This window comes from Leptosomus discolor, chromosome 18 (genome assembly GCF_034619465.1).
Source record: "Leptosomus discolor isolate bLepDis1 chromosome 18, bLepDis1.hap2, whole genome shotgun sequence".
NCBI lineage: Eukaryota > Metazoa > Chordata > Aves > Leptosomiformes > Leptosomidae > Leptosomus > Leptosomus discolor.
Window position 1 is genome coordinate 11,696,217 of NC_141408.1, and position 69,083 is coordinate 11,765,299.

At 48.2% G+C, this 69,083-nt stretch overlaps 5 protein-coding genes and 1 pseudogene across 6 annotated transcripts in view; 4 read left to right on the plus strand and 2 right to left on the minus strand.

The window, feature by feature from the left end:
* Nucleotides 1-8,033, minus strand: part of NIPSNAP2 (nipsnap homolog 2) — a 19,569-nt gene extending 11,536 nt beyond the window's left edge. Inside the window, exons 1-3 of one of the 2 annotated variants that reach the window (XM_086475149.1) lie at nucleotides 7,590-8,033; nucleotides 6,169-6,306; nucleotides 5,475-5,517 (exon numbers count right to left, since the gene is read on the minus strand). In XM_086475149.1, the coding sequence (XP_086331275.1) occupies nucleotides 5,475-5,517; nucleotides 6,169-6,306; nucleotides 7,590-7,712 (304 nt within the window). In that variant the 5' untranslated portion in view covers nucleotides 7,713-8,033. Of the gene's footprint in view, nucleotides 1-3,244; nucleotides 3,331-5,474; nucleotides 5,518-6,168; nucleotides 6,307-7,589 lie in introns of those variants that run through there. The other variant, XM_086475150.1, reaches the window with a different exon arrangement.
* A 5,933-nt stretch (nucleotides 8,034-13,966) lies between these two features.
* On the plus strand, nucleotides 13,967-33,473 carry LOC104346623 (merlin). The gene is made up of 18 exons (XM_086475395.1): nucleotides 13,967-13,974; nucleotides 15,429-15,546; nucleotides 17,302-17,427; nucleotides 17,789-17,911; nucleotides 21,803-21,886; nucleotides 22,681-22,749; nucleotides 22,966-23,048; nucleotides 24,249-24,324; nucleotides 24,749-24,886; nucleotides 26,643-26,717; nucleotides 27,482-27,595; nucleotides 28,034-28,156; nucleotides 28,726-28,943; nucleotides 29,835-29,937; nucleotides 30,630-30,757; nucleotides 31,358-31,508; nucleotides 32,201-32,410; nucleotides 33,438-33,473. Exons 1-18 carry the CDS (start codon nucleotides 13,967-13,969, stop codon nucleotides 33,471-33,473), a joined length of 1,983 nt encoding a protein of 660 aa, XP_086331521.1.
* Nucleotides 33,474-45,781: 12,308 nt separating this feature from the next.
* Nucleotides 45,782-46,526, plus strand: LOC147414174 (C-C motif chemokine 3-like). Its single transcript, XM_086475324.1, has 3 exons — nucleotides 45,782-45,854; nucleotides 46,164-46,272; nucleotides 46,433-46,526. The coding sequence occupies exons 1-3, from the start codon at nucleotides 45,782-45,784 to the stop codon at nucleotides 46,524-46,526; spliced, it is 276 nt and encodes a 91-aa protein (XP_086331450.1).
* Nucleotides 46,527-51,653: 5,127 nt separating this feature from the next.
* LOC147414175 (fibrinogen-like protein 1-like protein pseudogene) lies at nucleotides 51,654-53,744 on the plus strand (annotated as a pseudogene).
* A 3,176-nt stretch (nucleotides 53,745-56,920) lies between these two features.
* LOC104344878 (fibrinogen-like protein 1-like protein) lies at nucleotides 56,921-59,688 on the minus strand. Its single transcript, XM_009949140.2, has 3 exons — nucleotides 59,646-59,688; nucleotides 58,602-58,721; nucleotides 56,921-57,555 (listed from the first exon to the last, which is right to left on the minus strand). The coding sequence occupies exons 1-3, from the start codon at nucleotides 59,650-59,652 to the stop codon at nucleotides 56,921-56,923; spliced, it is 762 nt and encodes a 253-aa protein (XP_009947442.2). The 5' UTR covers nucleotides 59,653-59,688.
* Nucleotides 59,689-64,447: 4,759 nt separating this feature from the next.
* LOC104344879 (fibrinogen-like protein 1-like protein) overlaps nucleotides 64,448-69,083 on the plus strand; it is a 5,739-nt gene continuing 1,103 nt past the window's right edge. Inside the window, exons 1-3 of the mRNA XM_009949141.1 lie at nucleotides 64,448-64,451; nucleotides 66,091-66,234; nucleotides 68,388-68,450. Of these exons, the coding sequence (XP_009947443.1) occupies nucleotides 64,448-64,451; nucleotides 66,091-66,234; nucleotides 68,388-68,450 (211 nt within the window). The remainder of the gene's footprint in view (nucleotides 64,452-66,090; nucleotides 66,235-68,387; nucleotides 68,451-69,083) is intronic.

Genomic DNA, 69,083 nt, shown 5'->3' on the forward strand with positions numbered 1-69,083 from the left:
TTACTGACTAGGAGATCCAGAAGATAGCTATCAGTCTTCAGCTATGAAGCTGTCTTCCAGATATCAAAAGTTTGTGACAATCATTCAAGGAAAAAAAAATAAATAGGGAAAGAAAATCCCAACTTCCTTTGGGAAAAATATCTTCATCAGCATGCCTGCCTGTACTACACAGAAGCAGTTCACACTAGCTGTGTTTTTCAACAACCAGTCCTCTAGTCCCAATGTCTGAAAATAACATAATGAACTGGTTCACCCTGTGGAAGCAGGATGGAGGAAAGGAAAAGTATTTCACAGCAGAGAAACAGCAACAGCCATAAGAACAACTGCAGCTGAGATGACCTCCAATGTTAAGAAGTAACTGGTAAATACCTTGGTGTATTTACTGAAAGTGGTGCCTTCCTGGGCCCTAGGCAAACGCAGGAACACGTCACCGTGCTGACAGCTAAGCAGCTGTTCCTGCATGCAGGCATTTGGAAGGGCATTCCACGATAAGGCTGCTGCTAGAACAGCGGGTACGCAGCTGCCTGCCGTGGCCACATCTCTGACCTCCGCTGGAGGAGGCAAGGCACAGGTGACTGCAGCTGTGCTGTCACATCTCCATCAGGTGCCACAGGAACACAAGCTGTCCCAGACGACAGGGGGTAAACCCTGCCTAATAAATCTGAGGTGTTTTAAGAAGCTCCCTTAAAGTAAGCACTAATGCTCACAGGACAGCAAATGGGGTTCCAGAAGTCAATCCCAGTCCTGCAGTGCTCATTTTTGGAACTCAGATCTGTAAACTATCGCCATTTCCCCCCGCCTTTAATAAATGGAGTTAGCAAACTAATATTTAGAACACTCTTCTATGAGGATTACTGTTTGCAGCAAACTTTGAAGGTGAAAGAGATAAATAATCACGTCGCTTTTTTTGTGAACCAGCTTTATCAGCAGCAAGAGTGAGCTGGGGTTATGGGGATAATACTGAAAAACAAATTCCTTTGCTATTAGGAGAGTCTCATGACTTAAATGTTAAACTGCATCTAAAACTGGAGGCATATTTAATTTTCAATACAATGAAATGAGTCATACTTTACATTTATATAAAATCTTTTACCCAGCGATTGTAAAGTTCCTCATGAACAATGACTAACAAATCATGACTGTCCATCTAAAAATACACTTTACTTATAACAAAGAATGGTTAACAGCTGAAGTTTATTAAAACAGATAAGTCAGTGCACTCAATCTGAGATGTTAGGGCCTTATTTTTAATCTATATCCTTAAAGAAGTCTGACACTACTGGTGGCATTCTAGACAGCCACGAACCAAGAAGCCCTGAACTGATTACAAGTTCACTTGTGTGGGCAGTATGTACCCATGATTAGCTCCAGAATAGAAGGGACAGGGATCAATTCCGGTCTTTGGACTGCCAGTTGTGAGCATCAACCACAGATTAGTTCAGAACTAATCCACCATCCAAAAGATCTACTTTTAACTAACTTCTTAACATGATGCCCCACAATACTGTAATACCTGTTCCAGGTAAAACAGATATCGGATCCAGATTGTTCCAAAACCCAAATACCACTAATGAAAATGTGAATATATACATAGAATGAGACACACTACATGGAATTAACATCATACCTCACAATTTTTTATTTTCTGGGAACAATACTTATTAAAGACAGCTTTCATGCAATCTTTCCAGGCACTGCTTGACTTTGCTCCCAAGTTCTTATCCTACAAATGCCCCCTATGGGCTCAGCTTTGTTGCTACAAAGATTGGGCTGTGAACACAAGAGGATATCACTGAATAGCTTGCTTAGATTAAAAACAAAGGTGAAAACACTTCTATCCCACTTAGCTTCTGCTTTAGCACAAAATATAAACTGGGTAGGAGATATCAGGTCAAATACTTAGATTTTGGAGAGACCCGTGTCTGCCTGGAAGAAAATCAGCTTGTCTGCAATTGACAGTTTTTGACCTGTGGTCTAAACAGATGTCAAAGTTTATTTGAAACTAAAACCCCTCCCAAATCATGCACATAAATCTCACAACATATCCTTTACACAACTCTCCCCACTCCTGTTTCAAAAAGCTGCTTGCAGTGATGCCTTTAGTCTTGCACAGGGGCTGCTGCAGATTCTGAGGCTTGAGACAGCAGCTTTCCCTGTTTCAAAGAAAGGGAGGAAAAACTGTGTGCAGACCCATCCCAGCTTGTCTCCAACACCCAGAGAGCCTGTGTGTCTGCTTCTTACATCCCAGACACATGTGTGCACATCTGTGTCCCGAGATCTGTCTATGTGTGTGTGCACCCCTGCCACCCAGGAGGTGTGTGCATGGGTCGGACCCTTCGCACATCAGACATATGGGGATGCAAATGTCTGCACCCCAAAACTTGGACGTGTCTGTGCGTGTGCCCTGATGCCTGGGGGCTGTATGCACGTTCACAGACATCCCAGCTCCTAAGAGAAGCATGAATACATGTGCCCTGACACCCTAGGGGTGCACCCACTCGCTGGGGGCCATGTGTAGCTGTGCATCGTGAAGGCAGGAAAATGCTGGTGTGTGCGGCCACGCACCCCAACACTGGGGAAAACATGGATGGTGGTCAGGGGTGCAACCTGGCACCGTGAGCGTGGAGTGGTTGTGCGTCCTGACACCAAGGGGTGCTGCTGGGTGTGCAGCCGTGCACCCCAGCACCGGCAGACATGAGCTGCAGGGTGGCCAAGCACCCTGTTGCCTGGTGGAGTCGGGATGCAGGGCAGCTGCACACCCCGATCCTGGAGGGGCCTTTGGGTGCAGAGCATCCCCACACCCCAACACCAGGAATACGTGGCTGTGCAGCCCCACACCCGGCGATACGTGGCCGTGGGGTGCCTGTGCACCCCGCAGCCCGGGGGACTGGCGGCAGGGGGTGGCGGGCCCCCCGTCCCCCACGGGTCAGCGGCGCGGCCACCATCCCCACCCAGGGGCGGGCTTGGGTGAGGGAGGGGAAGGGGCTGGCCTTGGGGCCCATGACCTTGAAGGACATCAGCGGGTCGCGCTCCCCGCCCCACGGGAGGGCAGCGGGCCCGGCCCGTCAGCTGCTCTGGCGAGCGGGGCGCCATTTCCAGGCGGGAAAGGGGAGGTATTGGGGGGTGGGGGGGTGGGGGGGTGTTGTCTACGCCGCGGGGTGAGGGAAGGCGCGGGCGGCGTCTGCTCCATCTCCAGCCTCCCTCGGCGGCCCTTTCCCGCCCGCCTCACCCCCTCAGGGCTCACCTGAGGGCCAGGCCGCCGCCGGGCGGGAGACGCGGCACGGCGCTGGCTCCCGCCAGGCTCCGCCGCAGCAGCACTCGCGCCGCCATCTTGCTCCGGCCGCCTCCCTCCTGGGCCGGGGGGGGGGGGGGGGGGGGGGGGGGGGCGCTGACCGCTGCAGCGCCGCCGGCGGACGCGAGGGGCGCACCGCCGGGGGGGGGGGGGGGGGGAAGCCGCAGATGCGCATGCGCGGGCTGCCCCAGCCCAGGGTCCCCTTCCCGCCTGGGGCTGGGCCTGGCCCTGGGTGAGGGTCCTGCTTGAGAAACACTAAGCGAGAACCCCGGCGGTTTTTTTGGATTATGGGCAAAAACTTGTTTCTTATTCCCCAAATAAAGTTTTCACCCAAAGCTGAGATGTTTTCTTCACCCTGCGCCAGGTGCAGGAGCACTTCACTTGGTTAACTGGTGGTGGGGGCTAGCATCGAACCCTCGAATCACTTTCAATTAAGAATAAACTTATAATTAGGCTAACGGTTAACAGGCAACTAGCCAATAACCACAGGCACAAGTTAATGAGCACACCTCGTCTTTCCACGCAGCACACACAACGTCCATACCGCTATGAACTATGCGGTTTCCATTTTATGATCTTTCTATCGGCCCTGTGAGAGGCAGGCAGAGGCTGGCACACACAGTGTGCTTTAATATCAGTAAAGGACAAGGTTTGTGGCGCCTCTTTACAAATCAGTTTACCCTACAATTGCCATCATTCTTTTAAAAACATGTTAACACTCCAGACTAGGTACATTTAATCCCATTTTGATCGGACAGCATACTGAGTTCTTGAGCAACCTTCCCAGAGCCGACCTGTAAACAAAAAAGCTGACAACCCTCTGTGATGAATCAATCTTAGAAAAAACCTGACAATTTCACAGCTACTCAAGAAAAATCACAGGAAAGATTTACTTCCCCAATTAGATGTAGATGCAACTCATTAACCAAACAGGAAACCTTTTCTGTTTCTTATCCACACTGTATGTCTCATTATTAGAACACCCCTATCCCAAGTTCTGAGGGTCAAGTTCCTCTACTGCCTGCGTGGACACAACATGAGCGTATTTCCTACAGCCCAGGACCATGTTCTAGCCTGGGTCTGATTTCTCTCAGTCTCTGCTTCAGATTAAGTTCCACATTTGATGCTCACTCGAGCAGGAGGCAGTGCCCAGGTTTCCTCCTACTTTGATGAGGGCTTTAATCAGCCAGCTACAGTTACCAAGTAATTTACATAAACCTGAACCACTTCAACAAACATGTCAACAAGAATAACCTACAGCCCTACGTCTAAGACACTTCCTCAAAGTCAGAGGCCATGTTCACATTGATTTACACAGAGACATTTGAATCAAGGCATCTTGACACCCCAGCTTCTTGATCCGAGGACTAGCATTCAAAGAGCAGCATTTTTTGGTTGGAAGCACTGAAGAAAAGGTAAGTTTCTCATTCTTCCTGGCCCAATTTGCTGAGTTCAATTGGATTTTGTTAGCAGTTTGCAGGCAGCTGCAACTCATTTTGTGCAGGTGAAGTTAAAGGGCCCATGATTTACACCACTGACGTGGAAGAGAACCCAACTGACACCTTACTAATGTAAGCTGGCTCAGTTTCTTAGAGTAAGGTATTTTGGGTCAGAGGAACTCTGTTCAGATACACCTCGTTTAGCTTCTGATCTTAAACAAAGACCAACAACATAGGTAGACACTTCAAAAAGGGTTTCTCATAGCTTTTGTATACCCCTCTCCCCCCCATACAGGGACATGGAATGTTGTCCCCACCAATGCTGGGGTTTGAGGCATTAGGTGTGAATGAGAAGCCAGCAACACAAGGCTGCTGTAACAGCTGCACACTGTTTGCTTTATGTCGTGGAAGACAGGACACCAGATCCCCAGAGCTGTAGCAGGATAAAGTGATCTTTAATCTTTAACTGCTATGGCTGCCTAGTTTCATATTAAAGTATGCAGCAAATCAGTACCTGTATCTCTCCCAAAATGTTGTTTTATTTAGCTTTTCTGATGAGACTAAATCTAAACCATCTTTACTTCTACTCTTTTGGCTTTGTATTCTTATCAGCTTCTATTTCCTGCTGGCAGTTCAAAAAGATCCATCCCTCCCAGAACCAAATACAACCTTTGGAGAGGTTAAAGGCAACCATGCTAAGCCACTCCAAGTTTTTACTCTCCCCTTACTGCCATTATAAAGGCAAGTGGCTGTGTTTTTGTTAGAGATTTTGGAAGTCAGAAGATACTGCAATGTGGTATGAGCAACTGTAAGAGCAAAAAAGGACACATGCAGGTAGCTGGTCTTAAAATTCTACGCTTCCTTTCAAACAGTTTAATGGCGTTATCTTTAGTAATCCTACAAACCACAAAAGACTGTCTGAAATACAGATCAAATAATATAATGACCCTCCCACCAACCTTAAACATTATACAGTTATATTCTTGTCCTTCTCAGCACACAAGGGTCATCCCAAGTGAGCAGCGGGCTTTTGAATCTGTCAAGGCTTGGGGCAAAACTACATGCAACAAAATGATGTGTTAATACTAAACTCACATTTTCTCTGTATTTTCATTTAAAGATTCGAGGTGCCTATCAAACTGTAACACCTGTTCTTATAAGCAGCTATATCTACCATTTATTTTGACTACAGATTTCACTGAGACATTTAACATACAACAGCAGGGCCCCAAACATCCCTGACAGAGACGAGCTGAAAAGCCCTCTGTGTAAATATTTTCCCCACTATTTGTCCGTTGAACAAACTTTAAGTTCCTGAAGTTTTTCACTTAGATAGGTAGTGTCTGCCTCCGTCAGACTTTCCGAATCTGACAGATTTTCCAGGAATCTGGTTCCTGCACAGCGCTTTCCTGTTATTGGATCTATGACATTTCCAACCTTGAAAACAATTTCAGCCAGTTCGTGTTTCACGTGTTTGGACCTTCGCTCAGGCAAAGCTTTCAGAAGAACAATGTCTCCAACAACACACTGCTGCAATGGATCGTGGGCAAAATAGGTTTTTCGTTTGTTAAAGAACTGTAGAAAGAAAAAAGGAAACCTTGGCATTAGATTTCAAAACTAAGCAATTGCATGTATATAGTTAATATAAAACAAACTAGATTTCACTAAGAAGTAAGTCTTATATATGTATTTACGGAGATTCAGTTTGGATCATGAAAGGAAACGCAACTATGCGCTCTGCTGTTTTTCTAAAGCAAGCACAGCATTACCCTTCCCTGGCAAGCCCTCTGGTCAGGATGCTGTTGCCAACCAAGCCTGTAGAAAAAGTGATGGGGAAGAAAAAGCCCAGTACAAAAAGCTGTTCATAGTGATACAGGTAAAAACAACAAGCTCCTCCCTTCACGTGGATTCCCTTTCCTACCATCACCACTTCCCACTGGCCTCTCTGCTCTCTAGCTCTGCCGTGGTGGCCCTTCCTCTCCTTAGGTGCTTCACATCAACACAGCTTCAGCAAGGCAGCTGCCTCAGCTCTTCCAAGCTAAGCGACTTTCCTGTGCAGCCCACACTGCAGGGACTGCTATTAAGTCTTACCCACCCCAACATGGCTAAAGTTCATCAGCCCCAAAATCAGTATATTGAAGTTTGTCATTTGAGAGTTTTCTTTCTCAATTTTCTCTCATCTAAAAATTCAGTATTTAATCTTATTGGAATGTCAGAATTCAGGATCTTTCTTTTAAGAAAGAAATTAACAGGTGGTTCTACTGGAAAAAGTACTGGATTGGGATCTGCACAACCAATTATCTAATCCTGACTCTGTCCTTAACCTTCTGGTCACCAAAGGCAAGTTATTCCACTTACATGTACCACAGTTACCCCATCTAAAACCAGAGAAAATACTAATTTTAACCTCCCTGTAAGAAGTGATAAATACAAGGCTCGTATAGCACATCACGGTACAGATTCAAATACTGAGTATGTTTACAGTTACGCATACAGAAAAAATTATGAGTGACTAATATAATATCAAGTTTCCAAAACAAAGCATGCTCCAAATCAATGAGAAATTAAATGTAAGCATGAAACAACAAAAACTTACCTTCTCAACAGAGAGCAAATGAAACACATGAGCAAAGCACTTCAAAGAAGCACATTTAGCAGGTAATTTGTAGGGAAGTGTTCTCACAACACACTGCCTTTTCAAGCTTTACAGTCAGCCCCACAGCCAAATCATGATGCAAGTTCCTTAAGGAGTTTGCATTGTAAAGAGCTATCAAAACTTCTGAGAGTTAAATCAATAAAACATTCCTCCACACTGTACAAAAATTACTATGCAAGACAAGTTGTTAACCAGCTTTTACCTTTAGTAAGTAAGGATCTAGCACAAGCCTTGTCACTCTCACTTTGGCAGTTTTCTGCATTTTGGTTCCTATTACTCTCCCTACTATCCATTTTGCATGGACAGCTCCACGTGGTACAGACATTGTTTAGGTATGGTCATCCAGTGCCTGGCAACAAGCAAGCAGACATGTTATTTTAATAAAAACAACATAACCAGTTTTGATCAATACCAAAATTATGATTTTCATTTCAGTCTAAGCTTAATTAGGTCATTTTATTGGAAAAAACAGGACAGATACAAGCAGTTCAAAACTCCACTGCACTACTTCAGCCTTGTTTTACAATATAAGAAGGGATACAAGCACATCCCCACGGCCAAGAAAAGTTACTTTAGGATGGCAGTAAAAATAGACATAAGTGTGAGGATGAAACCTTACCCCACAAAGTCCACAAAACTTCTTTGAATCATACCTCTTGTCACATTCACAATATAGCAGTATGCAGCTGTGGAAGTTCTTACAAATTTAACTCATACTGCAGCAGTGTTTTTGCTGGAGACCTGTTAATCAGGTCTGTATATGACCAGAGTTAACCCAAACAGGGAGCAGCCTGTAGCTTTAGTTCAGAAAGTCGATAGCTTCTGTGCATCTCATTATTAGCTGAGCTGATGAAACCTAAGAAAGGTAATAAGCTTCTCAAAGCATAAACAACACATCAAAGAGTTGTCTGACCTATAATAAGTATAATAACTTTTGAGTTAGTTCTTTCCTGTAAGTAATTATACTCCACTATCTTGTTTTGTTTCATTAGGGAGAGCTTTCTACACCTCTCTTGCAAGTCATGGGGAAAACAGACAGCTAAACACTTGAAAACTTGAACCAACATTACAACTGATGAAGACTAATGACCTGTTTCTTTCCCACCCAGCTACATAGTCTTAAGCACAACTGACACCCATTGAATTCTCCATCTGTCCATCTGTAAGATTAAATGACACTCGCTTTGATGCGGCAACACACCAAAGGAAAAGTTCAGGGATACAGACACACATCCATGGGATGAAGTGCTTCAACCAGCAATTGCTTTTACCACCTCAGCAGTGTGACCTACAGGGCTGGAGGTGGAAGCCCGTGTGAGAGGCCCCCCTGGAAAGCAGGACTAACCACCACCAGCCGCAGCCACCAGGCCGGGAAGAGGAATCAGACACCCGCGCTGGGGGCCTCACGCAGCGAAGAAGAGGATAAAAGAGGAATTTCAAACAGATCCGGAGCCTTCCGGCCCGCCCCCAGCTCTCAGCACCAGGCCCAGCCTCAGCAACCTCCCTACCCGCAGGGCTGGGGGGGGGAAAGGCCCTGTCCCGCCGGTGCCGGGCCCCAGCTCAACACCTCAGCCCCCTCCCCAGGGGCAGCCCCAGCCCGGGGAGCGCCCCGGTCCCCACCACGGCCGCCCCTCAGCCGCTCTCACCGCCCGCGCTCCCGCCGCCGCCGCGCCGCAGGGCCCTTAAAGAGACGCAGCCGGAAAGGGGCGGAGCCGAAGCCGGAAGCGCTGCGCGGCGGCGGGGCGGGGCCAGCGGCGGGGAAGGGCGGAGCCTCCCCGGGAGGATTTAAAGGCGCAGGCAGCCACCCCCGGCCCCTCTAGAAGCGGGTGAGGGATGATGGGGGGTATCTCTGCTGCCCCAGTGTGTAGTAACAGGCTAAATCCCATGGGAGTGAAGTTTTCTTCCTTTTCCTGGGCTGAGGTGGGCAAAGGTGCCCTGCCTGGGCCTGCAGCCGGGGGAGATTGGGGAGGGGGTGCTGGGTGTGGGCCTGCTTCCCATGGGGAGACCTGCCCCACCGCTGGTCCCTCTGGGCTCACTTAGCTAAATCCAGTCTGATTTGTGGTATAAATAACTGGTTTGGGTGTCATGTTCAGCAGCAGCGGGTTGTGCTGCGGGGCTGGATGCGATCCCTTGGTCGGGAGGTGCTGGGAGGAGGTGAGGAGGCAGAGGTGTGAGAGCCCAGGGGCCATTTGACTCTGAATTCCGGGGGATGGAGCATCAGTGCAGCCTCTTTTTGGGGTGGCACAGGGGTCTGTTTGCCCAAAAAAGTAATTCTGTGCTCTTCCACCTGCTGTTATGTAAATGAGCCAAATCTTGAAGTTTTTCCATGTAAATCTGGAATAATTGCAATGTGTATGAAGTGAGAGCTGGCCCGTTGTCCTTGCTTATCCTGGTAGAAATTAAGTTTCTGTAAATGTGTATTGAAAATGGAGGGTTAAAAAACCCCAAACAAAACAGCTTACAGATTGAGTAATGGCAAAAAAAGTCTTGATATTGCTGTTGCCTTTGGGGTAATGTGCTCCTGGCAGCTCATGGAGCTTGTGGTCTCTTTTCCTGTGACTTCAGGCTGAGGCTATCCTTTTTTTTTTATTATTTAAATGTGTTCATTTATCTTTTTCTACTGGCAAGTAGTTTGGCTGCTGCTCGCTTTTGAGGCTTGTTCTCTTTAGGCATTATTGTCCCATCATCTCTCACCACAGGAAGAAGGCAGGTGGGGAATCGTATTTGCGTAATAGGACAGCACTTGTGCAGCTTCCCTTTTTAAGGTGGCCAGGTGTGGTGAGAACAGGCTATTCTTTGTATGGCTGGAGACACTGTTGAAAGAGTTTGATCGAATACTATCAAAGGAGTTACTTGGAAGTTCGTTACCAGTTCTTGCAGATATCCAAGTCAAGATTCGTAGGCTTCTCTTCTTTTAGTGCCCTATTGCTTGAATTACAGTGGAGAGAAGTTGGGAGGAGTCTTGCTGGCACAGGCAGGAAATGGTTAAGAGCCTTTCATATCACCTGGGAAAGCAATTCTTTGATTTTTCAGAGGGCGCTAACATGCTGCAGTTCGTAGGAAACAAAGGAAAGGGGATCAAGTATAAAAGTTGTTCTTGGATTTTATTGTCAGTGGCAGAACTTGTGAGGGCTGGATATTGATGTCTGCTGAAAAATGTAGAATTTTGGATTAAAAAGCATTTTATTTCTTCTTATCTTCATTCAGGAAATGATCTGTGAGGTAAGTCTTGATTCCCACTGGTGACTAGATAAACTTCTTTTTAGATGGAGAGGTAAGAAAAAACCTTTATATTGCTGACCCATTTTAAAACAGTGAATTCTTTGCTTAAATTGTTACTTGGGCAGGGAGCACAGGCAGAAGTGTGAGTCAACAACTGTAAAAAGCCCACAGCGCTTTCCTGTGTTGTCTGCATTCAAATTGCTTGCATTAATTTCTGAGCTTTAGAAACTCAGGAATGGGAGAAACATAATGAGTCGGGGGAATTTGCGATTAAGAGTTGCGGTAAATGTTTCAGCAATGACAGGAGCCTTTTGAACTGTAGTAGTATCGATGTTAATGTACTTTTGCACTTGATGCTTCAAGCATGTTCTAGTAGTGGCTCTTAAAGTACTTCCCAAACCTGGTTTCTTTAAACCACGCTGCACTCCCAAGGGTTTTATGTTTCCTGCTTGGGTAAGGACTTTTCTAGCAGATGGCACTGTTGTTGCCCCTGTGCGTGTGCTGATCCTTAAGGGCAGACTGCTTTTGGGGGTATAAAAGAGGGGTCTCACAGTTGCCATTAATTCCTAGCCTGTCTGCAGCTGAGACTAAGGAGGTCTTGCCTTCAAAAGTGCTGCTGGCTTTTTCTGTGTGTGTGAAAACAAATGCGTTTTCACTTGCGTGTGGCTGACCAAAGTGTGACTGGATGGTAATAGCTCGCACTGAGTTGTCACTGAGAGCAAGTGCCATGTGAAGGGAAGTCTTTATATCCTGTGGAGAGCCCTGCAGACCATCCATTCGCTTTAGAAGTGCTAAACTGAAAGTAAATTGTACTCTCGCTCTCCAGAAGGTTAATTGCAGCTTGTTCCTTGAGGTGTTTCTCTGTTTGTCTCTAATGTACTGGATTCTGGTGGATGTATTGAGCTTTTTTGGGGGAACGCTGATTTCCTTTTCTTTCTCTTTGCAATTGTCAGTTAATACTGTAAGTAAGTGGTATCTGATGTGTGGGTTATCTCCCGTTTCGATAGTGTGCAGCGCAGCGGTGTAACAGCCCATCTGGTGCTGTGGTGTAGACAAGCATCAGTCCTTGCAGGAGTCGCCTTGCCGGTTCCTCTTGCTATTGCCTGCTGTTCCCAGTGTCCCTTGCACCCCCACGTTTTTCTCAGGCACTAGGTGCTCATCGCCAAGAAGGGAGAAGACGATAATCCAGTCAGAGCTGGTGGATGTCGGTTCTTTCATCTTGGACATGGATATGCTAAAGGGCAGAGTCAGAACTGTTTAGTTGCTGCAAATGATATTCCTCATCGCTGCACTTCTGTTCCCCTCGTCAAGCAAAGCTTTTGTCATCGTTCTGTTGGTGTCATAAGGTGCAGGAGAAGCTGTGGACATTTGCAGCTTCTGAACTATCTGTTCCCAGATTCTGGCTGGACAGGAATCTTTTATCACCCCGCCCTATTTTGGATTAATATGTTATTTGGTGAGGTTATGACATGCTCTGATCTATTGCATTTTGCTGCTTCTGGGTCTTGAGCTTAGATCCCTGTGGCAACTGCAGAAATAAATCACGGGAGCTCAGTGAAACTCTGTCTTGAAACACGTTGCACGTGATTCACAGTTAAGTGTTGTTATTAGCACGGATCTAGAGAGTGGATTGTTTTTGCATTTAAAGAAAAGACTGCAACCCAGATTGTCTTATTCTGCAAGATTTCTTTTATTTGAAAAAAAGATACTTTTCTAAAACTCGACTGTTAAGTGCTTTTGCTTGTGTTGACAGTATCTGACATCCATTTAAGCTATCCAGTGTGAAAACCTTTTCTATTTCTTTACCAGTGCTATTGATTAAAATGCAGTTTACATTTCTTGGGAAAATTTGATATTCAAAAATGTCTTTTCACTGTGAGTCAGAATGTACTTTTCCATGGAATAAAATTCTGGAAAGGAAAAAAAATGCTATTGGAAACGTTGAACAAATTATATTGTCGTTTCAATCTGGTTATACAAGAAAAAAGAACGAACTTCAAAGTCAAAATGAAGGGCTCTGGTGTTTTTGTCATATTTTCAGAGAATTAGTACATTCTTTTGCAGTTGTTCAATTTTATCTGTTCAGCGTTTTCCATATGAAACTCTTTGAGAATGTTCTGTACTGGCGCTAACTCCAAGTTCCTGTTTAACTCAATTGGCCGTTTCAAATTACGTATTAAAAATGAATTATGAAGCTTTTTCTCCTTTGTCTTCAACCATTTGTGTCTCTTCTAGAACTAATAGAAGAAGGGGTTGTTTCCAGTATTGTATAGTAGTTTGTAGTTCTCCCACTTTAACTGCTGTATCCAATGGTACAATTATTTACAGTAAATCTCAGGTTTTGAAAAAAACTGGACAGGAAAGACCTTTGGAATGTAACATTTAACAGGTTAAAATATGATTTTGTTGTTAGCTGTGTTGCAGCTTGCAGATTAGCGATCAAAAACCGACTGGAATAATTACTGCTGGTTTGGATGCCTTTACATGATGCTCTCTTTGTCAGTATTGCTGTGGTCACATCACACCATATTACTGTGGTCGGGTTTTGGGTTTTAAATATTCCTTTCCCCTTCATTGGGAACACTCCTATGCTAAGGAGAAAGGACCTGAGCTCTGCTGAGCAGTATGCACTGAGGGTGTTGGCTAAATTATAGGGGAAACGCACTCTGGCAAGATCTGGTTTTCACTCCTCTAAAAAAACATTCCCTGAGGACAAGAGGGTGCCCTGGGGGTGATGGGGTTTGGGCTCTGGATATGCCTATGCCTGGCTTGTGCTGATTCTCAGTAGTGTGAACTGGCCTCTCCTGGCACTGGTGGCAGGCACCAGCAGGACCAGCATGGGGAGGGCACTTTGCGGGCATGTACTTCCCTCCAGTCTTGAGGCTGGAGCAGATACTGTCACACTGGTTTGGACAGAAGTTCAGAAAGATAGGCATTCCAATCTATGCTCTTCCAGAGTCATAATGTTGTTAGTGAATTTGTGTGCAATCTGTCTGTAATTTAATTAAGCCCATTATTCCTTGTACTAAGTGCTGTGGTCATGAAGAGCAGATGTTATAGTGTCTGACCACACTTGTCTCTTCTCTCTACTAACCAGTACTTTCCTTTTACCACAGGTTATTTTCTAGCACTTGGATCTCTCCTTTGGATTCTCTCCAGTTAGCCCATTATCTTTCCTGAAGTGTGTTGCCCCAAACCAAACAAGACTTCAGCAGCAGCGTCACCAGAGCCAACTGGAGGGAGAGGACTCCTCAACTGGTCTCAGTGGTGTCAGACAGATGAATTTCCTCCTGAGCTTTTCTTCCCCGTACTGAGTTGTCTCAAGTACTTGTTCTCAACTCTGCTGCTGATGTCCATATGATTTGGTAACTAACTCTTCTGTTCTCTGCCTCAACCTCCCTACAGTTTGAAAAGAAAAACTTCCAATATGTTTTACCTACTATTTAGCTGCTTGAAATTTTTGGATGAGGGGCACATACAAAGTAAGTGGAAAATAATCAGTACATTTGCCAGCCAATTTATAGCTCAGCAGAAGCAAAGAAGGGGACAAAATATTTTATAAAATCCTGGAAGGTACAGACAAATGGAACTGTTCAGTTTAAACTAGAACTTTACTTTGGAATTCCTTAAGGAGAGATTGGAAGTCTGCCACACTGTAATAGTCGTATATGGGAGGAAACCAAGAATGCCTCGGTCTCTTCTTGACCTATATAGTTCACAGATACTAACTAGCTTGTGCAAGGCTGAGCTGTTAATTTTATAAAGTCAAAAGAAGCAGCAAACTTCACAGGCTGATTGCCTGTGCTCAGAAATAAAGATGAGGACTGCACAGTGCAGGCTCACGCTATCGTTAACCCTGACTTTCAACATTTGGTTTGAATGGTATCCACAAAACCCCTGTGGCTGTCAAAATAACACCCCTCATCAATTTTCCTGATGGCCTGCAGTCAATTACATTTAGAATAGAAGATTTGTGAAGGAATTTTCTGTAGATTTCTGCAAAATCAAATTAATTTCACAAGAACTCCACTGGGAAAATTTCTGTTCTTAACTTTCATCCAGGAGAACATGGTAAATTCAGCTTAATTTCACTGCATATATTCTTGGCATATGTATCATTTCAGGGAGTTAAGATCTCATGTTGTAAAGAAACTCAGTAGGTTACTTGCTTAAGGAGCCATAACTGATGGAGAAGAATTGAGCTGGGTTTGAGATCATAAGGTTTTGGTGAGATGTAGCACTCCTGCGTGTTTTACAAGCAGAGCTTCTGCTGATGCATTTGGTGTTGGTACGTGCTGCAGAGACCTTTGAGAGAGGGAATTTTGCTTGGATATGTAAAAGGGATGAGGAATGTCATATTTCTGTTGGTGTTACTCAAAAGCCAGGTATTACTTCTATGAAACTGTAAACATTCATCCATTGCAGAGTTTTGTGGCAAGAGACTGCTGAATTGCACGGATGTGGGTGGTTGTATGGAGCACGAGGGCTGGACTGGAGGTTCCCTAGATGTCCTCGACCGTAGTGGGAGGCAGGTCCCTGGGTTGTGCAATGTAAGGTCTGAATGATGTTGTTTCTAGTACTGTAGGAACTCAGTGTTTGCTGAAGTCTGAGGAAAGACAGTAATTTATTTTAAGGAGCAAACTGAATTTAAAGATAAAACTATCTTTTTTTTGTTTCAACATTCTTTCTTAGCCTTAGACGCAAAAATGCATATTTAAAGGTGACTTTATTCTGCAAGTTTGGACTCATCCTACTTTGGAATCTAGCCAAGGAAATGTTACTGAATTTCCAGCCCTAAATGTAAAATGTTTGATTTCAGGTGTGGCTATCCTTATAAACTAAAAAATATGTCCATCCGAGGCCTGAAGAAGAAACAACCAAAGACTTTTAAAGTCAGAGTTGTAACAGTGGACGCTGAAATGGAGTTCAGCTGTGAGGTAAGTGTCCTCAGCAGAATGCTAGAAAGACAGAGACTGACCTTTGTATGAGCCAGACATGAATTTGAAAAGTTCAGATGATCAGTTCATGGATGGTCTTAAAACTGATCTATTATTGTTATAAGCAATGGATTACTTAATCTCAGGTGCATTCTTCTGTTAAGCAACTCTGACTCTTCAGAATTTGAAGCTGTTTCCATGAAATCCATTTGACTGTGAAACAGCTAAATTAGCAGTAGGCCTGCTTTCTTCACAAGCATTCCAGCACATGATGCGGGACTTCTTTGTGAGTGTACCTACTTCTCCACAAGATTCTTTTTGTAAGTGACACAACTCTTTAAGACAGTGCCAGTTTGGGTAAAGAAGTCTGGTCAGAGCTGGTCTGAAGATGTTGCCTATAAAATAATTTACAAAATGGTACTTTTGTGCTCAGTTGATCTGGGACATTCTCTTCAAATTTGCCCTTTGTAAACTCCAGTTTATTTCTTTAACTACAATGGCTGGTTTGTATCTCTGGGTAGAAAAATGATCAAACGAGAAAGCTAGCTCTTCTGTTGGTTACAGCTGTGTAGTAAATTGGATAGAGAAATCATGACTGCAGAAACATACAGAAAAAACCAAACAGCAAGTGCTCAACTGCTGAATGAATTGAGCTGCACTAGCGAGGAGGCGGAACTGTGCCTGATTAATTCCTAATCCTCCAGCAAAAGCAGAAAAAGACATACAGTTATGTTGAGGAGATGGAAAACTGAGGGTCAATGGGATCGGCAATTCTAATGAGACTTGACGGTCTTGTGGGACATTCAGTAATTCGTTTACTAGGTCCCTCAGGGACAGAATAGATTAGCTGCAAGCAGTACACTTCTGTGACTTACTGATCTAGAATACTTGCAGGCAGAGTTGTGAAAAGAAAGGATTTGGAAAATTCGATTTAGAGATCAGAGTCCTTGTTACAAATCCAGCTTAATGTATTCCTTTCTTTGCTGTCTCTCCCTTCTCCCCAAATACTGCTCTCTTGCTGGCATGATTTCCTGCTTTCCATCCAAATATTGCCCAAAAGTTCGTTCTCTTTTTTTTTTTTTTGCCATCAAGTTGTTAGTGGCTGGCCCATACAATTAGACAAAATCATCTTTTTAACATGTAACCAAATAGAAGAAACAGATGTGCAGCCTCTTTAGTGAAAAAATGAGGCATCGTATGTGTGTGAATTTCAGGACCTTTTGCTCAAAGCTTGCTGTCTATGGAGCCAGGCTACTAAATGACTCTAGAAGACAGGCTCCTGTTCGTTTAAATCAGTAGCATAAAGGCTTGGCTTGGTGCCACTGAAAGAGCTGAGGTATGTGAAAGATGGATTTGCTCTCATTGTTTGGCATTTCTACCCTGTGCCCTGCCACTCTGACTTCCCTGGCCTTCTCTGGCTCTCCAATTTGTATAAACTATTGAATAAGACTCTTAGAAATATTAATAAAGCCTTGCTGTGTCCTAGGAATTCACTAGTACAATCCTCATTCCCTGTGCTCATAAAGTACTTGATGCTGTGGTTGAATGACTACAGCTGCTTTGTGCATGTTTCTGTGGAAGGGAGGAAGAGGAGGTAGAGCGTTTTAACTATAGCACCTTTGCTGTAGGCATATAGAAAAGCTAAAGGTGAAATAAGAGTTCATAGGAGAAAAGGTAGCCTGGTTTGCTTGACTAAAATGTAGCAAATTCATTCAAGACGCAACTGTTTTTCTTAATTTTCTTTTTCTCTTTTAGATGAAATGGAAGGGAAAGGACTTGTTTGACCTGGTGTGCCGAGCACTTGGTTTAAGGGAGACTTGGTTCTTTGGCTTGCAGTACACAATAAAAGGGATGTGTACCTGGTTAAAGATGGACAAAAAGGTACAGGAAAAAAATAACAGCGTGGCAATTTTGCACTTATGAAAGATTTACGTTTTTAGCACAGGAGCTAAAGGGATGTGTTGTGTGACAATTCGTAATTTTAGATGGTATCATTGTTTTAAGACTAAAGTTCATTGTGTTGTTTGGTCTGATTGGTTCTATTGCACAATAGAAGTGTCACACACCAATCACCACTATATGCGCTGGTTGCTGTTAGATTAAAGCTCAGCATTTCCCTTCTTTCCTAAAACATGCAAAGGCTGCTTTAAGTGCATTATCAGCTGCTTTCTGATTTTCCTGTGGAATATTTTGAGACACTTACATACTACTTTTTGTTGCTGATTTTTTTATCTGTAAACAGGTTTTAGATCAAGAAATCCCCAAAGAAGATCCCATTAGCTTTCATTTTTTGGCTAAATTCTACCCAGAGAAGGTAGAAGAGGAACTACTACAGGAAATTACCCAGCATTTATTCTTCCTTCAGGTCAGGAACAGTTTTTAACTATGAATTCCTTCTGTATTTGTCCCAGTCCTTTTGCATTGTCTTTGATCTTGTTGGCAACTATTAGTCTCAAAATGATTCTCCTGGCTTCAGCTGTATCAGTGTCTCTGTAAAGATCTGACTTTTATGAAATACAAACATCTCTCCTGACTGCTGTCGCTTTGTGTACTGGTGAGCTGAATGTTGTTTGCATTCTGCAGGTTTTTGTTCTTTTGGTGGTTTCTCTTACTGTTTGTGCTAGGGATGGGAGTTAAATTGCTGAGACCTGTAGTTCCATGTGAAATGACTTTTAGACCTAGCACTTCAGGTCATAATTCCACATCTGGATGTTCCAGACTTGTTTTGCTCCTATAGCATGTGTTAGAAAATCCATGCAAGGCTGGCACTGCTTGAAGAACTGTGAGGCTTTTGCCCGAACTGGTCAGTGCTGAAAAATATAAAGTAAAGCCATTTTTATCAGCTTCAGAAGTTATCTTGAGGACTGTGTCCTCTGGTCTGCTCTGGCTGCAGCTAAGTTGGATGAAGAGAGTCTCAACAGCTCCTAGTCATTGTCGTCTTAGACCTGCTGGTGTAACCTCTTGTGTAACCATTCCCTAAGCTAGCTCTTTCCAAACGAGCAGAATTAGAAGAGACCTGTCATTAGATGTACGCACTGTGTGGGGGAGGGACTACACAAGTGATTACGGTGGTAATTGTGAAGGTGGAGAAGAGGGAAGGAATGATGATCAGCAGTTGGGGACAATAAGCTTTTTCAACCGTATCAGCTGCAGATGGAACAAGACCTGTGACTACAGCCTGTCCCTGAAACTAAAACTCGTGAGTTCCTAAAAATAGTTGAGGTACTTACTGGGAGAGCTTGTTATGTATGACTGTAGAAGGCACAATCACTACAAACCAAGAACTCCCTAACCTGTCCTTCTTGAATCTTTGTTTTGGGATTGTAGGGGGGGAAAAAAAAAAGATGACAGAATTTGATAGCCATTCTGAAATACGGGTTTGTTCCTCCAGCAAGCTTCAAAAGGAGTGGAGCAGCATACATAGCTACGAGTGAAACTGAAGATTCACCACAGTGTGTGATCCTTTTAAAGAGGCATCGTGGTGTCTGACAGCCCCTGGATGAGAAGGGCTGTTCCCTTGGATGGTGTTCTGAAATGTCCAGACTCGCACACGCTGCCTTCAGCTAGTTAAATCAGCCAGCTTGAGTCGTCTTCCCTACCCCAGTGAACTGGGTGCCTGTTACTCATGCTAGCAGAATAAATCCCCAGCCCTGACAAATCTTTCTCACAGATAACAGAATCGCTTTCAGCTCTGCCACTGCTGCCAGGGCCAGCTACTGAGGAGCTGCAGGGCAGCAGTACTGCGCTCAAGAGCGGAGTTGTTAGCTGTGGGAACACAGCTTGGTCTGTACATCGTGGTGGTTCTTACAAATTTACAAATTTCCATGAGATGGAAGCCAGTAAAAGTAATAAAGTTAACCCCACACGTGCATTGGTGCTAGTGGCTTTGCAGAGGCAGCTTTGCTATTTGCCACTTGGTTTTCTTTTGGCCCAGAAATTGTTAGCCTTCTCTTAGCTCCATTAAAAAGTAGATGAAGGAGCAAATTCTTGGAGTGCAATGCTTCATTATCAAAATCGAGATGCACCAAGGAGGAAAAGCCCTGCTGTGGCTCCATAGCTGCAGCAACAGGCTGTAGCTGTAACAATAGGTACACAAGCAGTGAGTTTGGGATGGTCACCTGTTGGTCAGGTGTTTGTTCCAATGTCTGTGACATTCAGCTTCTCTCCTGAGTTGCTGTGGGGTCCTCTGCAAGTTGCAAGCTTCTGGTGTGTTGTTTTATTCTGGTAGCTTTCAGCAGTATGTGTCTGTGCAAGCAGATTGAGTGTAGGGAGTAAATTCAGTCTGCCTCTGTAAATAAACACAGTAAATAGCCTTGTTCCCTGAGGAGGATGTGTTAATGCAGTGATAGGAAAATGCTGTTGTTCTGAGGGTTAACATACTAACTAGAACTTCATCCAGAACCTTGGCAGTGTGTTTCTTAAGCTAATTTAGGAAAGGAATGAGAGGGGCAGAACTCTTTTCCTAGTCTTTTAATCCTGATTTTTTTTTTCACTTTTTTCTTTTCTCCTTGAACCTGCCTTGACTAGCAGATATGTAATTAGCAAATTCTTCTCATTCCAAAGCAGAAAAACAAGACTGAAACAAATTTGAACTTGCAAGGTTTCCTGACTATAAGAGCTTAAGATCACACCTGGATGCTAATAGGAAAAACATGTACAGACATCTGGATGCCTACAGGTTTCAGCTCTACTGACTATTCAGACCTTTACAAATCAATGTGGCATAACAGCTTTTTGCAAAATGTGTGAATAAATGTGAATGACTAAAGCTAACTATTGTCTGCTTAAAGATCAGGGAATTTGCTCCGTCATAAAGACGTATAACAAAATGTCATAAAAACTGATCAGAAACCCCCCCAGACACTTGGGGGGAATTTATCTTAAGTTCTGAAGTCTGAAACATACGATTTGCACCATGGAGTATGAAAGCTGGAGCTTTCCAAATTGGAAGAAAAGTCTTTTCATTCTTTCCATTATAACAGCTTAGAAAGAATTTTCCCTGTACTATAACTCAGGTTCGTATATTGTGCCCACCAGAGACTAAATTTAAAAGAAAAACTTTCTTGATGGTTCATTTCAGTTCACAGTACCTGCAGTGCCAAAGTGTATTTGTGAAGATAGCTCAGTGCTATCTCAAGTAATTTTTCTTTTTGGAAATGTTTAAGACTGTGCATTATGCGAAATTTTGCACGTCTTGTGCTTGCTAGTACACTAAATACATTAAATCTGAGAGGAAGACTTGTGAAGATTAATTTCCCCTTCACTCTTTAGATTTTCAAGTAAAAATTACCTAACTGATTTAAAATCAGGCAATATCTTACAAACTATGACACCTCTGATCTTGGTAGCACCATAGATTATTAAAATGGAAAGAATGTTAAAAGACTCTCTTACCATTTATACTGGGATTTTGTTTTTAAGCCCCTATGTTTTTGTTGTGCTTAGAGCACTGTAATTGCATAAATTAAGTGCTCTATTAGTCAGCTTCCCTTTGTGGGGTCTCCTTTATTCTCTTATTCTGGAAAGCCTGAGAACGTACCGTTATGGTTCTCAGTATGTTTCTGTCCTTGGCAATATTAGTCGGCTGGACAGCCCTGAGCAGTCTGATCTAGTTGGACCTGCTTTGACTAGATGTCCTCCAGCGGTCCCTTCCAAGCTAAAATTTGATGTTTTACGTGCTGTAAAGGTAGCTTTTCCAAAGCAGGAAGAAAAAGAATTGATAAAAGGAATGAAATGCAGACAATAAAATTCATGTTTTATAACACATTCTTTTTCAGGACTCCTCATGCAAATGTGTGGAGATAGTTGACTGGTGTTTTATAAAATCACAGACTGGTTTGGGTTGGAAGGGACCTTAAAGATCATCTTGTTCCAAACCCCCTGCCATGGACAGGGACACCTCCCACCAGACCAGGTTGCTCCAAGCCCTGCCCAGCCTGGCCTTGAACACTGCCAGGGAGGGGGCAGCCACAGCTTCTCTGGGCAACCTCTGCCAGTGTCTCACCAGCCTCACAGTAAAGAATTTCTTCCTATAGAATTAAGACACTTTAACTTTCAAAAGTTGGGTTTTTTTTTCATTACATCTGATGCGTAAACGCTTCCTGTGTTTCTGAATGCCATTTATTGTTGCTGTTATTAACTCATGATGGTGATGTTTGGTGCCAAGTTACAGTCCGGGCATGTCTAGTTTCATTTCAAGCCTGACGTAAGTCCTGACTTTGAGCTTCTTTAACTTGCTCTCTTTCTCTTGATTTAGGTTAAGAAACAAATACTGGATGAGGAAATCTATTGTTCTCCAGAAGCAACAGTTTTACTGGCTTCTTATGCTGTTCAGGCCAAGGTTTGTGCCTAGAAGTGCTCTTTTTTAATACTTTTTTTTTCTTTTTTTAACCAACTTGTACTTGTGGTCTGCAGAAGACAGCAGTGTTGTTATTTGCTGTTAAAGAAGTAGGTCAACCTGGGAGGTACAGGCGCAGGTAGAAAAATAAGCATTAGATGCCACCTCAAGGATTTTGGTATTATATACTATTCTTTTGCAACTTAGGGGATTTCTTTGGCCCTAAACATTTTGAGGTAATCTTTCTCCCGGCTAGAATTATTTCCTGTTGATTTAAAAACTGGCCATGGATACAGCAGGTGCAGGTACCAGAGCTCACAATGGAAGGACGTGATGTTTTTTAGTATCTCTGAGTTCACTTCATGCCCCCTAGAGCCAACGGCGGGAGGTGAACACAAATTCTCAGCAGGGCTGGCCCTCTGCAGCCGCCCAGCCTGTGTGCAGCAGGCTGTAGGAACAGGGGAGCTTACACTCCTGTATGTAGCCTGTAGTTCAGAGGAGGGTATGAAGTAACAGGAGATTCTTTCATATCTGCAGTCACCGGGAGCTGCAGGCTAGGACTGAAGTCTAAGGTTGTAGGACACCTTCGTGGCTGTATCCACGTGCAGAGCACAAAGGCTGGAAGTAACTTCTATGGACAGTTGGGATGAGGGAAGCCTCTTTATTATGGTTACCCTGTATAGGGGGGAATCAAAACAGAATCTGTCTCAAACAATCATGTCAAACTACACAAGCAATAAGTTCTTCAGCATTCTGCGTCTAACAAACTGAAGATATCTTTTCTTTTCTTGGGACAGTACGGTGACTACGACCCAAATTTTCATGAGCCAGGCTTTCTAGCCCATGATGAGCTTTTACCCAAAAGGGTAAGTCTTTATGCTGTATAAAAGCAAATCTTTGGAGCTGCTCTTTGCAACACAGCTATTGCTGTGGGATTAAACGGAGGCTTAGAAACTGCCTCTGCCCTGAACTTGGCAAAATGACCGAGCTGTGAACTGCAGTGCTGCATTCACGTTGCTTGGGAGAGGCATCACATGTGTTTGTGTCTTCAAAGGAAACCAAACTCCTTCCTTTCTCTGTAGGTCCTCAGGCAGTATCAGCTGACAGCAGAGATGTGGGAAGAAAAGATTACTGCTTGGTATGCTGAGCACAGGGGTATCGCTAGGTATTGAAATAATTTCATTCTTTGGAAATCCCATACATTTCAGTAACTGGTTATTTGCTGTCTTCAGGGAAATTTGGCTTTTGTAGAGTGAGCAAAGAAATACTAGTTTGCAAGCTGTGATGTTAGTAGGTTGATTTAAGGATAAAACCACCCACTCATCTGGGGTAAAAAGTGTCTTGTGTAGGGCCTCAAGTGCTTGTAAACTGGATTTGCTTTGAAGTGAACAGAGAAGCTGAGGGCTCTTGCTGAGCTTTGTGACCAAACATACCTAAAACGGGAGTCCTGTCTCACCAGAGTCCATGTATGCCAGCAAAGAGAAAGTTTGCGGAAAGTTTGAGTTGTGGTGAATTTGAAGGTAGCTTTTTCATTTAAGGCTGTTAGCTACCTGGAGTTGCTGGTGTGTCTGACCTGTGCAGCAGCTGCCTTTTTGGAGCCATATCACCCTGGTGTCCCCCTAGAATAAAAGGAGGAATCTGATATATTTTCTTCCACCTCAAAAGGGTGTCTTAGCAAGGAACCAAAGCAGTAAAGACACGGCATCATAGTTCCAGGACTGAGTTTTGGTGCTAGTCCATGTGGACATTCAGCTACTTCAAGATACTCAGCATGTCTGGAAATTCAGTTATACAAGACGTAGGAGCTGTTGGCACCCAGAGGCAGCCTTTCCTAATATTTCAGTTCAATTTCTCTTTGGCTGTTGTAGGTGCTTCTTAGCACTACTTTTACTGAATATTTTCCTCAAGATATTGGTGCCTCACCTTGAAGAGAGAACAGTGGGTGGAGAGATTCTCGCCCTTCTTTGGCTTCTGCCCAAAGCTCTGTTTAGAATTTGTTCACGACTCATTTCTCGACGAACTCTGTTTCATGAAGGAAATATCCTCATGCCATGGAAAACAATGGTAGGGTAGGTCTCCAAGCTATAATAATGATGGAGTGGCAAAACTAACACAAGGATAAGACCAGACTTGAATTTTAGTGAAGATTACACTATACATGATTCAAAATAGGTACAGTTTTACTGTCGTTATTCAGTAGAGATGCTGGTTTTATTATCTTTTTTCTATTGTTGAGAGTGAAATGGCAAAATTTAAGTACAAAGGACCAGATTGCCTGTTCTTTTCTAAGTGAGAAACGTGGAGTCAGCTAGGAGAGAAGGGTTGGAAAGGAATCTCTGAGTATAATCATGGCCTTATTCTCTAGGGATGAAGCTGAAATGAACTACCTGAAAATTGCCCAAGACTTGGAAATGTATGGTGTCAATTATTTCCCAATTGCTGTAAGTGCTTTATTTTAGCAGTTTTCAATTGCTGTAGATGACGGTACTGTCCTTTTAAAATCCTTCAGGGAGTTTGGAGCTGGGACTCCTGACTTCTGCTTTTCTCTGCTGATGGTGGGCTGTGTACTGATTGTCCTACTGCTAAATAAGTAGGTGAATAAACAGTTAAGATTTCGTGTTTTACAGTCTGACCAATGTCTTGAGTAGCTCTGGGTATGTAATAGGAAGAAGGAGAAATAGACTAAAAGTTTGAGCTGCTCTAGTCAACCTAGAGGACTGGGTTATTAGCTAGCAATGTCAACATTCATAATATTTTGTGGAAACATCAATTTCCTAAAAATACAGATAAATATCAATGTATTTCTTGTCTGTGGTTGTTTAGTGTCACCATAAATTGCATTTACTGATATCTGTTGTTTTTTAGCAAAATAAAAACCATACAGATCTCCTACTTGGAGTTGATGCCAAAGGTATTCATATCTACAGCATTAATAACAGGTTCTCTCCAAATAAGTCGTTTGAGTGGAGTGCTATCAGAAACATTTCCTATAGTGAGAAAGAGGTATGATGGCTTTGATATACTGTTCTTTTTATGTGTGCATGGGTGTGGACTGGGATTCTTGGAACAGGCTGAAAGCTGTCTCTGTTTAAATAATTTGGGGGAGAAGGGGAAAATCCTAGGGAGCTTTGTTACAAAAATAACAGACCTGCCTTTCAGATGCGCTGCGTAACCTCGGTCCCCCTAGGAGCCAGAGGCTGCTCTGAGCTCTCCAAACTTGTGGAGCTCTCTGTTCTGGTTCCTTCCCCGCTGCTTATCCTTTGCAAAACAAGGGTGTTGATATCTGAGGTATTATGAATGCCACTGTGACTAGCTCCTTCGCTTATCTCAGCAGGAATTAGATGATCCATAAAGACTTAATGCCGTTTCCACATGCAGAAGTTGTCTTCCTAGATGAGGTTTGAAGTGCAGCTGCAAGAGGAGACATGCAGCGAGATGCACATGTTTTTCTGCCTGAATTCTGCCAGTTTGTCAGTGCATGATTTCAGTCTTCAGCACAACCCTGCCGTTGCCATTTCACTGTGATTTCAGAGCCCATCTTTTACTTGTAGAAAGTACAGTGGGGAGTGGGTGAAATTTACTCTCGTTACAAACCATGTGGCTATGTGGAAGGCTATAATCAGAAAAACAAACCCAGAAAAACTACATTGGTACTGGGATACCTGGGATTTGTCAGCCAAAGGACAGCACAGCCCGTTCCATTTTCTCTGGGCCTTTTGAAAAACACGGAGGCTGAGATTTGTTGTCCAGAGTTAGATGTGCCTACATTAAATCAGGCAGGGCAGCCTACAGGAGTTCTGCCTCCAAAAACTTTTTGGTCCTTGAGTGACACTGAACTTCCCCTCTGGTCTGTGAATAAACTGCTTTAACTCCCTATTGTTGGGAAACTGGGCAGCCCTATATTAAAGCCCCACTATATTCAGTGACACATTCACAGCCCTGCTTATCACAAGGCAACAAGTTTTTACCTACGGGGTGAAACAAGCTGTAGGGCTTTATGATCTTGGTGACTCAGATGGCCTGAAATTATATATTGCATTGCAAATGAATTATAGGAATAGAGTGCTAGCTAACCTGTGAGTCACAGAAAACAGGCTCTTAAAGAATGGAGCTGTGTCTTGTTATGCAGCCAAACTGAGCACAACACTAGAAGTGAAACAGCGTGTACTGACCTGGCAGCAGGAAAGCCCTTCATGTCCTCTGGAAACAGCTTGGGAGATAGGACTGAAAATGTGAGAATGCAGGAGCTCCAGGAGTGTTATTTGATGGTCAGAAGAACAAGTCCTTCAGGCCCTTGATATATTTTGTTTACACCTGCAATGATTGGTGTTCAGAGAGGTGTTTGACATCTCCCTGACTTCAAGAATGTGACTGCTCCTGGGGGTTAGTAATGTATTCTGTTTTCCTGATAACCCATGCTTCTTCCAGTGTTCTTAGTGTAGTTTGCAATGCACAGGTGGTGCTATTATGAAAGCCACCATCCAAACTGGCACCAGCGTGGGTCCGTGGGAGGCTTAAACTGCTAACATAGCCTGCTACAGGAGCAGGTGAGGAACCTGTGTAACAGCAGCCCTGGTTCTGATTCTTTTGAGCAAAACATTTTTGCATCGCTCTCATCACATTTGTGACATAAATCACTGCTTCCCTGGAGAGAAGTGGAGATGGGCTAAAGTTTGCATTAGTATTAATAGTTTCAGCTTTGTTTTTCCTCCTCCTCACTGTTTTCTTTCTTTTTTTTTTTTTTCTTTTGCCCGTATAGTTAACTATTAAACCTCTTGACAAAAAAGCAGAAGTCTTCAAGTTCTTTTCCTCTCAACTCAAAGTGAACAAACTGGTACGTGTCCTGCTTTCATTCTTTAAAACTGAGCCTGGTGATACTGACTGACACCTGAGTGAGAGATATTGTTTATAAAACCCATGGAGAGACCAGGGAGCACTGAGTTTCTGCATGTGTTTTCCTGAGGATTGTTCTGTCTGGGAAGTCAAGGTGCATATATTTGTCCTCTCTGGGAAGGGGAGATGGGTGGAAAGTGCTATGTGAAAGAAGGCCCAAATCACAAAGGGAAATCCAGGTGCTGGAAGGGGAGGATGTAGCGTATGGAAGGGTGCAAAGACACTGCAGCATCTGCCTATCTGGCTGCTGTGGGTTCTTATCAGCTCCTGCCTCTCCTCTTCTGGGAGAAGCAACAAGGAAGGGACCTAATCGACCGGCTAATTGTCACTGATTGCTTCCTAGCACAACCACAGGGGCTGGGTCACTCCTCAGTGAGCTTGTGGAGGGGCCACCGGAGGTGATCACTCCCACAGCTGCACCTTGTGCACTGTTGGCCTAGATCTATAGCCTGTTCTTATTCGGGAAGGTGGAACCAGAGCGGGGGTGAAGGACAGGAGGAACCCTCATCCTGGTCCAAACTGTTACGTACCTGGATGTGAGCCTGCCCTGGGTGCTGATTTTCTTGGAAGGGAAGCAACTGCCAGCGCTTGTGCTGAAGTTGGAATTGTCAGCTTCTGTCCCGTGAGGCCAATGTGAGGCTCTTTGTCACTCTGGCTGGGGCACAAGAACATCAAAATTGCATTTGCTTTGCTTTTCCTATCCAGATTTTACAGTTGTGCATTGGAAACCACGACCTATTTATGAGGAGAAGAAAAGTGGACTCAATAGAGATCCAACAAATGAAAGCACAAGCCAGGGAAGAAAAAGCCAGAAAAAAGGTAGATTCTTTCTGCTCCTCTGTTGTTGAAAACACTGATTATTATGCCGGCTGGTGCCCTTGCTGTCCATGTGTTGCATCAATATGTGTGTGGGAGGTGAGAAAGTGCAGCAGAAGTGAATGTGGGAACAGCTCTAGTGTGTGTGCAGCATCTGAGGATGTAAGTGATGTTTGTGAAACTGCATATAGGTGATCACAAAGATTTGGGGTACATAACAGATCGACCCAAGTTTCTTCCAGCAGTCTGAAATAACCAGTATTACCTGTCAGAGGAGTTCAGTGCTGCAAAGTGCAAGCTCTTCAGCCTTGCATCTCTGGTGAATATCAGTCCACCAGCTCGAGAGCAGTCAGTTCTTCATTAGATTCGTTTGCTGTGCTGCCTCAGGCCCAGAATTCTGCTGCAAACCCACAAACGTAGTATTGCTCATTCTGTTTCCAGATGGAGAATCAAAGGCTGGCCAGGGAGAAGCAGCTCCGGGAAGAAGCTGAGCGAGCCAAAGAAGAGCTGGAAAGGCGCCTTTTCCAACTGGAAGATGAAGCCAGGCAGGCCAACGAGGCCCTGGTGAGTAGCACATTAGTCTGAATATTCTTGTGCTTGACAGGGTTGCTTGGTTTAGAAGCTTTTTTTTTCCCTTGTGGCTCCTGTGAGGCACCAGGAATTATGGCCCAGACAAGGCTGGAGTGTTTCTGACCACTGGTGGAGAGGGCATGCTGGAATCCCAGGAAAACTCTGACCTGCCATACCTCCGTGTGCTGTGAGCTGTTTGGTTCACAGTGCTTTCTTCAGGCAAGGAGGGAGGAAAGGAAGCAACCTTGGGGCTGAAACTGGGAGAAAGGGGCACGGTGCTCTGGCAACTGAAGGGGCCAACTTCAATTTTTGGGTGATGTCTTTGTCCAGCTCTAAGCAAATGTGTGTCCTTGCTTTGTAGAGGTGAGAGGCAGGAAGGAAATGAGGCAATTCTGAAGCAGAGGATGAACACTAGACCCTACAATTATGTTTGCTATACTTTTTGTTTTAAGGAATAATATTTTTATCACTTGATCTTTTGGGAAAAGATGTCCTCTTCCTGACTGCAGGGGTGATTTTGTAGGTGCTAGACAGGATAACTAAGAAAAATTGTTTCTTCTTAGCTCCGATCCCAGGAAGCAGCAGAGTTGCTGGCTGAGAAAGCTCAGATTGCAGAAGAAGAGGCAAAATTGCTGGCCCAGAATGCTGCAGAAGCTGAGCAAGAGCGACAGAGGTTGGAAATCACAGCTCTGAAAACCAAGGAGGAGAAACGCCTGATGGAGCAAAAGATGCGGGAGGCAGAGCTGATAGCAGTGAAGCTGGTGAAGGAGTCTGACCGGAGGTTAGATGTGCTTGAGTAGGGTTGTGTGGTCTCTGCTGGGATGCCTGGGTGGAGAAAGTGCTGCTTTTCTCAGAGCTAAGCCTGGGAGGGAGGGTTTGTTCCCAAAGCAACACTTCAGAGTGACTAAGCCCTCTTGTCTCTTGTTTGTTCCAGCTGGTACCAGAAGTTGTGATGCAGGTCAGGAAGGTTACAGAGGATCAGATGCAAGGCTTTAAAGATGTTTACTATGAAAGATCCAGAATGCAGAAGCACTTTCTATTTAGCAGTATCAAAAGAGCACTGGCTACCTAGCTGTCTAAATTTACCAATCTGTACACCCTCTGAGCTATGAGGCTGTTTTCATTCGTTAGTGCCAAGTGATGGTCTCTTGTATCCCTATCTTTGAGAAGTGGAAACCATTCTTGTGAAATATAAACCGCTCTAGAAGTGTTTGCATATTCCATAACACTGTGCTGCCTGAAGATGCAGAGCAGATCAGTGTTGACATAGGATGTTCAACCTTGCTCTTAAGGGCCTTGTGCTTGTTTTAAGATACTGCCAAAAAGCTTGCCAAAATAAAGAGCAGATGTGTTGCACCTCTCCCCACCTCAGGGAGGATCTCTGACGGCCTGGAGAATCTGTATCAGCAGGTCATAACTGAGCCCATTGGAATTAGGAGTAGGAAAAACATGGTAATTCGGCCAGTTTGTGCAGGATTGTCTTTGAAAGCATGTGTCATGCTGTGTCCAGTTAGTTCTCCCTGTGACCATCCTACCACAAATGTGTTTGGGTAAAGGATTCATTCATGGTGATGGATCTTGTTCTCTGGAAGCTAGTGAGGTGCCTAGCTCTGAAATCCATGCTTTATAGTGGAAATCATCAACCGTTCATGTCAGGATATTTGTCTTACAGAGCCAAGGAAGCAGAGCATCTGAAACAAGATCTGCATGAAGCCAGAGAGGCTGAACGGAAAGCGAAGCAGAAACTCTTAGACATAACCAGGCTTAATTATCCTGTAAGTTTCTGCTGTACTGGGCACCACTTTGTCTTCAGAGTCAGATGTTGGTTGCATTTTTATAGCCCCCATCAAGCCGAGTAGTTGCATGTCTGCATCCAGCTGGGTGACAAACACCTATGGACCAACTGGTGCTTAAACACGGCGTAGCTAGGATGGAACTTGTATTTGTGAGTCGGGATGATAAGAAAGGCAAGACAAAAGTTGAGAACAGGACTGGTGTTGGGACTTAGCAGAGATGGCCTGCATTCCTGGCCAACACCGACTCTGTGCCATCTCAGTCAGGCAGTACTTTGTGGAGGTGGTTGGACAGAGCCAGCTGTGTTGTCCTGGCATGTGAGTGTCTTCAGGCAAGGCAGGTGAAGCTGTGCTTGGCAGGAAGGCAGTGCTGAGGGTCTGTGTGCCCCAAATCCCTCTTCTGCTCCTGTCTTGCTGAGAATGGATTTCCATTCTCTGCTGAAATAGATAGGAACATTGCAGCCAGGATACTTCTCTGCCCTTGGATCTGTGGGTTCTGGACTTCAGCAGTTCATCTGGGGCCTCTCAGGTAGAGGGGAAGGGCTGCAGGAGCAACTGTGTATCATGGGTAACTTAAGAAATGGCTCAGCATGGCGTTCCTGCAGAAGCTGGGGAGATAACCCCAGATTTGAACAATCAGATCTTACTGGCAGTGCTTGTGTTGCCTCTTTCAGAACGTGGTCAAGTACCCGCAATACTCACCAACTGACACCAGAGATGCCAACTTTGACAAAGGATCCATAAAGCTGGATTTGAAGGATATTGACCTCAAGAGACTATCCTTTGAGATAGAGAGAGAGAGGTATCAGTATGCTTATGGTGTAAATAAGTGAGAATGTTAATCATGGGAAGTACAGAAAGGTAAAAAAAAAAATCTCTGGAAATCACGGTTCATCCTTTTATCAACTCAGGATGGCCTCCTGCTTGTACCTACGGCTGGAGGCCTTTTACTGAGCTGGTGCGGATTGTGTCTGTGTAAGTCCAGTTATTTACACAGAGGAAGGGTGTTCTGGAGGCATCAAGTCACGGCAAGTCCAGAACCCCTCTGTCTTGGAGAGCACTGTGTCAGGGGCGAAGTAGTTTGCTGGAGTAACAGCAAGTCAGAAGACAGCAGTTTCCCTCTAGTGTTGCAGCATGGTATTGCTTTGATCTCATGCATCGAGAGGCTTTTCTGCTCTTGGTCTGGAAGGAAAAAAGTTAGTAAGTGTGTGAATGCTGAAGGGTGGAAGTGAACCCCTTCTCGCTGGGTCGGGGGAGTCAGGCTGACATGTCCCAGCCTTCATTTTGGCTATCAAAAAACCGAAAATGAAACAAAGAACGTCCTCTCTCCTCCTTCCACACACACCTGTTCTTGAGCCATGTCATGCCCTTAAGCTTTTTGTCTCCGATGTGTGGACTACAGGCTCGACTACTTAGAGAAGAGCAGAAAATTCGAAGATCGACTGAAAGAACTGAAGTCTGAAATTCATGCTTTGAAGCTAGAAGAAAAACAGTCTGGACTTTACTCTCATTGGAATGAAGTACTGGGATCCTTGGATCGCTCCTTAGGAAATGTATGTGCCCTAAATACCTGCTGCTTTTCTCAGCATGATCCATAAAAGAGAATAGTGTGGATGTGCCGAAGGTAGTTGCTGTATTTCAGTCCGAGGCACATGCTTCAGTACCCTTGATAATAAAATATTGAAACTGTGAGCACAGACAAGGAAAATTCATGTCAAAACAGAATTTAAGGAGTTTTTCCTGGGTGGGACACCAGTACCATAAGCAAAAATTAATCATCTTATTTTACAGATTATGAAATCGGAGTAAGGGTTTAAGGTCTTGGAGCAAACTGAATTGCTGTAACTTAATCACACATTTAAATGTGGTTCCTCATAGTTTGCATCACATACTCATTCACATGCTTTGTGGTTGCTGAAAGTCATAAAAATCTTGGTGTATTTTTCTTATTCTAAGGCAGTGAGGAACTAAACTCAGATCTTTGTCATAAGTTTCTTGTTACTAATATAAATACTCCAGCCTCTTCCTGAACCAGTGCAAGAATAGGGCTGGCTTTGTCTTTCCAGGTTCTACGTGTAGCAAAAATGGCTCCGAGTCAATGGTTTTAGAGAGCGAAGGGAGGCTTGGAAAAATGAGGAGGGAGCGTGGCCTGTATTTTCTGACTATGCATCTGATGTTCTTTTTGGCTTAATGAGTGTTGATACAAAGAAGGCACTACATTTCCATGTGTTCTTGTCTTTTAAAGACCCCATCATGGATGAAAACCTTCGAAACTGGAGATTCATTGGATATAAATCTTCAAAGACCTTTCCCTGCTTGCTTGTTAAATACTACAAGCAGTTGGCCTTGTACCAACAAAATTCAACACACGGTGCCAGTGGAAAAGTCATCTTTCCAAGGAAATTCCTTGGTTGCCAACAGTGTGGGCACAGGAACCAGAAAACAGATTATAAAGGTAATCAGATTTGTAAGTAAATTCCTAAATGTTGACTGAAAGTTTAGAGTTCGGAGAGGTAAAGAATGGCCTTTAGGGACTTGTTTTGTCCGCCTCTGTTACAGCCTCTGAAACGAGGAGTCAATGAGTGGCTGTTGGGTGAGTTTGGAGCCCCCGCCTTGGTGTGCACCATTCAGGACTGGTTATAACTTGAAGCCACCTGTTTTTTGTGACTTAAGATCTAAGCTGGAGTGCAAAGCTGTGAGCCTTGGTAAATGACACAGAGCTGCCTGTGTGCGGTATGAGGATCTGTGTTCAATTTTATTTGTGTCAGCCGGACTTGGAAGTGGGAATGTGCTCCCACGTACAGAGAGGTTAAAAGATACTGTGCCTGTCTTCTGGTTTTAAGGAGCAGGGAGTAAGATATCAATAAACTCCTGGACTGCCAACAGGTCAGTTCTCTTCCAGTGTGTTCCCTGTCAAAGAGTCCTGAAGAGCTAATGAGCAGGGTCTTATGAAAAAACAACTTGCTTTTAAATTTCACTGGAATAGAGACTCTGGTATGCATTCAGGAAGAGCTGTAAGGGCATGTGGTCTTGAGCAGTGGGAAGGAAATCAGCTTCCTCTAGGCAATCCTAATTGTGCAAGGTATTGGGAATAAAGAAAGCTTGATGTATTCACTGCTGCGTTATATGAACAAAACCGAGGGGTTTAAGGATCAGTTAGCGGCTCTAGCATATGACACTCAAGACCTGAATCTTCAGGGTTGTGTGCTTAGAACTAGGAGGAGCACAACTGAGTGTAGCAACAGATGAGGAAGCAGCTTTTCCTGATGCAAGTAACAGAAGCAACTTTTAAGGCTAATCTAATCCAAAAAGCAGGGGTGAGGCAAATATGGTTGTTTTAAGAAGGAAGAAAAAGCTATTGCAGAACATCTTGCAAAAGGTCACAGAGTCGGAGCTAAAGCAGAACTGGGCCAAAGGGAGTTACTTTGCTTTAAGTAGGAGTTCAGGGCAAAACTGATTTTTCCTATTGGATTTGTCTGTAGGTTCAGCAGCATGACTCGGATGTGATCTACATTTGAAGCCCCTCGCTTCCTTACCAGGCTGGTAGAACCTGGCTGGCCATCTTTTTGGCTGCTGCAAAATGCACCCGAGTGAGGCCGCTTGCACAGCTCTGTCCGCTGACGGTCACCGCCACAAGACACGGTACTACAGTTCGAGTGGTGCCGTTCAGCTTCCGAGCAGATGACATGAGCTGGGAGCGCTCAGACTGCCCGTGTGAAATGGCTGGTGTCTTGGGGTACCACGGCAAACACACAAACCCAGAGGGGAGTTGTTTACTACTTATGCACTTTTGAAAAAACACTTTATACTTCGCTAAACCTTCCCCCCCAGGTGTGTTTTACACACTGACTTGTCGGTGCGGTACTGTGCTCTTGTAGAAAGGGTGATAGGCAGCAAGTGTCCAGGAGATGTTTGGGATGAAAAAAAGAAAAGAACTTGGTGTTTAGCTACACAATAGACTAATTATGTTTTTAGTTTGGTTCGTGGAACATGACTCGCACAGAGCTGCTCAACATTTTAGTGTTTGCCTGCCAAGTATTTACCTTTTCCTCCCCAAACATTTCTTGGTTTGCTTAACTGATTTGCATTTCTCTGTGAGAAATCTCAGCTTTTAGTTCCAGATGTAGAAGTGGACATCTTCAAATACCTCTCATTCCTGGGGGGATCCTTTGTTTGAATGCAAAGCTTCTGTTCTCTTTACAGTTTCTTACTAGATCAAGCACCTTCTGTTCCTTTTGCTGCTCCAGCAAACTGCATAACATTAACTTGTTTCCCAGTTCTGTGTAACACCGCTTCGAAATTAAAGACAAAAGATGCTCTTGGTGTCTGCTAAAGTTGGACTTGTTTCCGATGGAGAGGTGCATGCAGCAAAATGTCTGTCTCATTGGTAAAACCTACCTGTATTTTCTGGTTTTGTGTGTGTTTAAGTGGCTGTTTCACCATAAATCTTCAGTCTGAGGGCTTCTGGGGAAGCAGACCATATGCAGCTGTAGCTAAAGTAGTAGCACAGTTGAGCATGTGACATGATGTAAAAATTAATGTTAAGTGTCTTGTTCTAAAAGCTAAGGTGAAAAATGCATTCATTAAAAAGCTTCAATTTTCACTTGCTAGTAACAGCTTTGAAGTGAACGTGGTGTCATCATTACGGCATTAACAAGGCAAGTTCTGAGAACAAACACGAGAATCTCCTCTGCACACCTGCAGCAGGCCCAGAGCACGGTGGGGGATAGCGCCGGTAACCCGCTCTGGTCTCAGACTTTACCAGCCGTGGTAACAGCGATCTGCTGTGCTGTCCTGTTGTCCCTCTTCTCAGCCTTGAGTACTTGCTGCCTCTGGTGTGTGGAGGGAGGGGAGGGTGTTAATTCTCTTCACAGCTCGCTCTGATACGAGATGTTTGCAAACTATTGGCGAGCACATGCAGAGTTTCTGATCTGTCTGGGAAGAGCCTTGTGTGTGAGGCAGAGCAGCTGTCAGAGGTGTCAGACTGAAGAGGCCGGTGCTGTCAAGGTCCCGAGGTTGGGTAGGTAACATTGGGCAGAACTTGGATGGTGGTGAGGTAGGAAATGGTCCTAGAGAAACACAGCACAAAACTCTGAACAGGGCCTCTTCGGGTTTGGGGATGGGGAGGAGTTGCTGGGATTTCCCTGGTTCTTCTTTTCCCATTTCCTCTTCTTGTGTGTGTGTGTCTTGCCACAGATAACTAAGCTTGTACCCTCATTCTGCCACATGGGCAGCTTCATTTTGCTGTCATAGCTGAGCTGCGTCATGGTGTAGGGCATGGAGCAAGAGAACTGCTCCATGTGCACGACTGCTTTATTTCTTTGGCCTTGGTCCTGTTTATCACAGTGAAGAAAAGGACGGGGTCACACTGCTGCCACCGTAACAGTGAAGCCTATCTGCACAAGTGATCCTCAGCCTGCTGGCTCGCAGGTATTCTTGCTATGCACGTGCTTGTGTGGGTGTTTGAAAGATCAGATGGGGCCAGAGGAGCTGGGATCTGCTGCAGAAATGTTTGCACAACCACGGGTGAAGTCAGATGTGCTGCACTGTTGCTGGAAGGGCACTGCAAGGAGAAGTGCCACCCAGGCATTGGTTTGCTTAAAACCTCAATAAGTATTTGCAGCAATTAAACTTGGCAATCTTAAAACAGGCAGCTGTGTTGAGGAGGATGTGAGATTGCCTTTTAATTGGAGAAAGTAGAGAAGTGCGAGCCCAGGTTTCCCCCCAAAGCAGGGGAGAGAACACAGATACCTTATTCTAGTCAGCAACTGCAAGGTTTGTCCCCCTGAAGAGCGGGATATTTATCTGATGCTGCTGTCAGCGTCTTTGAACGTGGGAGGCCCAACATACAGCTGACTCGGAAGACCTGTGGCCCTGCAGGCAGCAGATGGTGCTGCGATGCTGCTCCGTGGCACAGCTTAGACTTGCTCTGCAACAGCTCAGAAAGACCTGGCTTGGAAACCCTGCCTTGCTCCTCGGGAATCTCTGCCAATTTGTGTGTTCCCACACTAGCCTGAATGTGCTTGTTTTCTTTTCCCGCAGTTTAACCTGACACGATTTTTGATGGGGATTCAAAATGTGCAAGCACTGTACGCTGAGAAGGGATTGTTGCACGAACAGCTCAGTCCCATGGGTATGAGCTAGCTCCACATATTACAAAAAAAAATCCTGTAGTAGTTCTGACACATCACTGTCATCATCAGACTGTGAAGACAACCTTCTGAGTGGATTCTGTCCATGGCTGCCAGAAGCATGTTGGACCCCACAGGTCTGGTGCTATGAGGTATTTTCATTAATGCTGTTTGAAACAAGCCTAGGCCTGTTGAATTTGCAGAGCATGGAAGAATTTTGTGGTGTGAGGTCTGAAGAGGGTGGGAGAGGCCCAAACACAGTCTACAAGGGTCACTGCAAGGAGGACAGAATAAATTCATCCTTTGTTTTCATGCTGGATGAGACATGATGCTGTGGTCTCAAACCACAGCAAAAAAAAATGGAAGAAAAAATACTGCAGCAGTGAGGAAGTGCTAGTAGATCACCTGGGGAGCGAGGAATTCTGTTCCTGCAGTGACACAGTGAGCACTGATCTTCTGTGTGGAAGTTGATGACTCTTCCCCAGCCTTATTTTCTGTGTTTCTCTGAAAAACCACTTGGTCTAACCCCAAGGGGCTCTTCCTACCCTCATAAAAAACCTTAGATGGGAAACTGCCTATTCTTGCTCAGCAGGGTGCTCCTGAGCTGAGCTGTGGGAACGAGCAAATGCCATTCTGTCCTTAGAGGCAGCATGTCCTCTCCTGGGACCTGTCTTTCAAAGGCCAGCTGCTTCATACTGACCTTAGCCTGGACCCAGGGTTCACCTGGCCCTGGAAAGCGGGCACCACAGTGCGCGGGGCTGACCCTCGAGTCATCTGCTCTTGACCTTTTCCTCCTGCACTGCTGCTGTTAAGGAGTCCCATTACCAGCAGCACGATGGGTTCACGTCCAGCCTTCACGGCCTGCTGTTGCAGCATCGTGCACAAGCTTCTTCCTCTTCTTCCTCGCAAACGGGCTGTCAGCCCTGCATCTCGCTGTGTCGCTACCTCGCTTCTCTTGAGCCTTGTGCCCTCTGAGCCAGTGAGGTCTGTTGCTGTCTCTTGTGCCCAAGGTATTTGTTCTCTCTTGCTGGCGGCAGCTGCCAGCTTCGCGCGTCCTTCCCAGAGCATCCCTGGCACTTGTGCTCAAGCCTCAGGAGCGTGGGCGGGGGCACTGGGCTAGCGCCCTTAATTTTGCCATTGTCACACGTGCTCCCAGCCTGCTGCTCTCGGTGGGGACACAGCCCTGGCGTGGGGACAGCTGTGATGAGTCCTTGGGAGCAAAAATCACTGGTCAAACACTTTTCACCCAGCTCTATGGGCAAAAGACAGGCCCAGGTGCCAGACTCAGCTATTTGTTTTTATTTCTGGTTCTCCGCGCTCATTAGTCTCTTTTCCATTGTCCTGCAAGGTGTTTTCAGGGGTACCAGGGTCAGCTTTTTGGAAGGGCTTTGGGCACACAGGGGAGCCCACCCCCAGGACTGCACCGAGGCATTTAGATGGGGGTAGAAAGTAGTTTTCACAGCAAAGAGGCCTTTGAATCGGGAGCGATACCTCTCCTGGGAGGAGAAGGCTTTGTCACACAGAATTACACCCAGCAGGGATAGGGTGGGGAGTCTGCAGGAAGGAGCCATCTCTTAAAAGGGTAGGAAAGGGCTGATGGCTGCTGTTGCTCCAGGCTTGGTCCTAAAAGCAAAGCCAAGATGTGACAGCTCATTACCTGACAGGCCATAAACCTCTGTGCTCTCCTTTGCAGAAGGAAAAATCAGTCCCCTTCAGCTGAAAAGCAGAAGAGACCATCTAAAAAGACAGATTTGTGGCTGGGCCATGGGTGTTGGGGGATGCTGTGGGTGCTGGGCATCACAGGCTGAGGGGGGCCAGAAGTGAGAGACCTGGAGGGACCGTTAAATAGTTCTGCCTACAGTGTGATTCAGTCCTATGTCCTGTGGTTGAAAGGAGCAAGGGGAAAGGGATAGAAGCTGACCTCAGAAGTAGTCTTGTGCCAGTAAGTTTGAAAGGGACATTCTATAGAAAGAGGAAGTCAATAGAAAAAGCCTGAAAATCCAAAATAGTGTTATAAATAAATTTCGAGTCAGCAGAGAGGCAGCCCGGGAAGTTCTGAGGGACTTGCAGGAGGTGGTCAGAGCCACGTGTGCAGAGGAAAGCAAAAAGAGAGAAATAGAAGCCCCTGATGATCCCAAAGGAGATTTGATGTGCTCAGGTAAGGCAGTGATGGTGACCGTGTTCTTGGGGATGTGGCAGCAAGGACAGCGAGCTGGGATGGTTAAATACAGGGAATGTGAAGTGCAAAAGAGTCCAACTGCAAAGCTAAGTTCACTCCTGGGGAGCAGCAGCAGGAAGGAGTCAGCTTAGGAGACAGGGGTGTCCAGAGGACTAGAGACACTGCCTCAGCCCTGCTCCTTCAGGGCAGAGAAAGAGGAGCTGTTAGAGGTGGGAGTGTCCAAAAAGGATACTCTGGAGGAAATTTGTAAGCAGCGCTGTTATTCAGTGGTTCCAGACTGAACGGTTGAGCTGAGCAGGCCAGAGGGGTTTCAGAGCAAAGTGGTTAATCACATACCAAAACCCCACAACCACTGAAACCGCCTCCAGTCCTGGAGTGGAACAAGTGAATCTAGCATTTGTCCTAGGAATAAGGGAGCAGGCAGCTGCTACCCACCCAGGCTGACGGCACCTGTACAGCCTTGTAGAGCGTTCGATTCCAAACCAGCGTTGTGGTTAGTGACACCTTTTAAAATAGGGCTCTCAAACACCTCTGCGAACAGTAAAGACAAACCAAGTTCAGAAGGGAGGTCCCACCTCTGATCTGGCTGGCTGCTCGAGCATGCTGGTTGCACAGTAGGACTGGTACCTGTCTGAGTGTTTTATCTGCCCTGCTTGGGTCAGAAACCTGCGTGAGAAACTTACTACTTTCATGTGGAAATTGTAACTTCCCATCTATTTGTATTCCCAGTCTGCACTGCTGAATCAAATCCCTTCTCCATCACTGCTACCCTCAAGGTCATTATAATCTTTCTGCGTGGTATCCCGGCCTCTTCTAGATTGATAATGGCATCTTGTTTTGCCTCACCAGCAAATTTCCTTTGCATTCTCCTGCTTTTTTGTGCCAAGATCGTTAACACAAATGTTAAGCAGAATAAATTCTGAAGGGGAAACTCAAGGAACTGTACTGATAAAGCCCCTTCAGTCTAACTGCTTCAGCTGAAGCAATTACCATGCCCCTTTCAGAGGCTCTTTACCCCCTTTACATTTCATATACCAGTCTTCTCTGGCCAAGCTTATAATTGACTAGGTGGCACCATGGCAGATGGCTTACTGAAGCCCAGATGAGGGAGATCTACCGCATTTCCTTCGTTGCAAATACGTGTGAACTTATCAAAGGAAGCTATTAGGTTAGTGTTGGTGAGCGTCAGGAGCAGTACCGCGTGCTGCACTGCAAATACGTTGTATCTGGTGCGATGCCTGAGGATCTGGAGAGGAGAGTTCAGTGGGAGGTGTATGGCTGCAAAATACAAGATTATTTACGTTAATCAGGGTTGGAGAAAACTGGGGTTTAACGGAGTTAGTTGATGGAGCAACATCTGGCAGATAGCATTCACTCAGGAGGCATTTGAAATACTAATTTCTGTTCCTAAGGTCAAATGGAGTACAGCTACTTGGGGAAGAAAAAGGCCTGTGGTAATGGTTTTGGGTTTATGGCCAGATTTTAAAGATATTTGGGTCCTGAGTACTTGGCCCATGTGGTTTAGAAGTCTTTATTCCATGTCTCTTCAATGATATTCAGGTCCCCTAAGCGCCATTTTCTTTAGAAAATGAGACTTAAAATCTCCTTATTTTCTAGAGTTGATATTTGGTGCTGCAACTCCAAGGATTAAGCAGAATATTGGACTGTGTGAAGGACGAGACAGAAATGAATTCTCCAAATACCGTAATATTGTTGTAGAAACCAGCAGGATAATCTCCAAATACCACATTCAGCTCTGGTCATTTTGGCTCAGAGATGGATAAAGCCCACACAGAAGACTTCGAGCCTGGTGGTGAAAGCATTTAGTGATCTGGAGACGAAAGATTGAAAAGAGTGAGGCAAATAGATGAAGTGAGCTTAAAAATACACATTAACTATAGATTATTTACCCTTTCATGCAGAAGAAGAAAAGGGCATCTACATGGTTAAAATAATTTAAAGATAGAAACCATGCACTAGGGAGAAATATTTTGACACAAGGCATAATTAACATGTGAACTCTCTGCCAGAAGTCTCATGAAGGGCAAAGAGTGGAGAGGAAAGACAGAAGCAATTGCGATGAGATAACCCCAGCTAGGTAAGTTTAGACAATTTCTTATTTTTAGCTTGTTTTCATGGAAATGGGGCTTATGCAATCCGCCGTCTGGGTGCGGGAGGTAATGAGAGCTGATGTCTGCAAACTCAAAACCGAAAACACTTCTTGCAGTCAGACAACTTTTTTTTGAAGTCCCAATGATGGTTTCATGGGGGCAGGCGCAGATCTCTGCAGAGGCACTAGCTGAGAGCCCCCAGCTCTCCCAAATTGCCCACAAGAGCTGTAGGTCAGGACAGCTGGGAGACCAGAGTCCACGCACCCTCACACCACCAAAACCAGCCCTGGCGAGAATTATCCCCAGGGTTTTCCTCCACTTGAGCACAGGGCGGGGGGACAGGGCTGCAGGTGAAAGTCAGGAGGAACAGGAGACAGAGTGGGGGGGCTGGGGCGGGGGTAAGCCCCCTGTGAGAGCAGGGGGGTGGTGGGTGCTGTCTGGGGGAGCTGGGGCAGAGGGGAGCTGGGTTCCCGGTGTGACAAGAAGGTGCCAGTGGGTTGGCTCCGAACCTGGGTGTTTCACTGTGCCTTGTGCTCTGAATCCTGCTGCACCCAGAGGGACATATTTACATTTAAAAGTGAAGCAGGGAACTTCTTTCTCATGTAAAGGCTTTGTTGGACCTTACTAAGCCACTTGCGTTTTTCTGTGGAGTGCTGCAGGCTCCCGCCTGGGGAGAGATTATTTTTGCCCTTACCACTCTTTCAGTCTAGTGGAGCAGTGACTCGAGCTGGGGGAAGAAGAGTTCTATCTTTAACCCAGGAGCATAGAAAATTCCCTGTCTTGAGTGGTGGGCCTTTGTGCAGGGCATAGCACAGCATCCTCTGAGGGGGAAAGGACATCTAGGAATTTGAGTGAAAAAAAAAAAGGTACCGGTGGGGACTGGTTTAGGATTTCCACTTTGAATGCTGAGTTACTCTCATAAACAATATCTGCAAGGGTCAGCGACAGCTCATTGCAGGGTGAGACTGATGGTTGATCTGTGTTTTCCTTGTAACCTCTAGCCACAGGACCCCTTTGCATAATTTTTATCAATGATGAGTGTCACTTCCCAGGCGGATGTTGTTGCATAATGCCGGGTGGTTTTCTCTACACTTGCATGGGATGGTGGTGTTCGCAGTTTCTTTAATTTCTTTCTGCCTGTGGTTTCCTGTCTCATGCTGGACCATGGTGCAGGCAGAAGGGCTGCTGTGATCCCTTTAGTGCTGCGAAGGTTGAGGTCCCACGTGGCTGGCAGCCTCTCCTGAAAGAGGTGCGGAGAGCATCGCTCTGCCCTGACTCAGGGTCAGAAACAGCCGGCTTCTGCCAGCTAGCAGGGATTTGTCCGCAGGGTGAACTCTCAGCAGAGTTGGGGAGGCTTTCCCCGAAAGTTGGCTGCAGACTGAGGCAGTGGTGTCTCAGCTTTCCTTAGCAGGCTTGGGGACGAAAGCGATGCTGGCCTCTTACAATGGCTGAGGTCAGCCCTCCTCTTCTCTTCTAGTTTAGATGAATCCCATGACATTGGCTGGCTGGACACAGGACTTTCTTGCTGCTCTTTTCTTGCTCTTCTCTTATCACTTATTTCTCGAAATGCAAGGCCCTAAGGGGCAAATTCCTCGCCAGTAGCAGTCACTCCAGTACCAAACAAATCTGTGGGGTTCTGCTCTGGCCACGCACTGTCCCTGCTGCTCTGTGCAGCATTTCACCATGCCTCGATTTGTCCCCCTCTGCCTTGCCAGCTGCCTGCCATCGGGTCAGTAGTGATGGTCCCTCTGCTCTTTTAACTGTGCTCACAGCCCCTGGGGGTAATGGGTTTTTTTTTTTTGGACTTTTATTCCCTTGTTATCTCAAGGAGACACACACAAGGCAGAGCTGAAAGCATCTGCTAATGCAAGATTAGTGCCGTGTTTGCTCATCTCTGGCTTTCTGGTACCTCTCCCACTCCATGTGAGTTTGTCCTGCTAATCACCAGTGATTCAGAGATGGCCACAGCCCAGCTTGGGAGGAAGTTAGGGGAATCTTTGGGGCCTTTTTGTTTGACTACACCTAACCTCTTCCTTACTTGATGGTTTTCTTTTCCCTTTTTTCACCTTTGTGCAATAAATTTTGGTCGTGTTAAGTACTTGACCACAACCTCTTGTTTTGTTTATGCAAAGACAAGCCAAAAAGAGATGGTATCTTTGGCTACTTGCTCCCCTTCCTAGCTAAAGGGCTTTTACTTTCTTTTGCTTTTCAAATTGATATTTGTAAATCTGTGTTTTCTAGTTTCCTGTGTTCCCCTCACCCTTGAATTTCTCTTGTGTTTCTCTGCTGGATTAGGAAGTCATCTGCTTACAGAGGTCTTCCATGGCAGGAGAAATAGAACCATAAGTAATTTCTTCACTCTTTCTTTATGTCAGTTCCTTATATTTAATTCCTTAAACACAAACTAGCTACTTTTGCTGAGCTGCAATTTTGTGTGATTTGTTGAAATATCCTCGATTCCAGTTAGAATGGAAAGTATTTCATCAGCATCCAGTAAGAAGTCCCATCCGGCTTTCATCTAAATGGAGAACCGAAAGCTTTGTCAACCGCTTCTGCAGCAAAGAGGAAATATTTTCACCATTTCCATCAGAAATAATCTTTGCAATTGTGAGATTTTCTGTGGTTCCGGATGACAAGCTTTCCCCTGGTAACTGCTAAAGCCAATACCCACAGACCGGCACACTTGTACTTGCCATTCTGATGATCTCAGTTTCTAATATTTGCTGGGTGTGGGATATTCCTCACCACCATCCTGGCTTTTCTTGTTTCCCGTTGCTACGCTCTTACCTATCCCACTCCTTTTCTCTCTGCTTGGGCAGGCAAAGGGCTTCCCACCAAGCCAGTGCTGCCCACTGCCATTGCTCATCCCTGGCTGTGGGCCCCAAGACTCGGTTCTCCTGCCCAGGGCCAGCTCAACCCTGGTGCTTGGGGCTGCTCTCCCCACAAGTACCCAACTCTGGGCTTCAGGTAGCTCAGCATCTTGTTCCTGCAGTTGACACGGAGAGTAATTGCTAGTTGCCTTCATTACAACAGGCTGTTGCAGGCTGATGCCCTCCCTTACCCTTCCCCTTGTTAAACATAGCAAAGCTGGCTCTGGTGAGGGCAGGAGAGGTGTCAGAATGGGGTGGTTGGAGGGCAGAGGTCTGGGGCAGTTCTTTGTGGCAGACATGAGGGTTTACAGGCAGAGGGGTTCATAAAAACACAAAAGGCTTCTGCTGGCTCAACTTGGGATTCCTCTGCACACAGAGGATGCTTTGAGGTTAAGAGAAACCTCTTAATGACTCTGCAATGGCACTAACACAAAACCTCATGCAGCTCTTCAGCCCTCTGAGGAATTGAGCCTTTTCCTTTGGCTTTTGTGTATCCAGGGACATCTGAGAAGCAGGAGCATTTACAGCAGGTACCACCTCTCCTCCAAGCCCTTCTCAGATGCCCCAGATGAAGATCCTAGTCACCATTAATTACAAAGGATTTATTCAGTTGTAGCCCCAGGCATAGAGCGGCTTAAATTCAGAGGCAGCTGAAGCATAGGCAGTTGGAGAAGGGAGCTGGGGAGGCTGTTTTCAGTTCGTACCGCTGCCCTGGGGCCAGAGCAGCGCTGCCTGGCTCCTCCTGAAGGTCTCTGGTGAGACAATTGACACCCGTTCTCACCTCTGTCCCATCTTTTCTGAGAGAAAAAATCCTTTTCTCCTAACCCTAGACTTTCTCTCGAACAAGTGCTAGTTTGGAGGGATGCATCCTTCTGATGGGGACCTGTTGGCAGGAGAAGGGTTTCTGGGCAAAAGGCCATCGCAGCCACCGCCAGGTTTAACCCTGTGTGTGAACGGGGAGCAGCATCGCTGCCATGCGGTGGGGATGGGAGGCTGGGCACAGCCATTGTGCAGCATCTCGGTGAGTTGGACTTTTCCGGTGAGTCAGGGCGGCAGGAATTACTCATACACGAGCAAGGGTCAGGAGGCAGGTGGTGGGAGTCGTACTTGGGAGCTGGGCAGGAAACCTTTGGTGGCACCACTGGGCAGCATCAGGGCAAGGCTGGAAAAATGACAAACAAAAGGAGGAAGTAGCAAATTTGGCAGCTCTTTCTTCCTGGGTGTGCACCAGCGGGGGCCTTTGGGAATTACCTTCTGGGATTGCAAATGCTGCCCCTTTTCAGTCTGTGCTACAATCTCCTCAAGATTTCATCTGCAAGGCTGCAATGAGCTGATCTCAGTGGGCACCAGCAGAATCCTCTCCTCCCTCCAGCTCCTACCCTTAATGCCTTATCTCCTGACACAGATCCATTTGCTTTTTGAGGGCTAAGCCAGTAGAGAAAGCATAAATTGCATGAAATTTATCCTTGGGAAGAAGTGGGCAAGCAGTAATTGCAACTTGACTGTTAAGAGGCTGCAGAGTGCAGCCACAACTAAAACCTTTAGAGAAGTGTGAATCTTCTGTTCACCCTGGGGACAGGGAGGGTGGCAGGCTAGGCTGCACCCTGAGCCCACTGCTCCAGCCCTGGGGCTGGGCAGCAGAGTCCAGTCCTTACAGGCCATCCAGTCTTCCATGGTTTTGCAACCTTTCCAGCATGAGAATACTGATTTTGACCGTATTACCAGCAAAAAGGGACAAATGTGAGACCCCCAGTGACTTCTAGTTCAACACAACCTCGTTCCTACACGATCTTTCCTTTCCTACAGACCCAACCAAGAATCAGTCCTATGAGGGGAGACGAACGTATGCACAACGCATCGTTACAGAGTGAACTCTGTACCCCTGCGGTGACCGGTGGAGCGGGGCGAGAAGTGGTATTTGTGGGAAAACTGGGGATAAGCTGGGATCTGACTCCTGGCAGTGGTTTTCTGCCAGCAATAGTGGCAGTGGCTGGAGGTTTGAGTGCCATGGCAGCTGAGCTGGGCTGGGCTGTCCATCCCCACAGCAGCTCTGCAGCTCATAGTCATGCTGCTGGGGCTGGTGCAAAGCAAATCCCTGCCTGGAGCTTGCTGGTGTTGCTTTGTGGCTGCCTGCTTGGGATTGCCATCGGTGCCCTGGCCATGGGGCTTCATGCCCCAGCCTGGCTCGTGGTTGATGGGGTCGTTGAAGCAGCAGCAGGGTTGGTGTCATGGGGGTTTGGACTCTGGCTGCTCCTTGCTAGGCACCCAAATGGAACCTGAAAGTTGCAGCCCTGTGGCCGGCGCTTCCCCTTCTGCGGTTTCCCTGCCTTTTCCAGCTCAGCAAAACGGAGAGATCCTGACATAATTTCTCCGGTATGATGCACTCATTATTTCTTTCCTTGAAACCCTGTGCCCGCCCAGAGGCCGGGGATAAAAGGAGGGCATCGCCACAGAGGCTGAGCATTGTGCAGAGGAGAGCCCTGCAGCACCCCCAGCTACAGCCCTGCTTGCGGTTCCCTCGGCCCCCGCAGCACCATGAAGGTCCTCGCAGCCGCCCTGGTTGCTCTCCTCCTCGTGGCTACCTGCTCCCCGTCCGAGGCCCATCTCGGTGAGTCTGGTGTTGTCGCGTCCTCCCCGGAGCTGGGGGTGCCATCACTCCATGGGAGCTGCCAGGGCAGCCGGAGAGCCCCATCCCTGTCAGCGGGGACCCTCATGGCTGTGGGGAGGGCTGGGAGCAGGAGACCACCACCACTGCTGGGACTCAGGCTTTGGACTGGGGGTCTCCAGGCAATGACACAAGGAGGGGGATGGAGAGGTGGCAGATCCCTGGGGAGCCCCAAGCGCCAGTGGGGCGAGAGCCTGTGCCGTAGCCTGGGGGTCTCACCAGGGCTCTCTGTCTCTCTCCATGCCCTCACAGACGGCGTCCCCACCTCCTGCTGCTTCAGCTACCAGCAACGTCCCGTCCCGCAGGGCCTCATCGAGTCCATCTACATCACCAGCAGCAACTGCGCCCGGCCGGGGGTGATGTGAGTACCCACCGCTGCTGGGGGCTGGGGCTGCGATGGCCAGGGGAGGGGGCCAGGGCCAGGGCCATGGCTGGGGACCCCTGGGGTGCTGCCGGCGGGACCCAGCACAGACACCCCGCTGCCCCGGCCGAGCGCCTCAACGTGGGTTTTCTTCTGGCAGCCTGGTCACCAAGAAGAAGAAGGAGCTGTGTGCGGACCCCCAGATGCCCTGGGTGCAGGCACGTCTGAAGCACTTCCAGACCCCCAAGAACTGACCCTTCCCCGGCGCCACCTGCGATGTCCCCAGTGCTGCCCCCGGCGGGCTTGGCTTCCAGCCCCCAGCACGCAAGAGTGTACTGAGCTGCAACGTTCTTCAACAGGAAAATTTATTCTATTTAACTTATTTAAGTGAAACTAAGTATTTTTTGCTAAGAAAAGGGAAAATACAAAAATAATTTAAACTGTATCAAAATAATAATTTAAAACAAAATAATTTAAACTATATCAATATGCCTGTTAATGAAGAGTCAGGGAGTTTTGATGCCTAAATAAAATGTTTGTGCAATCAACCCCTTTGGGTGTCTCTGAAGTCTCTGCTGGAGTCCCAAAATGGGAGAAGAGGCCCACGGTGACCCCCTTGCCCTCCCCATGCCCTGGGTTCACTGCTTCCCCCTGGGCAGGGTGGCCTCGGCTCCAAGGTAGATCCCATGGTGCTTCCCCCTCTCCCCAGCCCGGCTTCAGCTCCAGTGCCACCCAGCAAGCCCCCATGAGGTGACACCAGCATCTCACCAGGGGCTGCCAGTACTAGCTATTATTTGGGAAAAGGCCTGATAGTGCCCATGGTGCCAACAGGGAGGTCGGGGCCACCACGCAGGCTCTTGCCCTGCAGCGCTCAGGTACATCAGCAAGCCCACGTGTGAAGTTCCAGCTCCTGTTAGTGAGGATCTGCAGGTTTCTGGGACAGGGTCTGGGAGGGCAGTTGGACGTCGGGTTGTCCTTCAAGGATTATGGCCTCTTCTTCCTCAACTGAAGTACTGGGAGCCAGGGTGTTGTGCAAGGGTCCCTGTGCTGGGGGAAACTGGGGTTGGGGGCAGCTGCAATGGGTGGCACTGCAAGGTGTAGGGAGATGATGAGCACAACAAGCCCATGCCAAACTCCCTCATGCCCCGGAGGGCAATACTGGTTCCTTTGGAGCCTGCCTTTTCCCTTTTGCTCTCTGCTCCCAAAAGAAAAGACTTCCACAGCAGGTGAGTCAGAAATGGCATCACTGTGACCCACTGCCAGGAGGGGCAGGGTGTCCCCCGTGGGCAGCACAACGGTCCTCTTGGGGTGCCCCAACGCTCTTCCCCGGGCAATTGGGTCCTCTCAGGGTGCCCAAGCCCCACGTTTGCCCTCATGTTCCCTGGAGACCTCCCTGTTGCTCTCCAGCTGTCCCAGAGCCCCATGCTCACACGTCCTGGCGTGCCCCCAGGATCTTCCATTCCTCTCGGTGTGCTCCAGAGCTCTGCTGCTTTTCCTTGGCAATGTCAGGTGTCTGAGATCTGTGCAAGCCCTGTTTCACGTCGCTTCATCTCTTCCTCCTACCAAACAGGAAGAGCCCCTGCGGAAAAGAGGGAAAAGAAAATGAAGCATCTTCCACTAATTTGCCCTTTTAGGATCTGGGAACCTTTCAGAAACGGAGATTTCCGTCTTGCTGGTTTTTTCTTGGTCTGTTTTTCGACCGTGATCAAGAAGGCCTCCTCATTGCGCTGCGCTGGCTGACCACCATCTCCAAGCCTCCCTGGACACCTTCTGGGCCACTTCTCCTGCCTGATGGCCTGCTCCCCCTGCCAGCTTTCAGCACGGCAGGAAGCCCGTTTCTGCAGGGGCTGCAGAGCAGTTTTGCAGTTTGAGTGGTTTGGCCTGTGGGGAATGATCTCCTGGCAGCTGTGTCTTCTGCCCTTTTTTTTTAGCAATATGGAAACTTCTCCCCTGCAGCACAGTAGGAAATACCACTTTCTGCTTTAAGCTCAGAGTTGGATAAAAGCATGACACTCGTATCCTACCTGAGTGTTTCTATCGCAACTGACTTTTTATGTTGCTAATATTTATCAGTGCGTTTGTAATCTCATGCTAATGTTTAAGCATTGCTGTGAGGATATTCCACTGGCTGCAGTGCAGCATTCACCACAGTTGCAGCGAGATGCTCTCTTCACATCTCTACAATTTCTGGCGTCTGAGAATTCATGTCCTTTTCCTCCAGCTGCGCCCACGGGATCGGGCACTCTTTGAGGAGCTCTGGGGGAGGCGCAGAGGGACTTGTCAGCCTGACCCTCCAGGAGCCCACTGCGGGAACCATCGCCTGGTGCCGGGGGGTCCTTTCTGAGCCCTTGGTCCACAAAGGTGTGCCCAACACCTGACTGCCCCGGGGGCAGTGAGCAGTGTGGGGTGGCATGGGACCCCAGGCAGCTGGGTCCATGGGATGGGGGTGCGCGGGGCTGTGAGCAGGGTGCCAGGACATCTGGGTCCGTGGTGGGAGAGGTGGAGTGGAGCAGGTGTTCCCTGCTGCCTGGCTCCTCTGGGAGCAGTGGGGCACGTGGGGTGGAGCCCCAGAGGCCTGGGCTGCCTCGCTTCCCCCAGATTCCCTACTTGCCCATGAGTCCCTGCCACTTGCCCTCATTTTCCCCAGAACCCCTGCTGTCCCTTTGGGGGCCCCAGTTACTGTCAGTTGACCCACTTGCCCCCAGGGTCCCATACTTTCACCCTTAGACCCAAACAGTTACTCCCAGGACCCCTCAGTTGCCCCTTGCCCCCTGCCTCAGATGCCCCGTGATCCACCCCCCGAGATGGGGATATAGGGTCTCCTCCCCTTTCCCCTCTTTCTCCATTCCTCCTTGTGCCTCCCGGGGCCACCTGGCAATGCCGGAGCCTCTCAGATCTCAGTAACCCCTGGAGATCCCACAGACCTGGATAGCAGGGTCCCCCAGGGGATTCCTGATGCCTGGATTCACTCTAGGGGAGCTTGACACGTGGATCCGTCCCAGAGGACGAAAATTTCTGCAATTGCTTTTTTTTTGCATTGGGGGTTGCATGTGCAAATGGGAATAGTCTGAAAACAGAACCAAAGTTCTTAGAACCTCGATGATGCTGGAAAGAGAGATCTGAGGGTCTTCGGCTTGCATACAGAAATCTGTGGGCTTGCACACAATAAAACTGGGTACTGGGCAGCACATAAGCAGTCCAAAACATAGTTCTGACACTCCTGACCTGCATTTCAACAGCCAGCACTGAAAGAAGGTCAGACTGATGCCTGTAGGAAAGCTTTCTCGAAGATCCTCTTGTGTAGTAAAACCTTTATATGTCATGGCCACTACAAATGCCAACATACTTTCTTCTTTAATTGTTTGCCTAAAAGCATTTTATCACATGTTTACTTTTATACCACTGTATAACCCAGTTGACTTCAATTTGGTAATTTGGATTAACTGCGGATAGAGATTTTTTAGACATTATATATGTAGCAAAAAAGCCAAACAATAGAGGAAGAATGCTGTACAATTCCTCGAGGAAGAGATTAAAAAAACTAAATGAAACCTTAAGACTGTGATCACAGCATCTCCAGTGCTCTATGTTGCCTTCAAATGTACGTAGACTTACGTTAGAAAAAACACCTACCAGGAAAACATGAAAAAACAGGCTGTGAAGGCCGTACATGCAGAGTATGCTCATGTCCCGTCGGTGCGTTTGGTCCCAAGCAGTCGGTAAAATGCTTCCATCGCCTGGGCTGACATTGCAGCTGCACTGAAATCTGCGGTGCTGCCAGTGCTGGTTCTGGCGGAGGAGCCTGAGCTGCCCCTCTGGGCTGAAGCCCCAGCCTGTGCTCCTCCATCCTGCCGAGGCTGATCCTGACCCCAGCAAGGACTTTCTCCTCTTGCAGTCATCTGGTACCACAACAGAGCCACCGTGTGCTCATCCTGGAGGCTGCAGCTCGCATTCCTCATCCAAGTAATTCCCAGGAATCCCAACAGAAACTCTGTTTTGGCCACCCCTGCCTATTCCTTCTGCTGATAACAAGTGGACTGGGGGGTGCCGGCGTGGAAATTATAGTCTTTTCAGGGCCAGGTTTCCCTCAGGTGGATGGCTGTGTGAAGCAAAGGGAAGGGGATGAAGCTCTTCCCGTCCTGAATGCTGGTGGCATTCTGTTGTCCTCCTTGCACAAACAGATCCCTTCCATTCCCCCTCTTGCACACTCAAATGTCCCCTGTATGCACCCAGATCTCCCCTGTTCCCCTCCTTGAATACTCAGATCTCCTCTGTTCCTTTCAGTGTCTGCTCAGTGCTGACTTCTCCCCTCTGTGCACACTCACATGCCTCTTTTCCATGACAAGTGCCTTCAGATTCCCCATTCCCCACTGTTGCCCTCCACCAACACTCAGCTCCCACCCATCCCTTCTGTGGGTGCTCAGTTTCAGTGGGTTCCACCATCAGATCCCTTCCAGACCCTCTGTGAGCTCTCAATTCCCCTCCATGCACACTCAGATCCCCTCCATTCCCTCTCCATGCACACAGGGTCACCATCTGCCTAGTTTCACTCCATTCCTGAGCAGACACTTGCTTTCCTCTGTGACCATCCATCCTGCATGACCAGTCTCCCAAACCCAATGCCCCAGGGACCACAGCTGTCTCAACTGGCCTACAGAAACCTTTTAGCCAGTGTCTTTCAGCAGGCCCCTTCAGCTGCATCCTTGCAGATCAAGACTGTGGCCCACTGCAGAATAGAGACCTCTCCTGCTCCCCCCAGATGGAGATCACCTCTGCCATAGCCCTCTGCCTGTTGTCACGCAGTCCAGAAAACACCAGCCGCTCCAAATACCATCCCACAACAGTCAGGGTCTCTGGGAGTCTTGAGGCCACTCTGACTTCTGCACCAAGAGCTAGGCTGGGCTTGTCAAAAGCACATGGAACAAGAACCAATTGACCTGGCAGCACCCTGCTGTAATGGTGGGAGGCGGGGACATTCCCCGTGTTTGCTCTCCGCACTGGTTGGTGACTGGCATTCAAGTGTTTATGTACTGAGCTGCGCTCTTCAAAGCTCCCAAATATGCTGTTCCCAGGAGAAATTCCATCCAAGGTGCTAAGCACTCACAGAAGAGCCCATTCCAAGAACTCTTGCTGGCACGGGGGTTATTTTCTTTGCAGCTCAGGAAGCTGTGCACCTAGAACCACAGGCACCTTCGTCTCAGCTTGTGTTTTCTGAGGGCACAAAGGAAACCCAGCCTGATTTCCTCCTCCACGATAAAAGGAAGCTGGGAAGGGGGGTAGGACCCACTCACCCCGCCCACTGCAGAGGGTACTACAAATGCCCCAGCGAGACCTGCCGCTCCACAGCTTTGCGCTCCAGAGAGCATTCCTGCGTGGGCGCCATGGGTGAGTACGGGGCTGGGAAGCGGGGTGCTCCTTGCTAGCGAGGGGAGGGAGCACAGGTCCTCGCGCATCGGCTCCCCGCCGATGGAATCGGTGCCCTCTGAAGGCACGCTCACCTGCCACACCTTCGAACACCAGCAGCTTGTGCCCTGCCTTCTGGCTGACCCCAGCCAGTCCCCTGCTTTAGGGGCCAGGAATGAAACTTGGCCCAGTTGGTTGCTGGGTGCTTTGCTCCACCCAAAACTATCATCTCATGCATGACTTTTCGGGAGCTGGGCAAGGGGAAAAGGCAAGGTTTTCTACCCCTTGGGCAAATGAATTGAGGCCTTTTGGCAAGCTTTTTGGCTTGCATGGACCAGTCTGATGCTGCCCAGCATGCTTAGTGCACTCCTGCACCTCACCTGGTTGTGTTACACTGTGCAGCGCTGGAGCCGTGGGGTTTCCCACCTCTCTGGAGGGTCACGTTTCATCTTTTCTCCATCTTTTCCCTTTCTAGCAGCCCAGTGCCTTCTACTCCTTGCTTGCATGCAAGTCTTGGCTGCCCCAGGCCACTCCATGCATGTACAAACCCTAAACATCTTCAAGAAATCTCCCTCCAACACTTCGACGAGCGCTCTGAAGAAAACCGGTATGTAGCATCCCGTGGGCATCTCAGGGCTCTCACCAACCGCTTTCAGTCCCATGCTTTGGGCCAGCAGAGGCTTGGTAAAATGGCAATTGGGAGAGGGTACGCTCTGGTGCTTCAGATCCAAAAAACACCTCCACAATGTAGGTGGGCTGGGGAGACGCGGCATCAACGCCAGGCTGCGCTCAGCTGGGGAGAGGAGCTCTGCCCATCTGGCAGGATGACCTTAACTGCAGCAGGAGGTCCTGCAGCAAGCGAGCTGAAGGCGTGGGAAGACCACACCTGCCAGCACAGGGGAGATCCGGTGTTGTGTGCTCATGTACAGCCAGCTCCGGGTGGGGAAGGGCCCTACACCAACCCCAGCCCCGGCCCTGCTCCAGGATGGAGGATGGTGGATGTGAGGAGGTGTACCCGGTGCAGGGTGTGGTGCTGTGCGTGTATGTGTCTGTGTGTGCGTGTGCTGTGCAGACTGGCAAGGGTGTCTGTGTGCTTGAAGGGGCCATTTTTCTCCTGTTGTCTCTGTCACAGGCAGGGGCAAGGTCCTCTTCACCTTCCTCCCCAGCGTGATCCTGTGTTAGTGACACAATCCCCTTTTCAGGAGACTCATAGGAGCCCACTAGTGTCCATATCAGTCTCCTGACCTGATACCAGTATAGCCCAGTGGGTCTGGGGCTTTTCACTGGGGCTGCCTCCTGTTAGGTGTCCCATATGGAAGAGGAACAGAGGGCTGAGGCCAACCCACTCTCACCTCCAGCCAAGCACATTGACCTCTCTGGGCTGGGACAGATGATTATCCCCCAGGTACTCTGGCCAGATGTCCCTCTCTCCTGCCCCAGGTTGGCCCAAGGACTGCAGTGAGATCCCCACTGGCAGCCCCAGCGGTGTCTACGTCATCCAGCCCACGGGACTGCACCCCATCATGGTGTTCTGCGAAATGAACGTGACGGACGGGGGCTGGACGGTCATCCAGAGGAACCAGCAGAGCACGGAGATCACCTGGGCCGAGTCCTGGAGCACCTACAAGTACGGCTTTGGGAATGTGCACACCGAGTACTGGCTGGGCACCGAGTACATCCATCAGATCTCCAAGCAGAAGGTCTACCAGGTCAGGTTTGTCATCTGGGATGCCGTAAACAACATCAATTTCGCAGACTACAACCTCTTCAGTGTGGAAGATGAGTCCCACGGCTACCGGCTGAGGCTGGGAGCGTACTCAGGGACAGCAGAGGATGCCATGGACTCAGACAATCCCAGGAATGTGCACAACAACATGAAGTTCTCCACAAAGGATCGGGATCAGGACACTTACAGAGGGAACTGTGCCTCCCGCTCTGGGGGCGGGTGGTGGTACTCAGCGTGCTATTCTGTACGGCTGAACGTCAAGGGGGGCATAACGTGGGGCAGCCTGTGCAAAGGGAACTGCAAAGCTTCTGCCATCCTCATCAAACCAGCTCCATACCATTAGAACTCTTTCCCCCTCCTGTCTGCACCGGGCACATGGCCAGACCAGTGTCCTGCTCAGGACCATTTTGCTGGCTGGGGGGCTGGGGGTGAATAGGATTGTTCTTGTATATCAAGAGCTGTTTTCTTTTCCTCCTCTCTTCAAAAATGGCAACGCTCCTTGCTTTATCTCTGGCCTTTCACCTGTGGTGGGTTTTTAGGGATCATTATCAGAACAAGTTATAAGTGCTGCGGTTTCCAAGCATGTTCTTTCTGGGGAGAAAACGGTGCTCAGAAACCTAAACCCCTCCTGATCCAGCAAGGTCTTATTCTCTTTTTGCTTTATGGGTATAGATGACTTCAGCAGCAAAATATCAGTCATCACTAGCTAACCTGATCTAAGATGCTCTGAGCCCAGGCAGGCCATGTACACACCAAATCCCTGCTGTATTCTGTGTTCATCCTGCAGAATAAAATTGGTTTCAGAACCTTCACAGACATGTGCAAATGTCCTTCATTTGTTTGGGAACTTCTCGCTACCAGTTTCTTACCAGGAGCGGACCTTATGCTCCTGGTGCAGTAAGAAAAGGCTTTCAAAGGGAAAATTTTTCATAAGACTCGAACAAGGAATTAAAGACAAAACTTTAACTTAAAGAAGAGAGGTGGGTTTCAAGGTAGGGATCTTTCAAAAAGGGAATGCAAAACCACATTGCCAAAAGCAAGCACTGAGGGTAGGAGGGAAGCGTCAGCCCCATCAGCCATGACCTGGAGCTAACCAGAGACAGCAGGCCAGGCCAGCATCACCCTGCCTTGTTAACCTTGTGAATGCTGGCCCAGGCCTTGGGAGGTAACTGGTAGAATGGGCAGGGAAGAATGGGACAACAGCACTGTAGGGCCACGCAGCACTGCATGGTTGGGATATCTGGGGCAGGTTTAAGAGCTTGAGGCAGCCTGACATGGCAGGGATCCCAGAATTTCAAGAAGCCCGGATGACCTTGGGTCCACACAGGCTTGCTCTGGTGTGGTGAGGTCTCTGTGCACTGGATAGCTCAACAGTGGGCATGGTACGTGTGACGTGGTCTCCCAGTGCTGAGCAGAAGGGAGTGATGTCTTGCTGGCTGCACTCTCGCTAATATAGCCCGGGATGCAAGTCACCTTCAACACTGCAAGGGTGCATTGCTGACTGCTGGGCAAACTGCTGTTTACTAGGAACCCAAACCCCTTTTCCGTCAAGCCTCTCCCCTCCAGTTAGGTTGTACATCCAGGCTGGAGTGCAAATGGCTTTTTCAACCAGCAGACATATCTCTCAGTTGAGAAATGCTACTCTCAAGTCAACTCAAATGGGGAAACCTTTCTCAACCAGCAGCACCCTCATGTGTTCATCTCCCCACATTGTTTTTACGCTGGGGACCCCAGAGCTGAACACTGCACTCCAGGTGGGGTCTCACGAGAGCAGAGGGGGCGAATCCCCTCCCCTGACCTGCTGGTCACACTCCTTTTGACACAGCCCAGGATGCGATTTGCTTTCTGGGCTGCCAGCACACTTTTCTGGCTTGTATTCAGTTTTTCATCCATCGGCACCCCCAAGTCCTTCTCCACAGGCTTGCTCTCAGTCCACTCATCCCCCAGCCTTTATCTGTGCTTGGGATTGCACTGACCCAGGTGCAGGACCTTGCCCTTGGCCTTGTGGAACCTCATGAGGTTGGCCTGGGCCCACCTCTCCAGCCTGTCCAGGTCCCTCTGGATGGCCTCCCTTCCCTCCAGTGCGTTGACCACAGCACTCAGCTTGGTGTCGTTGGCAAACTTGCTGAGGGTGAGCTCGATCCCACTGTCCAGGTCGCTGACAAAGAATTTAAACAGCACAGGTCCCAGTACTCACCCCTGTGGAACGCCATGTCATCACTGGTCTCCACTCGGACATCGAGCCGTTGAGCGCAGCTCCTTGAGTGCAACCGTCCAGCCCAAAGTTCAAACTTCCCTCTGTTGCAGAGGAGAACCACAGCCACATTCCCCCTCTGCAGCCCAGTGTGATGGGACTGATTACCCGCATCTCTCATGCCCTCAGGGAGGCCACCACCCCCTCCACACTCCAATCCACGGTGATTTCTTCCCTTTCCCAGCACAGAGCAATCACCCAGCCATAGTCAGGGGCAAACTATGAGCAAGAGTTTTGCAAGATGCTGGGCTCTGCTGGCCCTGTTGGCTAATCGTAGCCTTACGCCCACAGTTCAGTGCATAGTGGCTGCAACAAGCCTTTGCAAGCAAGACTGCGTCCCGAGAGCTGAGAGCCAAACCACAGGCAGAATTGGGTACAACAGCTGTGTACAATAACTGTACCAAAGGGTGGAAAGTTCATGTTACAGGCTGATGCTGGGGACAGTTAGCAGCAGGGAAAATTGGTGTCAGGGTTTTCACTATGGAACATTAAAATATCTCAGAAAAAAAAAAAAAAAAAATCAGTGCAAAACCCCCGCATGCCATGTCAGCTCTGCACCAGCTCAGCCTGGGAACAGAATCAGCTCCACAGCTGACCTGGTCCAGCACTGCCTAAGCAAATCATCTTGAAACCAGCAGTCATCACACCAGCCTTGGGGGACACGAGCTCTGCATGTGCCAGGGACATCTGGCATCTCTTGGGCAGGTATGTCTCCTTGCCCAGGAGGGGACTTGCATAACACACCTACTTTCCCCCAGGTCCACCATCCCAGAGACTGGACAGAGTGATTCCCCCCACACTTATGTGCAGTGTCGCTGTGGAAGGCAGACACAAGGCAGCAAAGTCTGGCTCCAGGGTTTATTGCAGCTGATCTCTCCCACCACGGGTAGCAGAGCTGTGAGGCGTACGGGGCCCGGGGAGGGAGCAGGGCCTGAGCAAAGCAGGGATACACCGACCGCACGGGGAAGGGGACTTGCACTGTCTCCCCCTCCCCAGCACAGGAGTGGGCGCACCCACCCCAAACCAGTGCCTGCGTCCCAGTGCCAGCCAGCACCCCGGCACTGGGCGAAGCTGCCCGCGTGCCCAGGGCTCCAGGCGATGGCTCCTGAGCCCCAGAGCCGCTGGGCTTCAGCTGGTGACGGTGCGGGAGCTGCGGGCGCGCACTGGGACTGGCACGGGGCTGCGGGCAGGCAGGGGAACGGGGCGCTGAGCTGGGGACGGCGGCACTCCCACAAACCCCCGGGAGGCTGGGCGCTGCGGCACGGTCAGCACACGTCTGTGGGTTTGACCAGGATGAGGGAGGATGCGCAGTCGCCACTATCGCAGAACCCTGGCCAAAGGATGTGTTTTTTGGCATTGAGCACGACATTCTGGCACCTGTCGTACCACCAGCCCCCGTAGCTGTTGGCGCAGTTCCCGCTGTACTGGTCCTGGTCCTTGTCGGTCGTGCTGAACTTCATGTTGTCATGGATGCCCCCCTTCTTCGGGTGATAGATGGTCAGATAGTCATCCCCATCACCAGAATACCGGCCCAGCCTCAGCGGGTACCCACTAGCCTCGCTCTCCACCCTGAAGATGTCGTACTCGGCGTAATGGGTGACGTTGGCTTTATTCCGCACGATGAAGCGGACCTTGTAGGTGCCCTGCTGCGTCAGCAGGTGCAGGTACTCGGTGCCCAGCCAGTGATCGCCCTGCACGTTCCCGAAGCCGTACTTGTAGGTCGTCCAGGATTGCTTCCACGTCAGCTCAGTGTCATGAGAGTTTCTCTGGACAACAGTCCAGCCCTTGCCTTCGGTGTCCATGTCGCACCACACCACCCGCGGGGGTGATCCTGCCGGCTGGATGACGTACACCCCGCTGGGGCTGGTCTTGCGGAGGTGGCTGCAGTCTGCGGGGAACCCTGCAGCAGCAGCAGTGGCAAACACAGGTTGGGGTGGGAGAGAGAAGGATCATATGAGTCTGTCAGGGCAACAGGGAACTCCTGTAGGGGAATGAGGACTCAGGACAAAAAGGGCTGGTTTCATCTGTGCTCTGCTCCATGGTGTAGAGTGGCTTTTCCACCGGCTCATCCACAGGCCAACTGAAGGTCTCTATGGCAGTGGCCCTGGTAAGAGCCCTAGGAGCTATTTCTCATGATTTGCTATTTCATTTGAAGCCTTCTAAGGCCAAGAAAAGAGGGAGAAAAAAATCTTCCAGATGCCAGTGACTTCCTCGACATGTATCTGGCTCTCACACAAGGCACTTGACATATTGAGCTGCAGCTCTTGCAAGGACCAGAAGTGTCCAAAATGCTCTGCTGGATGATGATATGTAAGGAAAACTTATGTTTTCCCTGGGGGTCATTGCATTGCAAAAGAAGGGTAAGTTCTGCCTTGGTCTCCTGGGGATCTCTTCCCCCAGCTTGCTGCAGTTCATCTACATGATCTGCCATGACTTACTTGCCAAAATAATTTGCTGTCTAATTTGTTTTTCTTTTTTTTGTGCCTCATGAGGGGCAATTTGCTGCAGGTAATTCTGATTCAGCCCATGAAATTCGTTTTTTCTGGGGCACACAGGTCTTGCAGGGAGTGTAACACTCCCTTGCAGGGAGGAAGGGAATAATCCTCATCCAACAAGAGCTAAAAAATAAAAAATAATTGCTGGGATGATCCCCCCTAGAACTGAAGTCTAAAAAGACACAAGCACCATAGAGCAACCTGCTGAGTTACGGTGTTTGGGCAGAAACCCCTTGGTTTCAGTATGGAGCCACCACGAGGGTGAGGACGGCTGGACAGCTGTCAGGCTGCTTACTTTACAAGCCATGGCCAAGGGGTTTGTGTGTGTGAGGAGCATCAGCTGCCCTTCCTAGCACTGAGCAGACCTGAGAGTCAGTGCTGAGCTGGGGAGACGTTTCCCTGCCCTGCCCCTTGGTGCCCAGCCAGTGCCCCCCACCCACTCCATACTCACCACTCCGGGGGCTGGCAGTGGGTACTGCTGGGCCAGCACTGGCGCAGAGGAGAAGCATCGCCACCACTGCGGGTAGGAGGACAAGGTCCCCACGCAGCAAACTTGTCCCAGCCTGGAGCCCTGGGGAGGAAAGTGCCCATCGCCATCAGGATCCCTGGGCAGCCCCCCAGCCCCCAGGGGGGCTCAGACCAGGGAAGGCAGAGCCATGAGGTGCAGACAGGAGCAGGGGGCTCCCAGGGTGGTGGGAGCCGCAGCTTTGGTGCAGGCTCTGCCGCTGCAGGGGTGAAGCAAGGTGAGAAATGGCTTTGTCACCCTCCTGGTCAGCCCCTTCCCTGCACCACGCAGCAACCTGCAGACCTGTTCTCAGAACCTACAGGCCAAGAGTAGCTGAGAGAGGACAATGACACAGCTAGATCTGGGAGGAGTAGTATGCTGGGGGGTGAGGGACCACAAAAACCAGTTCTTTTTGGAGTAATCGTGCTTAAGACTTACATAAGCCACTCCAGTTCAGTGACAGCTAATGGGAAACCAGATCAAAAGGATGGGTCTTATTGCACAGGTACCAGTTCCCAAGCAGACAGAAGGAAGAAGTCTCCTGGGCCCACACAGTGACACAAGCCCAAACCCTCTGTGCTGGCCACCCGCCCACCCCTGCACTCTGCACTAGCTCACTTACTGGAGGAGATGCCATCACGCCTGGGGAAGGACCTCTGTGCAACCATGTGTGCCACGTGCATCGGTGAGGAAGGGAATGGACCCAGTCAAAACCTAGGTCTCCACATTAACCTCCCTTGACAGGACATGGGAATACAGGGCACAGGTAGCCTCAGGAAAGCATAGGCTGGCACCAAGCGTGTGTGTCGGTTGGTGCTTGGGTCTTGCACCCCTTCTGCTACCAGAGTGCCTGGCAGCGTGCATCACCCAGGCAAGATCACCGCTGCTGTCCTGCTAATCATCTTGTCCCTTTGTATACTCACCCGGTCAGGTCTTGTTTGAGCCCAGCACCACACCTGAATGCAGTGTGCCGCTGGGAGGATAACTCACCCATCATGACAGCACGGCTGAGCAGAGAGCAGGAACCCAGGGGTGCACCCTCCCATGCCGAGCTTTCCACGGTGACTTTATAGGCACTGCACACACCCACTTGTGTGCACACTTGTTATTTGTAGAGGCACAAGGAGGCACTTGCAGATTGTGATTCGAGCTGTTTTCAGATCCCATGACAGCACAGCTAAACCCCCTGAGGGGAGGGAGGCATGCCCTTCCACCTAGAGAAGTACAAAATAATCCCCTCCATGATGAGGGATTTCAATTATTGACTCTCCCAGCTACACAAACACTACATGTGAATGGCCCACTTGGAGCAAATTCTGAAAATGATCAAACTGAAGTGGAGAGACCTAGCTTTTTAAGGACATACACACAGAAACTAGCAAAGGAGGAGGAATTAGGTCTCCCATGTGCCCAGTCCCAAAGGTGACCTTGGAAAGATGAGGACGGGTCCTCAAGAAGCGTGCCTGCTTGCTAACTCTCCACTGGCAGGTTTCAGGATCAATGAGTTAAGTCATTGGGCTGGAACCAGTGTCCAGCAGCCAGAAGTCACTGTATACACAGCGTCCCCGGGCACCCCAATCTGTGTGCCCTGAGTAAAGGGCAAGGGCTTCAGGTAACAAACAGGTGCCTGTGGGTCCCTTTGCCGCTCTCCTTCCAAATCCCTGCCTTTGGCCTGGTGAGACCCTGTGGATCACCCCCCAGCCCCAGAAATGTTGACCAGGAACTGGTTGTTCCTTCTACAGGAACAAAATGCTCTCAGGACAGGTTGTTTGGGAAGGCTGTTCTTCACACCAGAAGGTGCAGACAGCTCCATCACTTTGTCAAGCCAATTTTAAGAAGATAAAGATGTGGCCCTTCCACATTCTTCTGGGTTGGTTTCAGTAGCCTACTGACCAGATGTCTTCATGGCACAGCTTTAAACATGGTGTTCACAGCAAGACAATGTCAAGCTGAGGCTCCCACCAAGAATTTCCATGCTGCAGGAGCCCACATCAAGCAGTGCAACTTGGAGGTCTGGATGGACAGCAGCACCCAGACCTCTCTGCGGTAAGGGATTCCAGGATCAACTTCCATTTGAACCCTTAGATCTCAGCCCCGCTTGTTTGGTTAGAGGTTGGGAGCCCTTGTCCACAGCCTCATTTAGTTTGGGAGAATCATAAAAGCAGCATGCCCAAGAGGGAGAAGGACCCAAGCTGCCCTGGGAAGAAGGATGCTGGGTAGAGGGGCCATGTCCGCTTTCTGTGGGAGCAGGGGAAGTGGGTGACTTAGATGCTCCCATGGGCTGCGCCTGGAGCTAATTGCGCTGAGCTATGCAACATCTCGGGGTGTGGTGGGGTGCCTGTGCCAGCGCTGGCAGCAGGCTGCTGCTGGTGAGCCACCACTGGGATCACTGCTGGCAACAAGGCTGCCAGATGCAGCAGGAACTGGGGTCCCACAGGTCAGGGAGAGGAAGTCCTCCTCTGCCTCTCTGTACAGCAGGCTCCACTGGGCTGCTCTGAATAGATGCAAATGGTATTTCCTTCACAGAAACTGTGTCAACAGGACAGCTTACCTACAGTCTAGCAGAGACCCCAGCGTTGACTTTAGCTCAAGCATTCCAGTGGATGGTGCCTTCAAAGTTATCAAACAAAGTTTTTCTAAATCATACTGACGTGGGACCTCTTTCTAAGGCAGCTGCAAAAGGACCTCTGAGCAGATACAGGTTGGAAGCAGAGCTGAGGACAACAACCAGTGGTTGCACTCCAGAAAGGCAGAGCAGAAGGCACCATGCAGGACTCAAGGGAAGAGAACGAAGGTGTGAGCAAGCTCTCTGGGAGCAGCAAAGGCTGGCTACTCCCCACAGGCAGGCAAGTCAGAAGCCAAGGGTGCACCCTGAGGAGGCAATGCCCTTGATGGTGGGGGTCCATCCTGCCAGGTCTGAGCACAGCAGGCAAAGCTGAGTGTTGGCAACAGCTCCAGGCAAGGCAAGCAGTGAACCAGGTCCAAGATCCTGGACAAAAGGCCACAGTGCAAAAGGCAGGGTTGGAGATAAGCTACAACACGGCTCTGAGTGGTCCATCCAGGAGATACACTATTTACAGTATAAGTCTAAGATCCATCCAGAACACAAAGCCAGAGAGGGGACTGGAAACCAGTACACATACAGTGTGGCTCAGGTTAGGACTGAATGCCCAGGGCCGAGCTGAAACAGGCCTTATGGGCCCAGGTGAAGGTCCCAGGTGGGACTGGTCACCAGCCATTAAGGCCTACTGGTGCACTCAGGGCCATGACAGTAGCAGTTGATCCTGAAAGAACAAGTCACGCCGCCTTGGCTGGCTGTGCAGGTCTGTTGTGCTCCACAGGCCATCAGGCTTTTGCTGTAGCTCTTTGGGCTGACAAAGTGCCTTCTCAAGGCATGTTCTACCATGGCCAGCTCTGCATCTTGCACAAGGCTTGGCACCGTGGCTGTGCTCCTGCAGAAATACGGAGGCACAAGAGCTGAGGAAGGGGCTCTTCGGAGAACTGGAGAAACACAGGGTAACTGAGACCAGGAGGTCCTCCAAATATCTCTGGTTTGATCTCATGGCCAATGCAAGGACAACTTAGAATGGATTGCTTAGGGTCATGTCTGGGTCAGTTGTGGATATGTCAAGGAATGGAGGTCCCGTAAATTCTCTCTCTTTTTTTTTTTTTTTATTTACTTTCAGTCTTTGAACACCCTTTCAGGCTGACATTTTTTAAATCTAATTCTAATTTCCCTCCCTTCCTTATATCTGTTGCCTCTCATCCTATCCCTGTGCAACTGCAAGGAGAATCACAGGGTGATAGAATAATTTAGGTTGGGAGGGACCTCTGGAGGCCATCTAGACTGACCCCTGCTCAAAGCAGATCTAAAAAATCTGGTCCTTGTCCAGTCAAGTCTTGAACATCTCCAAGGACAGAAATCCCACAGCCTCTCTCCGGACACCTGTTCCAGTATTTGACCAACCTTATGTTAAAAAAAGTCCCTATTTCTAACTGGAATTTCCATGTTCCAACTCAGATCCATTGCTTCTCAACCCACCACCATGCACCTCCTTGAACAGTCTGGCTCCATGTTCTCTGTATCCTCCCATGATGCAGTTGTAGTCAGCAATAAGACCTCCCCATTGCCGGCTCTTCTCCAGGTGAAACAAGCCCCGTTCTCTCATAATCTCCTGACGTATCGTGAGCTCTAGGGCCCTGACCTGTCTGGTGGCCTCTGCTGGACTGCTCCAGTCTGTCAAAATGTTTCTTGTAATGAGGAGTCCAAAACAAGACACAGTGCTCTGTGGAGCCTGACACCATCTGCTCTCCATCCTCCCACCAGGTTGCTGTAGGCAGCATCTCAGCCCTCCCTTCTCCTGGATGAACAAGCCCATCGTTCTCAGCCTGTCCCTGTATGTCCTGTGCTCCTGGACTGTCTTGGCGGTCTTAGCTGGACTCCTTCTGGAGTTTTAGTCACTCTTGTGCACGGGGAAGCCCCACACAGGACACAGCACTCCATCTGTCCCCTCACACGTGGAAGTGAACAATCCCTTCCCTCATCCTCCTGGCTGCATTTTCCCCGAGGCAGCCCAGGATGCGGCCCTAAACAGATCTGTGCCACAACTTTCAATATCAAACATATACTGGGCAGGAGCTGGGCCCCAGGACACAGCTGGGGTTTCAGAGAAATCCCCTCTATGGCCTTCCCCCTGCCTGCTTTGTGCATCCTAACCCAAACACCAGCCACAGCCTCTTGGAAAAGCTGGCTGGGGACTGGAAGCTGTTGGTGAAGCTCTGTGGAGGTTTGCTGCCTGCCTTTGCTTGCATCTGCTGTTGAGCAGCAGCAGCAGCGCAGCAGGGGGTGTGCAGGGAGGCCTCCATGACCACGCTGCAAGCGATCAGCCTGTGACAAAAGCCCAGCCTGCTCCTCCACAGGTTCTGGCCATCTTATGCTGTCCAAAGGTGGATGCTGGGGTACTGGAGTCCTCCTAACTCAGAATACTGTGGGTGTCAATCCCTGGGAAAAGGAAGGTCTGGCATTTTCTGTAAGAAATCCGCAGTACAAGCACTCCTAGTAGCAGAGAGGGGCTTGAAGTGAGACCATTTTACATCAGTGTCACGTCACGGTTCCCAAAACTCCCTTGTGACTCCTGCAAGGGCGGCGGTGTGGGGAGAGACCACAGCGCACGTTGTGCAAGAGGCAGCGCGGTGGTGGCAGGCCAGGCACGTCAGGAGGCACCTGGAGTGGCACTTTCTGACGTTCGGTGCACAATTTGCCAGGAACATTAGAGTACCTCTTCCCTGAAGGGCCCAATGGGGTCCCCGCTGGCTGTTGGGCTCGATGCCTGCACTGGAGAGAGTGATTTACACCTGGTGTTTAATTTCCATCCAGGAGTGAGAATATCATCTGGATATTTACTTACGAGTTGAAACGCACAGAGGTGCCCAGAGGGTGCCGTTCCCTAGGGAAACCCTGCCAGGGCAGGGGGGCAGTCAGGCGCTGTAAATCGCGGTTGTTTCAAGGCATTCGCTTATTGGCACCAAAATATTTGCTTTGCCTCTGGAGAAAGCTCTTCACTTTTGTGAGACACAGCCTCCATTGCCTGAGGACATATCACTTAATGATGAAGAGCAAATAAGCCGTAAACCACTAGTCCTGTGGCCAACCAGAGGACAAGTGCGGTGGTTTGGGTCTCGTGCCTCCACCCCCTCACCTGCTGAGCCCTATAACTTTCTGGCTGGACACTCCTCTAGCCAGCCCCAAAACTGCTCGGCTTCCAGCTCCACAGGGTCCCTGCAGAGACGGCATGGGTGAGTGTGGGATGGGATGGGATGGGATGGGACGGGATGGGACGGCACTGCTGCGTGTGGCTGTGGGTCACAGGGCATCCCAGCACTTTGTCTTCTGCAGGGCTCCCTTCTCCCCACATCCCAGCCATCTCAGCACTAAGTCTACTGCATTGCCTGGGCTTGCTGTGCCCTGGGCTGGGAACTACAGCAAGAGTCTGTGTGTTCTGCTATTTTCAGACTGTATCAGTGCAGCCCTGGTGTGCCAGATAGCCCATTTCACAAGCCTCATATTTACCAAACATGCTTTGTAATCTTCAGTTCTCCAAGGAAAGTATTAAATACCCTAGAATAGAAAATGGATTTTTTAGATATTCTTGCTTAAGGAGCAGTATTGAACAGGTATCAAGACCGGGAGGTTAGATGCTCAAAAGCACACTGCTGTCCCCAGAAGAACACCCAGGAGAGGCTGATCCTCTCCGCTGCATCTCCTTCCTACCCAGACCTTTCATGACCATGCATGGGGGAATGGGCCAGCAGTGGAGAGAGCATCGCTTCCCTGGTGGCCTAAGGATATCTTTAAACTTGCCTCTACACACAAGTGTGTCAAGACACTAAATGTTATGTAGGAGTTGAGAAGCAAATCAGTCGGACTGAAGTGTGTTTAAAAGACCTTTGCTGAAAAACTGCAACCAGCACAAATGATCGGGACAGCTCTGAGCGTTCCCAGAGAGGGGAGCTCCTCTCTAGGGTGGCTGCAGTCACACACAGCGGTTCCAGGCCGGCGTCATGGATTGTCTTCCTTTTTAGTTATCTCAGGGAATGGTGCCAAACCCAGGTATCACAGGGCAGTGCAATAGGTGTGGCTCTTTCGAACACTGGAGGGATCACACTGGTAATCTGCCAGGGTGAGCTACACCTATCGTATCACAAACAGATTTCCCCACGGGCAGGTGTCTCCGCAATGCCCCGCTCTCTAGGAATCGTGATAAACTTTCTATTATTTTGGTTCGATTTAATATTGCAAAAAGTGTGCTGGTTTCCCCAGCTGCTCTGAACATGACTAAACCAGAGCAGCTGGCTACATAGGGAAATTTTGAAGTAGCCACATAACCATACAAAGGACGTAATTTACACCAGCCAGGCAGTAATTTCTGAGGGTTTGTGCTGCCCCTCTCAGCCATGCTGCTTTCTTGCTGAGCAAATACAGATGGCCCTGCCTGGGGCTTGTTCCCACCCAGACATCTCGGTTCCTGCTGCCCACAAAGGCCCAGCTTACACCATGGGAGTGTGTCATGGGAGTGTGATGGGAGCTGGGAGGAAGAGGGATTCCTCTCTCCATGCTTGCTATCTCCAGCCCCGAGACTTGGGTTTTACAGGGGTTTCTGATTACAGTCACTTCAGGTTTGGACAAGGTTTTCACACTTCTTCTGTCTCAAAACCCACCAAGAGCAGGTGCCACCGCTAACGACTCCTGCCAATGAGTATGTGCCAGCTCATCTAAATGAGTGAATCAGGGCTTACAGCTCCAAGAGGGAGCTCTACACACAAAGAATTTTATTCTCCTATTTTACTCTGCAAGTAAAAGTCAAATGGGATTCATGGCTCTCTAATGGAAGAGTTATGATGTCTTTCTTCTTTTTCCAATCTCTTCCCATTTCAGCTGCGCAGCACCTTTGTCTCCTGCTTTTCACCTGCCTGCTGGCCCTGGCAGCATCCCTTCCTGCCTTTGACATAAAAAACATGTATCTCTTCAACGGCACGCTGGATGAAATTATGAATGTTCCCCCAGAGTACTCCCAGCCGGGTAAGTACACCACTACAATAGGGAGAGGCAAAGGTGATGTTCAGTCAGATCCTACTCAGACACCTCCTCACCAGCCTAACCACATCCCTGTAACACAGAGGAAGGACTAAACACTGCTCTATGTGTGGGCAATGTCAGTGCAATGTAGGCTGTCTTACTGGAACAAGAATCACCTCAGAGTCCTGCTCTAATTGCTGCCTGTCTCTTCTGTCTGGCATGAAGTTCTTCTGTCCACAAGTGAGTCCAATAGTCCAAAGCCCCAAGTTCACAGCGTCCCAGGACAAGGCACAGGGTCAGTCTCACTGGCAGCAAGATCAAGCCGAGGGTGTTTTGGGCCATGGAGAAGCGGCGTTAAAGATGTTGAGGCAAAAAATCACAGTGTGTTTTGAGGACACGGAGAACAGTAGCCACCTCTGGAAATCACAAGGTCAGTGGAGAACTGAATTCACGAGTGAAGTGAAATCAAAGAGGAACTAAATGAAGTTAATACAGAATCTAAGCAGTGGCACTGACACAGAGCAATCAGCCAGATAATGGCACACAGCAGCCTGCAGATACCAGAGTATATTGGAGCAATGAGGAAGGCTCCAAGAAATGCTCCTGGAATAAAACTGGGGGTTGTGGGTGGGATGTGACATGACAGAAGGAGCTGTTTCCCTTCCAAGGGAGGAGGAAGAGTTCTTGGCAGAAGAGCTCAAGGTCCAAGTGTTCGATGCTGGTTTCACATCAGCCTTCACTGAAAAGGTCAGCTGTCAGGAAACTGCCAACACAGGGAGCACCCATGACTAAGACAAGAGCTTGGGCTTCACCAGAACTGCAAGTCTGAGTAGAGAATCACAGAATCACAGGATCAATCACAGAACGTTAGGGGTTGGAAGGGACCTCGAAAGGTCATCGAGTCCAATCCCCCTGCCAGAGAAGGGCTGTATGCTCTGGGCTTCACACTCATCTCTTGCCCAGACCACTGGTAGGGTGCTCTGAAAACACGAGCAGCATGAATGCAAGATGGGTAAGCAGGGAGGCAGGCCAGAGAAGAGAGTCTAACATTGGAAAGTCTTGGCTTGTGGAGGAGTGCTTCCAAACAGATGGGAAGTGAAAGCAGAAAGGAGCAGGGGCAGACTGTAGCTTACAAAATGAACATGAGTGAATAGCTTCATATGGCTGTAGTAAAAGTAAATACCATCGTAGGGAAGTCCTCTAGACCATGTTACATGAGTGTTTCCTACTCCGCACAGGCTTGGGCCAACCATCACATTCACTGGAGGGCTTTGAAACACCTTTGGAGAGAGTCAAAAGGAAAGGTGTCAAAAATCTGTCAGGCAGACTGTCAGTGAAGGCTGAAGAACTGAATGGTTTAGTCCCAAAATCAGAAGACCACGGAGGAGGAAGTGATAGCACTGTTACCATGTGCAGGGAAAAGCGTACTCCGGGTGTAGTAAGAGAAGGAATGGGCTTACAGACAGTGCAAGAGGCTTAAGTTAAACACTTTGTCAGGGAGGGAATAGGAAAGCAGCAGCTGAGAATGAAAGCAGGGAGCGGGTATTTGAGGATGTTGGAGAGCAGCGGCTGCAGGGTTAGGTGTCTGTTTCAGAAAGGGGACAGGAATGGCTTGTGTGATTCCATAAGCCTGTGATTCATTCCTCTGTTTTGTAGCCAACAGTCAATACACAGAAGATGTCCTTGCACAACAATTGCATTAATTCACTCTGAACCTTCCTCTCTTCCAGCAACACCCTTCAAACTCCCTTCTGACCCAACTGAGCAGAGCCCTTCTCCCAGCTCCTGATACTTGCACCAGTTTTCCTGTGTCTGCTCTCACGTTTCTTCCCCCTCTAATCCCTCTTCTTCCTCAGTCCTTTCCTAATTTGCTCTTACTGCACTTTAACAACCATTTTTCCAGTGTTATCACTACCATTTGGTGCCTTTCCCCGACACAAATCCTTCGCACCGAGGAAGCATCTGCCCCATTCTACCACGTAAATCACCCCAAACTACCAGCTGGCTGATATCTGAAATGGTAAAGTGCCTCTGGAGTTAAAAGCAACAATGGAAAAATAGCAATATCATCTGGAGAAGATCATTCTCTCCCAGCAGGCATTTGACATGTTTGCTCTCAACACTCACTTCTGTCTCCTCTGTTCTTGTTAATTCAGGTAATGGCAGCAAACATGTTCGACAGGTCAGAGACATTGCCCCCCACCCTCTGGCAGGCCACGGTAAGTCTCTTCTCAGGGAGTGCATCTGCTTATAAGGTTTCACCATTACTGGTCTCATGAAGAGGTCTCAGCCACCTTAGCCCGTGTCCTACATGTGCACTGGCTCCTCACAAGAAAAATGTTGATTTTCTAATAGGCAACAGAGGTGCCACAGCTCGTAACCTCACGGGGACTTTATTACCAGCCGTGTCCTGGACTCAGTAGTTGATGAGGATCTGCAGCGTGGGGAGTTTTCCACCTAAGATCCAAACTGGAAAGTGATGATTCATTATTGGCCTTTGGGAAGTGGTGTTTGGCTATTTTCCTATTTTCATTATACTGTTGATGAGAAGAGCGGGTAAGACAGGGACTGACTGAGTTAGTGAACTGACTGAGTCAACAGTAGCCCATAGGACTAGAAGACAGATCCTATCTGGAGAGGAATGACCAGTAGCAGAGGTACTGGGAGTGGAGCAAATCCCTTCCCAGAAGTGTGTAGGTGCATTCAGCTGTTTGTTGTATAAGGTGCTGATACTCTGGAGCATGGAAGGGCCATAACCAAATCAAACAAGTCAGGAAGTCTCTAAAGAGCTCCTCGGGTAAGCCCCAAGAGAACTGATGGATTTGCCCTATTGAGATCACAAGGGCTGATTT

Coding starts and splice junctions, on each gene's coding strand:
- LOC104346623 (XM_086475395.1), top strand. Junction 17,912..21,802: donor AGCATTTATTCTTCCTTCAG/GTCAGGAACAGT, acceptor CTCTTGATTTAG/GTTAAGAAACAAATACTGGA. Junction 26,718..27,481: donor AACTCAAAGTGAACAAACTG/GTACGTGTCCTG, acceptor TTTCCTATCCAG/ATTTTACAGTTGTGCATTGG.
- LOC147414174 (XM_086475324.1), top strand. CDS start 45,782: ATGAAGGTCCTCGCAGCCGCCCTGGTTGCTCTCCTCCTCGTGGCTACC. Junction 45,855..46,163: donor CCCGTCCGAGGCCCATCTCG/GTGAGTCTGGTG, acceptor ATGCCCTCACAG/ACGGCGTCCCCACCTCCTGC. Junction 46,273..46,432: donor TGCGCCCGGCCGGGGGTGAT/GTGAGTACCCAC, acceptor TTCTTCTGGCAG/CCTGGTCACCAAGAAGAAGA.
- LOC104344878 (XM_009949140.2), bottom strand. Junction 57,556..58,601: donor CACTGCCAGCCCCCGGAGTG/GTGAGTATGGAG, acceptor CTGCTGCTGCAG/GGTTCCCCGCAGACTGCAGC.